Source organism: Camellia sinensis, chromosome 2 (assembly GCF_055761805.1).
Source record: "Camellia sinensis isolate YWXY chromosome 2, ASM5576180v1, whole genome shotgun sequence".
Taxonomy (NCBI): Eukaryota; Viridiplantae; Streptophyta; class Magnoliopsida; order Ericales; family Theaceae; genus Camellia; species Camellia sinensis.
Genome location: NC_138962.1, coordinates 146361710 through 146433798, shown reverse-complemented (window position 1 = coordinate 146433798; position 72089 = coordinate 146361710). Strand labels below are relative to the sequence as shown.

At 35.4% G+C, this 72089-nt stretch overlaps 2 protein-coding genes and 2 long non-coding RNA genes across 4 annotated transcripts; 2 read left to right on the top strand and 2 right to left on the bottom strand.

Annotated features, from left to right (window-relative positions):
• Positions 1 to 29412: 29412 nt before the first annotated feature.
• On the bottom strand, positions 29413 to 43715 carry LOC145819698 (uncharacterized). Its single transcript, XR_014360465.1, has 2 exons — positions 43557 to 43715; positions 29413 to 29754 (listed from the first exon to the last, which is right to left on the bottom strand). It is a non-coding gene; the product is annotated as an uncharacterized LOC145819698 (long non-coding RNA).
• A 1531-nt stretch (positions 43716 to 45246) lies between these two features.
• Positions 45247 to 47680, top strand: LOC114297170 (PKS-NRPS hybrid synthetase cheA). The gene is made up of 4 exons (XM_082913091.1): positions 45247 to 45279; positions 45414 to 46600; positions 46680 to 47592; positions 47675 to 47680. Exons 1-4 carry the CDS (start codon positions 45247 to 45249, stop codon positions 47678 to 47680), a joined length of 2139 nt encoding a protein of 712 aa, XP_082769217.1.
• Positions 47681 to 50298: 2618 nt separating this feature from the next.
• LOC145820368 (uncharacterized) lies at positions 50299 to 51230 on the bottom strand. Its single transcript, XR_014361716.1, has 2 exons — positions 51065 to 51230; positions 50299 to 50546 (listed from the first exon to the last, which is right to left on the bottom strand). It is a non-coding gene; the product is annotated as an uncharacterized LOC145820368 (long non-coding RNA).
• A 12287-nt stretch (positions 51231 to 63517) lies between these two features.
• On the top strand, positions 63518 to 64318 carry LOC145819131 (uncharacterized). The gene has a single exon (XM_082913090.1). It carries the CDS (start codon positions 63518 to 63520, stop codon positions 64316 to 64318), a length of 801 nt encoding a protein of 266 aa, XP_082769216.1.
• Positions 64319 to 72089: the final 7771 nt, after the last annotated feature.

Here is a 72089-nt window from a genome sequence, read left to right as displayed (position 1 = left end):
AATAGGCATTTGAAGGGCATAATCATGAAATAGCCATGGAAATGCTTAGGAATCAATAAGAACACCTTAGCAAGGATAAAAGTAACTTGTAAAAAGCTAGCTGAGAGAGTTCAGTTAATCAATCTGAATTCATTCAATTAATTGCCAAATTCTGATGATACAACATTCCTATAAAAAATAAAACAAAATCTTCAACCTTTTGATGACTTATAGTCAAATTAATAGAGATATAACAGAAACTGCCACATTTGGATTCTTTTCTGATTCACTTAGCTTTTGAAAGTACTTATCCATATATAAATATACTATACCCGAAAACCACCTTTTACTTTATGGTTGAGGTGGCCCATACATATCACTCTTATATATGTTTGACTAACATTGGTCTCACTTTGGATTGGAAGAACCATATCAACCATAGATAGCACCACCAGTACTCATCACTTTGAGTGGCCATCCTCCATGTATGGCTCGAGAAATCCTATGAACTGCAAGAATACATAGATACATTACAATAGATTTAAAAAAAAAATAGAACCAACTTACTATTAAAATAAATATGCAAATCTTGATCCTTACTGCTTAGACATACTTCTAAACAGCCTAGTTCTACTGCTCACCCAGGTTTTGCTGCTCTGCACCCTATTTTTTTGGTCCAGCAACCCAGTTCTGTTGTCCTACAGCCCAGGTATGCTGCCCTGCAGCCTCCAACTCTACAGCTCAATTCTGCAATTCCTAGGTCTCCTTCTATGCCTCCAACTCTACAGTCTAGTGCTGCCGTTCCACAACCTAGTTCCCTTTTGCTACAGCCTAGTCCATTTTTTCTAGCTACTTCTATCCCTCTGCAACCTACTTCTTCAGACCATCTGATCTTGTTGTCTCCCCTAATCTTTCTATGCCTATATAGTCCATTTATATACAACTTCCTTTCCAGCCTTCACCTCCTCCTACCAACACTCACCCTATGATCACTCGATCTAAAGCTTTTTTTTTCTGTCATCAAGTCTTCTTCTCCTAACATTCTGCCTAATCAATGGTTTGCATCATTTAAACCTTTCTGAAAGATCAAAAGTTAAGCATCTTACCTACTGCCTTGGCACCTATAGCTTCTTGATAGACATTAGTCGCAAATAAGATCTCTGATGGCCTATCTACTCCCACAAATTTCGATATTTCAACCTAACTGCTTGTTTCTTTCTTGTTCCTGCACATACTTGTTCCTGCACATAATAGTAGTGAATGATGATTTACCTAGAATGAAATAGTAATATAATAGCTTTTTAAAACAAAGAAATGCATTCAAGGAGTGTGTAATATACCCCCACTATGGTATCGAAAAATCCACACAAGTATTTTCTTTCATATTGCCAAATATGAGCCTTTGTGCCAATCTGCTACTGTTGGAATATATGTAACCTGAGAAAAGAGAAGCAAGAGTTGACATATAGTAACTTACACAAACAGCCATGGGAAATTAATTGAGTGCATGTCGAGGGAAATCAAAGTCACATAATCAAACCACCAAATCAATAAAGGAACAACAAATGACCACAAGTCTTGCAAGATAATTGAAATCAAAGTCACATTATCAAACCACCAAATCAATATTACCCTTAATTTTTTGTCAAACTTCCTTGTCTATGACATCACTACCAACTTTGTCTCTCTAGTTTTTTTCTTCGTTTTCTTTTCTTTTCGTTTTTCTTTCCTTTCTTCTTCCCTTTCTTGTCCCATGGTCTGTCCTATATCATTCCTCTCCCTCCTCTCATATAACACCTACACAGCTCTTGCCCTGAAGGATTAATTTATTTACAGTGATTTTTTTCAGTACTAATTTAAGTTGTCTATTGTTAATTGTTAGTAATTGCTTTCTTGTCCCTTGTTCCTAACATGAAGTTTGTTTTTATTCTTGCAATCTTTTGTTTTCAAATTTGTTATCCATGTTGCTTATCATCAAGGATCACTTCAACTCTTTGAAGTTTCGGATTTTTATATGCATTTCTACTAAATTGGTTTATAAAATAAATTATTTAAATATGAGTTTAGATGTAATTGCTAATATATTTATGTTTTCCTTGTTTATTTTCTTTGCAGATTAGTTTTTAACGACATTTGGAGGTACACTTGCAAATCAAGATCAAGTGTTAAATTTTTTTTCTTTTCTTTCTGAACTGATATTTAGTTCTAGTTGTAAACCAAGATCTAGTGTTAATTTTTTGTGTGGACTCCACGTTAATTCATTTTGGGATTTGCTATGATAGTTCTTTTTTTTGTTATACTTAATGGATTATTACAGAAACCATTCTGTGATTGGCTTTCATGTTCCTATAGTAACAAATTTGGTTTCTTGTTTTGGATTGAAACTTTTTCCTTGCAAACAGATGCTTCAATTGGAATTCATTAAATGGGCCTGTTCCTTCAAACCTCAACAACCTTACAAGTGTCAGGGAGCTGTAAGTACACACACAGAAAATTTTCCAACTTCATGTAGAATTCAAGTTGTGTCATTAAGAAAGTGTTTTGGTTATGCCTTTTCAGGTACTTGTCGAACAATAATTTAAATGGACCCTTGCCTAATCTCACAGGGATGAACTTTCTCAACTCTCTGTAAGTTGTTGCAATTTCCTTCGATATTCAGTTTTGTTAGCAATGCATGTGAAATCTATTTGCGTTTTCTGACCATAAGATGATGGTATGCAAGGACATGAGCAACAATAGTTTCAATTCATCAGCTGTTCCTCCATGGCATACAAGCCTAGAGGCTTTGACGACATTGTACCATCTTAATCCTCATCATCTGTTGATCTAGTTCTCACTAATAGTTTAGGGGATCTTGGAATAATTAAACATAAAAAATACTGCACCAAACAGGCTCATTACGCAATTTGAGAACTAGATCAACAGCTGATGAATTTTGTGTGTCAATTTCATGTAGGATATTAATCCACAATTTGCCACCATAGACATCTACATAAGGATGTTTTCCAATGTAAACCTGCATTTCCATTCCACTGAATGATTCCATGTTGATCACGACTCCTCTGTGAGCTTGTGACTGGCCCTGCATTTCCATTCCACTGTGAGTTTTCTTAATTTGTTTAATTATTTTCCCATAACTCACTGAATTCAGCCAAAATTCCTCACCTTCTTTGTGGTGTATTTTGATTTCTTTTTCCTGATCATATTTTGTGGTTTTTGAACCGAAGAGGAAAGAGAGAGAGGTGGGGAATTCCTACTAAGTTTTTCACCTTTTTCTACTCGAAATCTACTAAAATTGTTTGATGTAGTTATGAAAATTTTTGTAAGCAAGAGGCTTGTTTAGTGGTTGAGTTCTTATTTATTCTTCTACCTAGTTTAAAATGTTAAATAAAATATTTTTCATATTAACTATTTGCTTATGAACTTCAGGTTGAACAATTGGAGCGAGAGGTTACTGAGCTTCGACATGCCCTTGCTGATAAGTAAGAACAAAAAAATGTCATGCTTCAGGTTTTGCATTGCTTTATGTTTGACAATTAAATATGTAAAAAATTGGTTCTTGTTCTCTCTTATGTGATAAAGATTTCTAACAATATATTGATTATGACTTATCTGATAGGTTTTGACGAGGGTAGAGCAAGAACAAAGGGTAACAGAAGATGCTCACAGATTTGCTGAGCAAGATGCAGCAGCTCAGAGATATGCTGCTCAGGTGCTTCAGGTTTTACTTTCTGATTTAAACTTATTTTTTTAGTACTGCTTTACTATAATGTTGGGTGGTTATTAGACTTTATACAACCCATGCAAATTAGAGATATCATGCAAATCACAACGTAAACAAAGCAAGTAAGCAAGCATAAGAATCTAGTTAGTCTTTTTCTTTTAAAAAAATAAAAAACCAAAATTATAGGATGCAAAATACAAGAAACTAGATTGTCATGTATCTTATCTTCCCATTGGCATCTGAGCATTGAACATTGTTTTTCTGTGTATGTGGAAGATAGATCATATTAATAGAAATCACTTAGTATACCTACTATGGTCTAGTCCTATTTCATATTAATAGAAATCACTTAGCATATACTCATTGCACATTGGTCTGTTGATGTCCTTCTGGACATTGTAGTTATTTAAGTTGATGTCAATTGGGTCCTTCTGGACATTTTGGTTGTTTAAGTTGATGTCAATACCTCCAAATGGACAATAGTGTTGGATTATTGAATGCATATACTTATTGCACATTGTTTTGTTGTCATGGGGAACATTAGATCACAACATATGTTAAATGTTAACTGTTGACTTGTAGACTCTGACCGAAGAACACCTAAGTTGATTTTTGTTTAATTCTTCAGAAAACATAGTTCAAGGTCAACAATAAAGTGTTAGATGGGACTCTTTCCTTTTGTTTTTCTTCCCATTCTTCCCTTTCTTGTCCCATGGTCTGTCTCATATCATTCCTCTCCCTCCTCTCATATGACACCTACACAACTCCTCTTGCCGTGAGGGATTAATTTATTTACAATGATTTTTTTTCTCAATACTAATTTAAGTAGTCTATTGTTAATTGTTTGTAATTGCTTTTGTTCCTAACATAAAGTTTGGCTATAGTGATTGATCAATACACATCATTGGTTTAATGATTTCATTAATAACATCTTAATAATTCTTAGCTTAGCTGCCTTAAAAAATGACAATGTCTCTCCTCAGTCTCGTACTCAACTATATAACATTTTCCCCTAAATTTTCTACCCCATTTTCATTTTCATTGTTTTTCTTTTCTTGGAGTTTTCATAATTCAGAACTTAAAAGGTGATTCGTTGCCTTTAGAACTTGAGTTTAGAACTTTCTATTTTTAGGTTGTTAGAGGGAGATGAGTTTTAAATTTTACTTCCCTGCGAGGAAGAGAAAGATGAGAGGGATGAAATGTGCTTGTCCACTAGGTGTTAGGGTTGGGTTTGGCCATGCATGGTGGTGTCCTGGTGGACTGTGTCTTGCTAAGTCACTCAACCTAGGTGTTTGGGGAAGTGGATACTGGGTTTTGTTTTAGAGGTGGTTGATAGCCATGGTGGCCCATGAGGCTATTGGTTGGTGGTGGCATGTGAAATATAGGAGGAAGTGAGAAGGGGAATGGCGAGTGGGTCTGCTGCTATAGAAAGGAGGAGGAGGGAGAGGGAATGAAGAAGAAAATAATAGAAAAAGGCAAATTGAAAAAGGGGCAAAAGTATCATTATATATATTTCTTAACACACGCTCAATTTAGTGTGTTAACGCATGATTAACTTAACCAGAATTTGCAACGTTTGCACTTTACTCCAAATTTCAAGAGGGTTATGTGTATATTTTTAAACATGAAGGAGGTAAAGTGTTTTTGGACAAAACCATATAAACTATAATTAACCCAAACTGTTTGGAGGTCTAATTGTGTTTTTATTTCAATATCTATTCATGTGTATTTGTTTTTGTTTTTATGTTTGCTTGCATGTGTGTTTTGACCTTTTACCTCGTTGAAGTTCAAAATAAAATAGGAACATATTTAGATTTAAATGAAAATGGTAACTCCTATAAAAACTATGGATTGATTAGTTTGTGAACACGTCATGTGATTCTCTTTGGTTCTTGTTGGCATTAGTGCTAGTGATACATGATATTCTTGCAATCTTTTGTCATCTTCTGTTATCTGTGTTGCTTATCATTAAGGATTACTTCAACTCTTTGAAGTTTTGGATTGTTATATGCATTTCTATTAAATTGGTTTATAAAATAAAATTATTTAAATATGATTTTAGATGTAGTTAATAATATATTAATGTCTTCCTTATTTATTTTCTTTGCAGATTGGTTTTTGATGATGTTTGGAAGCATATTTGCAAATCAAGATCAAGTGTTGAATTATTTATTTATTTCCTGAGCTGATACTTAGTTGTAGTTGCAAATCAAGATTGAGTGTTGATTTTTTTTGTGGACTCCACATTAGTTTATTTTGGGATTTGCTTTGATGATTTTTTTGTTTTACATAATGGATTATTATTAAAGTTGTTTGATGGATACATTTTGATTTATAATATAATGGTTTAGTGAATTTTTGTGTGGAGTGGTGTATAATAGCTAGTGGATTTCTTAGTACAATTAAAAGGCTATTGGGATCTGAGCAGGGATATTTGTGAAATAATAACTTAAATTGAATATAAAATATAGAACAACTTTAGTGACGAATTTTTTCGTCATTTGTACTTGTTATTATGACAAAGTGATTATTCGTCACTAATAAACTTTTTTTGTGACAAAATTTACTGCAGTTTATATATAAAAGTTTTTATTTATTTTGTTGTTTGGTGACTAAAAATTTTGTCACGTGTATATATATTTGTGACGAAATATATTTCGTTACCCATATATGACTTTTGAAGACAAAAAATTTCGTCACCTTTACATCTTATTGTGACAATTATTTCCTCATCAATGATCAACATGCGTGACAAATTTATTCGTCAACTAAAGTTATAAATATGGTACTGAACAACTATTTGGTGACGAAAATGAGAATTTTTGGTGACAAAATTTTGTTTTATTGGTGACAAAAAATTATGACTTTTGAAGATGAAAAATTTCGTCACCTTTACATCTTATTGTGACAAAATTATTTCCTCATCAATGATCAACATGCGTGACAAATTTATTCGTCAACTAAAGTTATAAATATGGCATTGAATAACTATTTGGTGACGAAAATGAGAATTTTTGGCGACAAAACGTTGTTTTATTGGTGACAAAAAATTTCGTCACTGAAGTAATTTCATTGGTGACGAAATTATTTTTCGTCACGTTGGTTTTTAGTGACAAACATTCAATGACGAAACCGGTGACGAAAATATTTCCTCACAAATATCTATAGCGACGAAATTAGTTCTTTGGAGACAAAAAAAATTCGTCATTCAAGACCCAACTTGTTGTAGTGGGGGGAAGCCTGCTTGACAATAGTAGAAGAGAATAATGAAGTGAGCTTCCAACCACGGAGAAAAGAGTGAGGACTTGTAAGGAAGGAAGGGAGGAAGCTTACTTGACAAATAATAGAATAATTCATATAAAAAAGTTAAAAAAATCTTTTTTATTCACTTTACATTTTGTATATATATATATATATTTTTTTTGCAAAAATTAAAAAAATTCTTTTCAAATATATTAATTTTTTTCACTTTATATTTTAATAAAAAGTCATTTTTCAAATGGTTTCAAAAATTGATGGATCTGTTTGATTTAATTTTACAATTATGATTTGAATGTGAAATTATAATTTAAATATAGAGTTGTGAGTTGAGTTTTGAAAAGAGTTCTCACGTTTGCATTTTCTTTTCATTTGGTCTTTTAGAGATGATGAGCCTGTTTGGTAACAAAATAAGAAAAGAGCAATGATTCATAGTTCTAAATTTAGAACTCAAACAATGACTCTAATGATATGGCATGGAGTAAAAAAAAAAACAAAAACACATATACATCAAATCATTCATAAGTGAGGCTCATTGCCACATAAGTAAGGGTTTGGTTATGGTGTGCAACTTACACCTTACACCTTATACCTCACACTTACACCTTACACTTACACCTTTTGTAAAAAATTAAACCTTACACTTACACCTTTTTTGAGGTTGCACACCATGTGCAACCCACTTACACCTTACACCTTTCACTTACACCTTATACTTATACTTACACCTTACACTTACACTTTTTGTGTAAGTGGCACATGGTGTGCACTTGCACACTTAAGAAAACTCCCATAAGTAAAGTTCTCATTAGAGCTCTACTTTTAGTCTTCTTAAACATTTTTGATAAGAAAACTGTGGGCTTGTTTGGTCTGTGTTTCTCAAAATATTTTGAGAAAAATTTTCTATAAATAAGTTTTCAAAAATAAAAACAAATTTTTCTAAAAATTTTTTCCAAAACTTGTTTGGTTTACAAATTTTTCAAACAAATTTCTCTCTCATACACATCAAATCAATCACTTTTTTTAAAACTCTCTCTCAAAATAATTTTTCAAAACACCTTTTAAAAAAAAATCAAACCAAACAAATTTTCGTATTTTTTATCTCAAAACATGTTTCTCAAATACAAACCAAACAAGGCCTGTGACTTCTTAAAGGTTGAAATAATGCCTTTTTTTTATTTATTTATTACGAAAATAATATGAAAAAATAAAGAAGTAATGTTATATGTTTTAGAGGTGGCTTGGCTTATTGTTTTTGTCTTCTTTTTTTTTTTGTATTACAAAAAGACATATAAAGAAATAGATAAGTGACATAACTCAAACAAATCAATAAATTACAGTGGACCAAAGTTTACTGTAATAAATCAATAATATGTTCTAATGTTGTAATTTATTTTCCTGCCTTGTGTTTTCTTTAAGCATTAAAAATAAGATCGTTTTATCTTTACTATTTTATTTTATATAATTTAGTTTTCTATTATCAAAAAAATATTAATATTTTAGGCATTAACCTCAGTATATATATACATAAAATGACGGAAAATAACATTTTACTTAATGTATATTTTTCATTCAGTTTAATAACTAAAATATTATTCTTTTCTATTAATTTTAATTAACAAAAATAGACAAATAATTTAGGTTGAAAATTAAAAATTTATGATTTATTTTATTATCAGACTTAAATTCTAAAGTTTTTTTTTATTATTTATAATAATTGTCCTTTTTAATTTTGTCTGTGTAGATTGGTTTCCTATTAATGAAGAACGCATAGAAACTGACAAATTTTTGCCATTTTTCTATTTCTTTCTCGCTTAAGAGAAAACACAACAAAAGCAAAGTATACAAAAATAGTGTAAGGCAGGAGTGACAACATAAATTTTTATAGATAGCGTCACTCTATAAGCTTAATTTTTACAAATTTTATAAGAAAAAAAATAAACTAAACAATATTCACTCTTTTTGATTTTGAGTTTTTAAAAACTGCTCAAGTTTTTGTTTTTTATGTTTTGTTGTCTTTAATTTTTTTTATATTTTTTTTAGATGCATTTAACAAATAAAGTAAAATATTTTTGAATTTTTTTTAAAAAAATCAATAAAAACCAAAAAAATGAAAAAGTATTGAATTTTTGTAATTTTTTGTATTTAGTGAATTTTTTACAACTATTTTATATTTAAATGTTTAGATTAAAAAGTTCACTAAAGACAATAAAAAAAAAAAACAAGAAAAATAAAAAATTTAAAAACTATTAACCAAACAGAGTGAATTTACAGTGGATCTTAAACAGGCTTGAACTTCTAATTGATGGGATCCTTAATTTTTTAATGAGATTAAACTATATTAAGTAAAATATTGATAATATAAATACATTTTTTATGAAGAATTTTGATAGCTTGATGAGCCATGGAAGCTATCACCTCCCATGTGAAGTCGCCCAGTGTAAGGTTTCATTTGTTGAATGACACAGAGGTGCAAGTTTTTACACATCTTTTATTTTCAAACATTGTGTTTGGAATATAATCAACATTTCACTGTGAAAAAAATCTGTTTGGTTTAAAAATTTTTAAAATGTTTTTGAAAATTTTAATTCATATATATATTTTTATTTTTATTGACTTTTTTTAACATTTAAATTTTTTTATAAATTTTTTAGATCCACTTAATTTAAATACATTTAAAACTTACAAAAATTTGTAAAAAAATTTATTGAATATAAAAAAATACGAAAAATATTTTGAATTTTTATATTTTTTTTCTTGTATTCAATGAATTTTTAAAAAATTATATAATTTTTATACCTTTTAAGTGTATTTTAAATGGATCTAAAAATTTAACAAAATGATTAAAATATTTAAAAGAAATGAAAAAATAGAAAATGAAAAATAATAATTTATATATTGTTCAAATTTTTTTTTCGTTTTTTTATTTTTTATTTTTTAAATTCTTATCCAAATTGTCAGTACCAACTTATCGTTTTCTATTAACAAAACAAAAATATAAATGAATTTTTAAAAAAATATATGATTTTTATACTTTTTAAGTGTATTTTAAATGGATCCAAAAATTTAAAAAAAATTATTAAAATATTTAAAAAGAAATTATAAGATAGAAAATAAAAAATAATAATTTATATATTGTTCACATTTTTTTTCATATTTTTATTTTTTTTAAATTCTTATCCAAATTGTCAGTACCAACTTATCATTTTCTATTAGCAAAACAAAAATATATGATCGTTTTTAGGAAAATTGCTCTTTCATATTTGTGGTACTACAAATTGGTGTCTACAGAGTGGACACACATATCTAACCAACTAAAAATTATAAACACAACATTCAACAACAACAACAAACAACGCTGCTGGAGACCTCTAATTAGAGGTGCAACCGTACAACTCTAGTGAGCTGTCAAGTAATAAAATAAAAAAAAATAAAAAATAAAAAAAACACTGAAGTAAAAGACAAAAGAAGGGAAAGAAAAAGACAAATTAAAGTTCCATTAATGGTCTTTTTTTAGAGGTCTGAATTATTTTTCTAACAACAAATTATGAAGTATGAAAAATTGAGCACCCATAAAACATGCAGCGACACTCTATAAAACTAGACACTTGCATGTATAATATATATACACCTCATTATATATTGAGATATATTATGATAATAATAAATAGGATAAAATAGAAGAGAGAAGCTAATCCATGGGAGGAAAACTTATGCATTTATATGTATGTCTATTAATTTTCTAAAATGAATCAAACATTATACAAGCATATATTTAAGTTGTGTTTGGATCATAAATTTAAATAAGAATTTTAAGAAAAAAAATTAAAAATTGAGATAAATGTGAATGAAATATAAGTTAAAATTTTCTTTATTTCTCTTTTTATTTTCAAATATCTATCTAAATTCATAATTTAAATACATAATTCAAATATAGAGTTTGAGAAAATTACAAAAAACAAACTAAGGAAAACGAGAAGTACCTGCTGGAAGCAAATTTACTTGAAATAGAGAGAGAGAGAGAGAGAGAGAGAGAGAGAGAGGGAGGACTTGTAAGGAAGGGAAGAGAGGAAGCCTGCTGACAAATAGTAGAAGAGAATAACCAAGTGAGCTTCCAACCACAAAGAAAAGGGTGAAAATAAGGTGAGACTCAAATTAAGGGATTGTTTGGCAATTAAGGATTTTAGTTAAAAGATTAAAAAAATATTTTAAAAATTAAAAATATAAATTCATATAAAAAAGTCAAAAATTATTTTTTATTCACTTTACATTTTATACGTTCTTATTACTTTTAATTTTTGTATTTATAAATAATCGAATCTTACCCTATAAATAATTTAAATCGACACAACATCAACAGGCACAACAACTTTAAAGTTTATTTAAGAAAAATGCTTGGGAGCACTAATTAGTGCTCCCACTAATTAGGTGGCAGTGGGTCCCGCCATTAATGATGTGATGTTTTGGTCTTGGAGTTGTGTTTTTTTTTTTTTTTTACTTTTTTAATGCATTAGTGCTATTAGTGATGATATTTTTATTCATCCCACTAAAAATATCATCACTAATAGCACTAATGCATTAAAAAAGTAAAAAAAAAAAAAAAAAACACAACTCCAAGACCAAAACATCACATCATTAATGACGTGACCCACTGCCACCTAATTAGTGGGAGCACTAATTAGTGCTCCCAAACATTTTTCTTTATTTAAAGTACAATTGTATTCTTTTGTCCTTAGGCGGGTGGGTGAGACTTTTTTTTTTTTTAGTATTTCTCTCAACCCCACATGCGGCAGGCACAACTTTAAAGGACAGCTGTGTTCTCTTTGTCCTGAGGTGGGTGGGACTTTTTTTAAGCATTTTTCAGTCATCACTCTCTTCCCCTTTCCCAGTTCTCATTGAACCACTGACCATGACATCTATACCGAGGCTCCGTTTGGCAAGTTGGGTTGGAGGTTTTTTTTTGACTATCTTAGTCATAAAAAATAAAATATCACATTCAATCTATAATCATTACACTCTTCTCTTACAAAAAAAATTAAAAAAATTAAAAAGTTAAAAAGTCCTTCTCAAACCAAGCTTTTTAACCCAGGCTAAAATAACCAAAAAAATCAAAAAGCCAACTCACTTCCCAAACCAAGCCTAATTATATATATCAAGAAAAAAAGATTTTTAATGAGAATGAACGTGAGTTTTAAGTTTTCAAACTAATTTTTATTTTTATTTTTATTTTTATTTTTATAATTTAAAATGTAAACAGAAAATTTATTGATTAGTTAATTAAACTAAAAAAATAAAAAAATGAAAAAGTTCCAAGTATTTATGATTTCAAATTTTTAAAACAACCCCGGTTGGTAGCTCGAAATTCGTGGGTCGAATTTGTCTCGACACCAAAACGACGTCGTTTTGATGTCTGTTTTTTTTTCTTTTTTTTCTTTTTCCTGTGTTTAATCAGAAACGAAGAAGAGGGGAGAAGAAGAAGGGAAGGAAGGAGGAGGAGGAGGACTGGAGGGGGCCCAATTATTAGGGCTGGAGGCGGAGGCGGGGGGCGGAGGCGACGAGCTCCTCGCGGCGGAGGCACAGGAGGGCTGCGACGAGGATAGCGAGGCGACGGCGTCGGCAGAACCAGCACCCGACGTCTCCCTTTCTTCTCCTTCTCCTCTCTTCTCTCCCTCTCTTCTCTCCCTCTTCGAATTCGACCCACGAATTTCGAGCACCCACCCATTTTTCTTTTTAAAATTTAAACCAATGGGAAATCATTCTTATCCTTACATATTAATTTCCTAAACTGAACCAAACATTGTACAAACATATATTGAAGTTGTGTTTAGATCATAAATTTAAGTAGAAATTTTTTATAAAAAATATTAAAAATGAGATAAATGTGAATAATTTTTCTTTATTTCTCTTTTTATTTTTAAATCTCTATCTAAATTCATAATTCAAATACAGAGTTTGAGAAAATTACAAGAGATAAATTATGGAAAACGAGAAGTACCTAGAAGCAAATTAACGAGAGAGAGAGAGAGAGAGAGAGAGAGAGAGAGAGAGAGAGAGAGGACTTGTAAGAAAGGGAAGGGAGGGAGCATGTAGAAGAGAATAACCAAGTGAGCTTCCAATCACAGAGAAAAGAGTGAAAATAAGGTGAAATTCAAATTAAGACCTCGTTTGGGAACAAACTAATTTAATAATTTTTTAGTTATTTGGTTAAAATATGAGTTAAAAAAAATTAATATATTTAGGATGACTTTTTGACTTTTTACGAAAAGATGTGCAAAAAAGTGGAGAGAAAACAAAATGTTTGACTTTTTGGTATGAGTTGTTGGTTTTTTGGCTAATTTAGTAATTTTTTGAATTTTTAGCTAAAATGGAGGGTTCCCAAACGAGGCCGAAGGGGTTGTTTGGCAATTAAGGATTTTAATTAAAAGATTAAAAAATTATTTAAAAAATTAAAAAAATAAATTCAAATAAAAAAATTAAAAATTATTTTTTTATTCCCTACATTTTATATATTCTTATTAATTTTAATTTCTTTTAATAAATAATCGAATCCTACCATATAAATAATTTAAATCGCCACAAATATCAAGAGTCACAACAACTTTGCACAATTGTATTCTCTTGTCCTTATGTGGGTGGGTGGGACTTTTTTTTAGCATTTATCTCAACCCCACATGCGAGACGCACAACTTTTAAAGCACAGCTTGATTTCCTCACTATCACATTTTCAAAACTTTATTCTCATTTTAGGGTGAATTTTATCTTTATTTTCATTGTAGGGTAAAACAGTTTTAGTAATGTCATTTTGCAGAAAATAATTTTTCAAAAGTCATATTTCGTAATTAAAATAATAATAAAATTTGAACATAAAAAACCGGCTATGAAAAATCGGTTTTAATTGAATTTTAATTAATTCTGAATTAATTTAAAAAGGTTTTGATAAAATCGTTTTTGCACTAATTTTTTTTTTAATTTATATTTTTAACATAAACATTTTTTAACCAAAAATATTTTTAATACAAAAATGATTTTAAAAAAGCAGCTTTATAAAATGAATTTAGAAAAACCGTTTTCACAATTTTTATTTATTTATTTTGGTTTGTTTTCCCATGTGGGAAGGTTGTTGGACTTGGGAATCAAAAGAAGAGTGAGAGAAAGCAACAATTTCAATGCATTCAAAAATAGGTTTCTTTAGAAAATCACAACACAGACAAAACATAATTCATATAATACTCCAACAAATCTCATCAAGATTACACGTTCAATCTTTCTATTATATAAGGAAAATAGTCTTTTTAGTGAGGAGTTTTTTGAGAGTTTTAATATTTTATATTAATTTTTTTAATTTTAAATAATTAAAAAAAAATTCATTAGTTAGCTTTTATTTGATAATCTCACATCGGGGGAAAAAAAAGAAAAAAATGAGTTGTTTTACTCATATAAAGAGAATCTTATACTCCCATCTCATTTAGTGAAGAGCCTTGTGAGAGTTTCATCTTATACTAATTTTCTTGATTTTCTTAATTTTAAACAATTAAGAAAATCTCCATTAGTTAGCTTTTATTTAATAATCTCACATTAGAAAAAGAAGAAAAAAATGAGTTATTTTACTCATATAAAGTGAATCTTATACTCTCATCCCATTAATATTGTAGTGTTGTGCATGTTTCAATACAATATAGTTTAAATTTTAAAAAATTTAATTAATTAATTATGACATAACCGATTAGGCTAAATCATTTTTTATTTCATTGATTTGTTGGTTTAACCACGATTTTAGCGGTTTTATCAAAATATGTTGATTAGATTTGTTTGATTCGAAATAAAATAAAGATTGATCTGATTGAAGATTGAAAGACTCAGACTATTGGATTAGAAATAAACTTTCCGTCCAAATAATTGTAAACTTTTATTTTATAATTCCACATCGTCAAAAGAGAAAAAAATGAGTTGTTTCACTTATATAAGGTGAATGTTAATAGTGTAGTATTGTGTATACTTCAATACAAGACGGTTTCAATTTTAAAATTCAAATAACATTTAAAAATTTTAATTAATTAATTTTTGTATAATTTGGTTGGTCATTTGACCTAACCGAATGAGATGAACCATTTTGGGTTTGATCAATTCGTCGGTTTAATTACGATTTCTCATATTGATTTTAAGAAAATCTCCATTGGTTAGCCTCCATTTAACTTTTATTTTACAATCTCACATCGAGAAAAAAAAAAAGAAAAAAGTGAATTGTTTCACTTATATAAAGTGAATCTTATGCTATCATTTGTATAAGTAAAAGAAGATTGTTAGTGAGAAGACCTATACTCAATCTCAATTTTTTTTTTCTTAATTTTATTTTACAATCCCACGTAGACGTTTTGATTTTAAAAATAATTTTGTATAAGATTTTAAAACTCTTATAATATTTAACTTTAAAATAATTACAATTCCACATCAAAAAAACAAATAAAAAGTGAGTTGTTTCACTTATATAAAGTGAATCTTATACTCTAATTTAATATTATAATATTGTGCATGTTTTAGTTCAAGATGATTTAAATTTTAAAATAAAATTTAAAGGTTTTAATTAATTAAAATTGTTGTAAATTGATTAGTCTTTTCACTTAGCCGATTAGGCTGTATCGTTTTTGATTTGACTGATTTACTAGTTTAATCACAGTTTTAACTATTTTATCAAAATATATTGCTTAGATTTGTTTGATTTGAAATAAACTAAGATTGACCTTATTAAAAATTGGACGACTGAGATTGTATGATTAGAAATAAACTTCCCGTCCAAACAACTGTTAACTTTTATTTTACAATCTCACATCAGGAAAAGGAGGGGAAAATGAGTTGTTTTACTATAAAAACCTTATGCTCTCATTTAATATTGTAATGTTCTATATGTTTCAATTCAAGACAATTTAAATTTTAAAATTAAAATAAAATTAAAAAGTTTTAATTAATTAAATTTTGTATAAGTTGGTTAGTCCTTTGACCTAGCCGATAGGGTGAACCATTTTTGATTTGATTGATTCGTTGATTTAATTATGATTTTAGCGATTTTATCAAAATATATTGGTTAAATTTGTTTGATTCGAAATAAATTAAAGATTGACTTAATTAAAGATTAAACGGCTAAGATTGCTTGATTCAAAATAAACTTTACGCCCAAACAATTGTTAACTTTTAAACAATTAAGAAAATCTCTATTGGTAGCTTTCATTTAACTTTTATTTTATAATCTCACATCGAGAAAAGAAGGAAAAAATGAATTGTTTCACTTACATAATATAGCGATCCCGGTTTTTCCTTCATTGTTTAATTGTATTCTGGACTCGGTTCCGTGGATGTTGGTCGTTGTCTTATTCTCATTTCTACACTTTACTCTTTGTGTTTGAGTCTTGGGTTGTGTTGGGCATGTTGGGAACAAGTTGGTTGTGTTTAGAAACCAAAAGTTGATGCCCAGATTTTGGCCTTCACGTTCAAGTGGGGCTTTTGAGGCTCAAGCGGGTCCTTTGTTTTTGTTTCTGCGCTTGAGTGGGCATTTTGACGCTCGAGCGTGATTATTCATCTCCCAGTATTTTGTTCTGCAGGTCATCGGACGCTCGAGCGTCCACTTTCACGCTTGAGCGGGGACCGTCGACTGCAAAACTTCTAGAAGTGTGCATCCGGTGCTCAAGCGGCGCTTTTGACGCTTGAGCGTAAGTCTGTGTCTGACGATCGAGTAGGGCGTTCCACGCTCAAGCGTACCTGTTTGTATATCAGTCCGTGAAATCACTTTTTGGATCACTTTTTCGACTTTCTCTCTCTCTCTTACTTTTCAAAACCCAAACTTGAGAGCCTCTCACTCTTAACTTCAACTTCTATTTAAGAAATCAACTAGCTTGAGTGATCTTCTCCCTTAGTTTCTTTGCAAAAAGTGTAGAGCTTGGCTTGGGGTACATTTCAATCCGAAAATCTTTAGTTTTGGAGCATTTCGAATTTCTTTATCATCACCTTTGGGTCTTTCCATTTGAGTTAGGGATAACTACTCATATTTATGGTCTTTGACATAAACTTGTAGTCATTTTGATGTAATGTTGAAGTTGGGTAATTTTGAGGGTTAGGGTTTCAAAATATTGAAAAGAGGGGTTTCGTCCCTCTTGAACTATATATGTGTATATAGGTCTTAAGATGAGGTTATGAACACTTATTAATGATATTTAGACCTTTGGGTCAATATTGGAAAAATAGGATAAATGCCATATTTGGGTTTTATTGGGTCATTATTGTAATTAATGACTTTCATTGTGAAATAATGAAATTGGCTTGGAAATAATGAAATTGAGAAGTTATGAGAAAGAATGGTGGAGTTGGATTGATTAATCACTCACTTTTGAAAATGTTGTTAATTTATCAGTTGATGCATTTATTATCTGTTTAGAAATAATTGCTTTAGGCTATTGGTGGAGGATAGTCTTGATTGTTGTAGACACTGCATGATGATTAGGTGAACTAAAACTAATCACGTTGAATATGTCATTGAATGTGACGGTTGGAATAATACATTGAATATGTGTATTGATTGATCTTGTATATGATAAGTGTTTATATACATTGTATTGTGTGGGAGGAGATAGGGGATGTACTCCACGGTTTGGGAGGAGATAGGGGATGGACTCCTAAACCGGATGTTATTTGGGAGGAGATAGGGGATGGACTCCATTGATACAGCAAATCTATGTATCATTTGTGAAGTATGGAAGTGTTTTTAATATGAGCAGTTATCTCATTTGAAATGGATGTATTGTTAATATGAGTCGTTATCTCATTTGAAATGGAAGTATTGTTGATATGAGTTGTAATCTTATTAAATTGTTTGGTCAGGTTCTGAGCTTTGTTTATGAATTGAAAATTGGTTAAGCAAAGGAAAGTAAAATGAACATGAACATATTTGTCATGAAATTGGATTGTGTTGTAAATTGGTTGACCAGTGTTAACATTTATCAAATGCTCATGTTTTAGTTATTGCTCATAATATGTTTAGCATATCTCTACTGGGCGTTGACTCACCCTATATGGGACATCATTTTCAGGTGCAGATGATATACCGCCTCCAAGGTCTTAGCTTGGGAGGTTGTAAAAGCTGAAGGCTTATCTTTTTGTGATTATTTTGTGTATTACGTATACATCAAGCCAAGGGCTTATTTTGTATTTTGAGTTAGTATTCTCTTTTTGTAACCAAGTGTTGGCTTGGAAAGTTGTAAGCCCGTAGGGCGTTTACTTTTGATGTCAACATGTAATACTTTTTTAATGAATACTCTGATAAATTGAATTATGCTTTATTTTCTTAAGTTTATGGATGTCTTGAATGTATGATTTATGGGTTTATTTTGAGGGTGTTACAACTTGGTATCAGAGCGTACTGTGTTCGAATACTTTGGGTACGTGGGAAGTGGTTAGTACCACAATGGGTTTGTCTTGCTTATTAGAGACTTAAATGTAATGTTATGTACTTATGTGATAATATGTTTATGTGACTATATGGGTATAGGATTTAGTTTCTAGGATGCTGATTGGATCCTTGGGTTCCTGGGAGTCCTGTTGGAAAAGCACTTGATCAATGCTGTTTCTAACTGGAACCCTAGTAACGCCACGGGACTGTCATTATCCGGAAATGAAATTCGTAAGTGCTTATGCGATTATGTGCTTATGTGGAATGAATTACTGTTGCCCAATGCATTAGAACGCGAGTGTTATAGCTTCGGCACATTTGTGAATGTGCTAATGTTCTTCGTTACCTTTATTAGGATGTCAGGATGAGGACGTGGTGGTAGCCGAGGTAGGCCTAGGAGGCAGGAGATTCCTATATCGGATGAGATTCCGGCACAGCAGAAGGGTGTTGGTCAGGCCAATATGGCCAAGCCAATAGGTCAGCAGGCCATGGGCGCCTTGGCCCGCGAGATGTCAGGAGCATTGAGGGAATCCATGGACATTCTTAGAGCTGAGAATCAAGTCCAAGCCCATGTTACTGAGGCAGGGCCTTCTTTTCTGAAGAGGGAGTTTTTTCGGTCTAATCCAGATGAGTTTCTGGAGGATCCGAAGGAGCCACTGAAGCCTGATGAGTGGCTTGAGCAGATGGCGAAGACATTTGAGATGCTTGGCATCAAAGATGGGGCTTTGAAGGTGACCTTGGCGTCCTTCCAACTAAAGGGAGACGCGGGTCAGTGGTGGAAGTACGTTCGGGGCCGTATTGGAGGGACTTTGGAGGCTTTCATTGATGCCTTTCAGGAGAAGTTTCTGTCTCCCACTGTCAGGGAGAAGTTGAGGGACCAGTTCTGTTAGCTCAAGCAGTTGAGTTCATCAGTGGCCGAGTTTGAGGCCGCATTTACCAGTTTGTCTAGGTTTGCACCTGAGCTAGTGGCGACTAAGGAGCGCTGTTGTCTAGAGTTCGAAAAGAAGTTGAGGCACGGAATCAAGGTTAGGGTTGCTAGGTCCATGACTCGGGAGTATCGACGCCTTGTGGATGCTGCGGCCCATATGGAGATTATTATGCACGAGGAGGAGGAGAGGTTGAGGGGCTCCAAGAGGAGTCAGGATGGCCAGGGGGATGGTAGGAGGCAAAGGGGTTCTAACCCTCAGCAGCCCCAGGGTGCTTTTGTGAGATCTACCTTTCCAGTGCCGAGTTCAAGTTCTGGGAAAGGCAGCCAGAGAGACATTCCTTGTTACAAATGTAGTCAACTGGACCACAAGTCTCCAGTTTGCCCGCAGAGGGGAGGAGGGCAGAGAGCAGCTTCATCTTCAGCTCGACCTCAGAGCCAGAGTCAAGGCAAAGGCCAGTCGCTCTCTTGTTACCAGTGTGGTCAGGCGGGGCACCTAAAGAGGTAGTGCCCGCAATTGAGTGACACGTCTGGTGCGTCTGGTTCGAGGCAGACGTAGAGTTTTCAGCCAACACAGTCAGTTCAGGCCTCGAGGGCCAATCAGGGGGCTTCATCATCTCAGTCTGTGCAGCAAACTTATGCTCCGAGAGGTGAGCAAGTAGATCAGAGGCCTTCAAGGCACGTGTATGCTGTTACCGCACAGGATCTTGTACCGGCTCCATTTGTTGTGAGAGGTACCTTTTTGTTTTACAACTCGATTGCCAATGTGTTGATTGATACCGGTGCATCCCATTCCTTTATATTTGCTGCATTTGCATCTGTTTTGGGGTTGGAGTTGGCGCAGTTAGCATCTCCTATTTGTGTTGTATCACCTATTGGGGGTGAATTAATTTTGAAATAGGGGTGTAGAGGGTGTGATATAGAGGTCGCCGACTGCCGGCTTTGATTTTCTTTTGTAGTTATGGCTATGTCGGGTTTTGATGTGATTTTGGGTATGGACTAGTTATCGTCATACCGGACTGTTATTGATTGCTACCGCCAACGGGTTACTGTGTGTACCTTGAGCGGGGATTGTTTCCACTTCTTGGGAGACCGAGCTGGTAGTGTTTTGCTACCAGTGTTTGACCCGCGAGGGCGGAGTGAGCTTAGTTGTCTCCTCGCTAGTTGTATGAGTGGTGAGTGTGATGAGACCTAGATTGTATTGCCGAGAGTGGTTTGTGAGTACTCGGACGTCTTTCCCGAGGATCTTATTAGTTTTCTATTGATTTAGTGTCCGGCACAGCGCCTATTTCCATGGCACCTTATCGCTTTGCCCCAGCCGAGTTGAGTGAGTTGAAGGTTCAACTCCGGGAGTTGCTAGATAAGGGTTTTGTCCGCCCTAGTGCTTCGCCGTGGGGAGCACCAGTCCTCTTTGCTAAGAAGAAAGATGGGGCTTTGAGACTCTGTATTGATTACCGGAAACTGAATCGGGCTACGGTTAAGAACAAGTACCCTATGCCTCGTATAGATGATCTGTTTGACTAGTTGAAAAGGTCCTGTTGTTTCTCTAAGATAGACTTGAGATCGAGTTACCATCAGTTGAGGGTCAGGGAGGAGGATATCCCAAAAACGGTATTCCGTACGCGGTATGGCCACTATGAGTTTTTGGTGATGCCTTTTGGGATCACCAATGCACCGGCAGTGTTTATGGACATGATGAACCGGATATTCTGGAAATTCTTAGATCGTTTTGTGGTCGTTTTCCTAGACGACATTCTGGTTTATTCACCTTCTGAGGAGGAGCACGAGGAACACTTGAGAGTGGTGCTTGAGTTGCTTAGAGCCCATAAGCTATATGTTAAGTTTGGGAAGTGTGAGTTTTGGCGAAGAGAGGTTAAATTCTTAGGTCATGTAGTCTCCGGGGAGGGGGTGTCTGTTGATACATCCAAGATTGAGGCAGTGCAAGATTGGGCACAGCCTAAGAGTGTTTTTGAGATCCGTAGTTTTTTGGGATTAGCGGGGTATTACCGTCGGTTTGTGAGGGATTTCTCCAGACTAGCTTCGCCGTTGACTAGATTGACACGGAAAGGGGTCAAATTTGTATGGAGTGAGACTTGTGAAAAGTCGTTCCAAGAGTTGAAGGTTAGACTTACCACCGCTCCGATTTTGATTATTTTGGAGAGAGGCTCAGGTTATGCGGTTTATTGTGATGTCTCACGAGAGGGTTTGGGTTGTGTGTTGATGCAAAAGAGGAAAGTGGTAGCCTATGGCTCGCGACAGTTGAAAATACACGAAAGGAATTACCCTACACATGACCTAGAGTTAGCAGTTGTGATTTTTGCCTTGAAGATTTGGAGGCACTACCTTTGTGGTGAAAGATTCGAGGTGTTCTCGGATCATAAGAGTCTGAAGTGTCTGTTTACACAGAGAGACTTGAACTTGAGGCAGAGGAGGTAGATGGAATTTATTGAAGACTACGACTTCGAGTTGCATTATCATCCGGGGAAGGCCAATGTTGTGGCCGATGCCCTTAGCAGGAAATCCATTAGTGATGTAGCTTGTATAGCCATCCGGGAGTAGGAGATGTTTGGTGCACTTGGCGAGTTTGATTTGCTTCTAGGCGAATCTGTTGAGGTTGTGGCCTTGTTTTCTGTAGTTGCGCAGCCTACACTTGTGAGTCGAGTGTTAGAGGCACAGAGAGGTGACCTTGAGATAGAATCTCTCAAGGAGAAGATCTCTAGTAGGAAGGTTGAGAAGGGTCTGACTGTGTATCCTGACTTGAGTGTGAGATACCGAGACAGTTTATTTGTGCTGGAGTCTTGCCGAGAGGAAGTACTTTGAGAGTTTCACCATTCACACCTTGCGGTGCATCCAGGAGGCACAAATATGTATCGTGATTTGGGGCGCCAGTTTTGGTGACGGGGTATGAAGAAAAATGTGGCAATTTTTGTATCTAAATACCTTACTTGTCAGCAAGTGAAGGCCAAGCATCAGAGGCCAGCGGGTTTGTTACAACCCTTGCCTATTGCCGAGTGGAAGTGGGAGCATGTCACTATGGACTTCGTTATGCGTCTTCCGAGGACTCAGCGCGGTAGTGATGCTATTTGGGTGGTTGTAGACCGGTTGATTAAGTCGGCGCACTTCATTCCTACGCGCGTGAGAGATTCGGTAGACCATCTTGCCGATTTGTATGTTCGGGACATAGTGAGGTTGCACGGGGTCCCAATGTCGATCGTCTCAGATAGAGATCTACGTTTTACTGCTAGGTTATGGCAGAGTTTGCAGAGTGCCTTGGGCACTAGGTTGACCTTTAGCACGACTTATCACCCTCAGACTGACAGGCAGTCCGAGCATACTATTCAGATCCTTGAGAATATGCTTCGAGGTTGCGTCCTTGACTTTAGTGGGTCGTGGGAGAGGCACTTGCCCTTGGTGGAGTTTGCCTACAACAACAGTTTCCAATCGAGTATTGGTATGGCACCGTTTGAGGCCTTGTATGGCCGACCGTATAGGTCTCCAGTTTGTTGGGCCGAGGTGGGTGATGCACCTTTGTTGGGCCCGGAGTTGGTTCGGGAGACGGCGGAGAAAGTTGAGCTTATCCGTAAGAGACTTGTTACAGCCCAAGGTCGTCAAAAGAGTTATGTCGACCGTAGGAGGAGGCCTTTGGTATTTGAGGTGGGTGATCATGTCTTCTTAAAAATATCACCTAGGTGTGGTTTGATGAGGTTTGGGAAGAGTGAGAAGTTGTCCCCTCGGTTTATTGGTCCCTTTGAGATCCTTGAGAGGATTGGGAAGGTTGCTTACCGTTTAGCTTTACCGCCACAGTTGTCCGGGGTGCATGACATGTTTCATGTTAGTATGCTTCGGAAGTACGAGCTGGATCCGTCGCATGTGTTGGATTAGACCGACTTAGAGGTAGATGAGGATGCCTTGTATGAGGAGAGACCGATGCAGGTCTTGGATAAGCGGGAACAAGTCTTGCGAGGCAAGACGATACCCTTGGTAAAAGTTTTGTGGAAACATCACGAGGTGGAGGAAGCCACTTGGGAACGTGAGTTGGAGATCCGTGAGAAATATCCGGACCTGTTTGATAATGTTTAACCTTGTGTTGAAAACTTTGTTATGTTGTTGAATTTTGAAAACATTGTATATGTTTTAGATTATGGAAATGTTATAGCCATCGAATATGGTTCGAAAATGGAAGTTTATTTTAGCATTGCATATGTTAATTCTGTTTTAGAAATGCAAATATATTGATTGGCATTGAATATGTAATTGAATTGTGGAATATGTGTTGAAATTGATAAATTTCAAAGGAATGCATGTTGATAATGCATGTTGTAAACATATGTTGTAATTTGCCTCTTGAAAAGAGACAGAATGACCAGTAGTGGGTCAGGTTGTGAAATATTTAATGGTAATATTGTTGAGAATTGAGAAATCATATTTTTGGAACTTATTTATCTAATTTCGAGGACGAAATTCTTTAAGGGGGGGAGGTTATAGTGATCCCGGTTTTCCCTTCATTGTTTAATTGTATTCCGGACTCGGTTCCATAGATGTTGGTCGTTGTCTTATTCTCATTTCTACACTTTACTCTTTGTGTTTGAGTCTTGGGTTGTGTTGGGCAGGTTGGGAACAGGTTGGTTGTGTTTAGAAACCAAAAGTTGATGCCCAGATTTTGGCCTTCACGCTCAAGCGGGGCTTTTGAGGCTCGAGCGGGTCCTTTGTTTTTGCGTCTCCGCTCGAGCGAGCATTTTGACGCTCAAGTGTGATTATTCATCTTTCAGTATTTTGTTCTGTAGGTCATCGGACGCTCGAGCATCCACTTTCACACTTGAGCGGGGACCATCGACTGCAAAACTTCTGGAAGTGTGCATCCGGCGCTCGAGCGGCGCTTTTGACGCTCGAGCGTAAGTCTGTATCTGATGCTCGAGCGGGGCGTTCCACGCTCGAGCGTACCTGTTTGTATATCAGTCTGCGAAATCACTTTTTGGATCACTTTTTCGACTTTCTCTCTCTCTCTCTCTCTCTCTCTCTCTTACTTTTCAAAACCCAAACTTGAGAGCCACTCACTCTAAACTTCAACTTCTCTCTAAGAAATCATCTAGCTTGAGTGATCTTCTCTCTTAGTTCCTTTGCAAAAAGTGTAGAGCTTGGCTTGGGCTACATTTCAATTCGAAAATCCTTGGTTTTGGAGCATTTCGAATTTCTTCATCATCACCTTTGGGTCTCTCCATTTGAGTTAGGGATAACTACTCATATTTATGGTTTTTGACATAAACTTGTAGTCATTTTGATGTAATGTTGAAGTTGGGTAATTTTGGGGGTTAGGGTTTCAAAATATTGAAAAGAGGGGTTTTGTTCCTTTTGAACTATATATGTGTATATGGGTCTTAAGATGAGGTTATGAACATTTATTAATGATATTTAGACCTTTGGGTCAATATTGGGAAAATAGGGAAAATGCCATATTTGGGTTTTATTGGGTCATTATTGTAATTAATGACTTTCATTGTGAAATAATGAAATTGGCTTGGAAATAATGAAATTGAGAAGTTATGAGAAAGAATGGTGGAGTTGGATTGATTAATCACTCACTTTTGAAAATGTTGTTAATTTATCAATCGATGCATTTATTATCTGTTTAGAAATAATTGCTTGGGCTATTGGTGGAGGATAGTCTTGATTGTTGTAGACACTGCATGATAATTAGGTGAACTGAAACTAATCACGTTGAATATGTCATTGAATGTGACGGTTGGAATAATACATCGAATATGTGTATTGATTGATCTTGTATATGATAAGTGTTTATATACATTGTATTGTGTGAGAGGAGATAGATGATGTACTCCACGGTTTGGTAGGAGATAGGGGATGGACTCCTAAACCGAATGTTATTTGGGAGGAGATAGGGGATGGACTCCATTGATACAGCAAATCTGTGTATCATTTGTGAAGTATGGAAGTGTTTTTAATATGAGCTGTTATCTCATTTGAAATGGAAGTATTGTTGATATGAGTTGTAATCTCATTAAATTGTTTGGCCAGGTTCTGAGCTTTGTTTATGAATTGAAAATTGGTTAAGCAAAGGAAAGTAAAATGAACATGGACATATTTGTCATGAAATTGGATTGTGCTGTAAATTGGTTGACCAGTGTTAACATTTATCGAATGCTCATGTTTTAGTTATTGCTCATAATATGTTTAGCATATCTCTACTAGGCGTTGGCTCACCCTATATGGGACATCATTTTCAGGTGTAGGTGATATACCGCCTCCAAGGTCTTAGCTTGGGAGGTTGTAGAAGCTGAAGGCTTATCTTTTTGTGATTATTTTGTGTATTACGTGTACATCAAGCCAATGGCTTATTTTGTGTTTTGAGTTAGTACTCTCTTTTTATAACCAAGTGTTGGCTTTTTTGCTTGGAAAGTTATAAGCCTATAGGGCGTTTACTTTTGATGTCAACATGTAATACTTTTGTAATGAATACTCTGATAAATTGAATTATGCTTTATTCTCTTAAGTTTATGGATGTCTTGAATGTATGATTTATGGGTTTATTTTGAGGGCGTTACACATAATGTAAATCTTATACTCCCATTTATAGAAGCAAAATGAGATTTTTAGTGAGAAGCCTTATGATCAATATCTTATACTAATTTTTTTGATTTTCTTAATTTTAAACAATTAAGAAAATCTCGATTGGCTAGCTTCCAGTTAACTTTAATTTTACAAAATATAAAAAAAATTAAATATAATTATCATGTTTTTATTAAATAATCTATTATTTCATCCTGTGCATAGTACGGGTGATATGCTAGTTAGTTATTATATAAAACATATATTGTGAGGGTTTGGAAAGTAGTTATTTTAGTGCTGTTTTAGTTTTTGGGTATTTTAGTAGACTAAATTTTTGTGTCTGGAAACGTAATTGGATTTTTTTATAATTAGATGTGATGTTTGTGAGAGAAAAATGAAATAATTATGGATTTGATGTGATATTTTATCTTAATTAACTATTTTAACCTATTTTATCTTTTTATAAATTTTAACCTAAATTAAGCTAAAAAGTGTGATAACCTTAGGGAGGTCTCTGTAAAATCAAAATATTTGACCAAATAGCAAGTGTGATAAGCTTAGGAAGGTCTCTGTAAAATCAGAACATTTGACCAAATTATAAGAATTTCGGATTTGAAATTTTACAAAAACTTTCTGTCATTTTTTGGGTCTACATAAATTCAAAACTTTTGAATTGTGTTTGGTTTAGTTTTGAAATTATGATTTGAGTTTGAATTTGTGATTTGAGTATGAAATTATGAGTTGAATTTTAAAAATAGAAAATTTATTTGGTTATGAGTTTTGAATTTTTTTTTAAAAAGAGTTTTGAAAGGAGTTTTTGAATTTTAAATTTTGAAAAAAGTTTTTAGTTTTGAAAAGAGTCTCAAATCGTAACTAAACACATAAAAATTATTTTCAAAACTTATAATTAAACACATAACTCAAAACTCCACAGTACTTTTAAAATTTTGCACTTAAATCATAACCAAACACATAACAAAAAAAATAAATTATTTAAAAATATTTTTATAAAATAAAATAAGATGTTTCAAATAAAAAATAAAAAATATTTAAAATAAAAATTATATAGTTAAAATAAAAAATAAATTTTTTCTATTTTTTAATATTTTAAAAAATACAAAACAAAAATGTATGAAATATAGTGCACATTATAATAAATAAATAAATAAATAAATATTTAAAATAAAACATATTTATCCTAAAAAAATAAAATTAAGAAATTTTTTAAAATTTTATAAAAAAATAAATCTAAAAAATTTTAAAAGACAACTCAAAACTCAAAATACAACTCAAAACTCTTTTTAAAATTCATAACCAAACAAATTTTCTCTTTTCAAAACTCAATTCAAAACTCATGATTCAAAACACGACTCCACACTCAAATCATAATTCTAAATATAATTTTAAACAATAAAATAAATAATATTTTTTAAAAATAAAATTTTGAAAAGAGTTTGGTTTTAAGTTTTGATTTGAGTTTTGAAATTAATTTTTGAATTAAGTTTTGAGTAATTTTGAGTGACGTATTTGATTATAAAACAGCTTTTCTAAAACTGTTTTTGTATTAAAGATATTTTTGGTCAAAAAATATTTATGTTGAAAATATAAATTAAAATAGCCTTTAATTTGAAAATACAAACATCACATCTAATTATAAAAAAATCTAATTATTTTTCCAAACACAAAAATTTTAATCTATTAAAATAGCTAACAACTAAAACAACTTACTAAAATAACAACTTCCTAAACTCCACAATATATGTTTTATATAATAAGTAATTGAGCGTGGAATCTTGATGAGATATGTAGGAGTATTATATAGATTATGTTTTGTCTGTGTTGTATTTTCTAAAGAAAGCAATCTTTGAATGCATTGGAATTGCTGCTCTCTCTCTTTTTCTCCTCTTTTGGTTCCCAAGTCCAACAACCTTCCCACATGGAAAAAAAAAAAAAAAAATTGTGAAAACGGTTTTTCTAAATCCGTTTTATAAAGTGCTTTTTTTAAATCATTTTTGTATTAAAAATATTTATGTTAAAAATATAAATTAAAAAAAATTTAGTGTAAAAATGATTTTACCAAAACTATTTTTATTTTTAATTAATTTAGAATTAATTAAAACTTAATTAAAACCTACTTTTCCAAAGCCTGTTTCCTATGTTCAAATTTTATTATTATGTTAATTGCGAAACACAGCTTTTTAAAAGTCGTTTTCTGAAAAATGACATTGTTAATAAACATAAAAAACCACCCTAAAATGGAAATAAAGTTTTGAAAATATCATAGTCAGGAAATCAGCCTGTATTCTCTTGTCCATGAGTGGGTGGGACTTTTTTTTAGCATTTTTCTCAACCCCACATATGACAGACACATCAACTTTAAAGAGATTTTTTTTTTTTTTTTTATAAAATTCTAAAAAAAAAAATTTAAAGAATTGACTTACTTTTCAAATTATTTAAGAAACTGACACTAAAAAAATAATCGCCAAAGTCTCATTTTCACAAAAATCAAACACATGCACAATAAGTCAAATTCAAAGCAAGACTCTACGTCCATGTCTCTTACTCTTTTTCTAACAACTAATAGAAGCTCAAAGAAAACCCAAAAGTCTCGGGCACTTTTTAATGATTGGGGAAAGGATGTCACAACAGTATAACATTATTTTGGTGGGAGTTTTTGGTTCTGTTTCTTTTAGTTAGATTGTACATCCTTGCCTACTATGTTATATTTCTTTTGCTGGAAAGCTTCTTGTTGTAGCATTTGTACTATGTATAACTTGAAACTTTTAAATGTTTTGGAAATCTTTACTGTGTGCGATCCCTATATTGTGACAAAATTTTGTGCTCTGTTCCTCTTGTATCTGGAAAGATATCAACCCTAATTAACATTGCATATTTCACAAATTATTAAATACTATATACATATGGCAATTGACAGGATGAGTTTGAAGAATTTGCTAAGAAGGCCGAATCAGTGCCTCCAACAACAAAGGATGTCGATCAACTAGTCCTCTACAGACTATCAAAAGACAACCAGTCCAAACCCAGGTCATCCAACAGACTATCATGATTTCTCTAATTCAAAACCCATTTTGGAATTTCATCGCATACTCTCACCATAGCCAAATTTATATAACAATTATATATATATATATATAGAGAGAGAGAGAGAGGAGCAGGGATAAAAGGGAAAATGGGGCTGATGGTGGTTGTTCATGGTGGAAGAGGAATCTGTATTAAACTCAATGGCGGTAGGCGGGTCAATTTGGGGCTGGGTTTGTGTGAAGGTATGCGAATGGAAGAAAACAGAGAGAGAGAGAGACAGAGAGACAGAGATACCTGGGGTAATGCTCCAATGGTGGATTGACGTTGGTGCGATGGCGGTGATGCTCCTGTACCCGACGGTCATGAAGACAAAGCGAGAGAGATAGCGTAAGAGAGAGAGAGAGAGAGTCACTATAGAATTTCGCCTTAACTGTAACGCCCGAAATAATTCAACATAAACTATCCACATTAATTAACAATCATTCATCAGTCACAATAATTCATCCATCTTCACCTACTTAATAAATGAGTTTATACAAAAATTTTACATGTGCATATATATTCAACGATAAAAGAATACCTAAATCTATAGCCTATGAAGTATCTAGTCTCAAAATAATAAAATGTCCTTAAGGGTATACATCTTTCAAGGCAATAGTCCGGTTACACAAAATGGTCTCTTGCACACATACACATTTAGCCTTTGACTTTACAAAATTTGCAACAAAAATAAAAGAGCTATTTACTCTTCACAAAAATACCCACGCCCTCAGTTCGGTAGGGTCACCATATCACGCCCTCAGTTCGGTAGGGTCACCATATCTTTACCTGCACCAAAATCCCATAGGGGTGAGCATAAAACCTAGTAGAGAAATTCCTAACAAAGTATATACACTTATGTAAGGCGTCCAATATTAAATGCAAGTGTGAAATGCGATGTAATGCCCTTTTCAAAATGATCTCATATTATGCCTTTCTTAAAAGAAATCACTATGCTCGTCATTAACATTGTCCGGTCTCATCAATTTCAAACTTCCAATTCTATTAATCAACGGGGTAGTAAATACGATACTGGTAATCCCTAGGCTAGTGTCTACAAGTAGACTCTACGAGTATTACCAAACATTCATTTTTACCAGTATTAACCGAAAGGCTCGACACTTATCCGCGCGGTTTTCTGGTCTTTCACCAAGGATACTCAGGTCAACTTATCAAGTTCAACTGCACCCCCTATCTGGACTTACCACGTATTGACCCCGTACACATTACCGTTGTTCTCATTACAAGCCTTTCTCATTTATGGAATAAACATCTTCAATCCAAGTTTACAATGCATAAAATTAAATTAAATTAAATGAATATGCAACATCACGATTTCTCCATGCCACACAACATTTCTCATTTCTTCTCTTCAATGCTCTTTCACAAGATAACTTACATGTTATCAACTCATAGTAACAACACTTTCCCATCATGCACAATTATTTGTTATTTCATAACAATACACATTCAAAGGTTTAAAAATAATGTTGAAATGACACCTCATTCCTCATGTATCAAATAATTTTGCCATTCTTGCTAAACATATGATAAAAATTCACTTTCTTAATACAAAACACAAGATACTCATAAACATATTCATATTTATCAAAAATCCCCAAAAATTTTCTAGGGTTTTATGTCAAAAACCAAGGCAAACCTTCTCCTTTCTTTTGAGAGGGTTTTCTCTCAAGATGACATCCTCCTATTATGTGAGTAAAATCCTCTAGAAGATAGTTTAGGAAGAGAGAGATCAAAACCCATCTTGAAACTCTAGCATTTATGAGACAAGACTAAACTTTCAATATCATTAATGGAGCTTTAAAATCAACCAAAACTAACATAAATGTATATATAACTCAAGGAAATTTCCCTACCTCAATGTTTTGATGAAGAGAGAGAATGAAACCCTAGCTTCTATGGAAGATTCTTCAACTTTTCACAACACCAAGAGGAGTTCAAGCTTGATCTCCAAAGCTTGAGAGAAAGAGATGATGATGATGATGAATCCAGATCCAAGGGGCTTGCAAAATCAAGGAGTTTTTGGTGTATAAGGGGATTTTCTAGAGAGAAAGGAGAGCAAAATGGCCTTTAGAGTGAGAGAGTGAAACCCTAAAAATGATATACAACTCGGCCTTAAAGATACAAAAATGCAGAAATTCGGACTTAGGCCGACTGCACATGCGGCGCCCTTCTCTGCACATGCGGAGCGTGCCCTCCCGCACGTGCGGCTATCACTCCCGCACGTGCAGCACATCCCGTACCTCACTCACGCACGTGCATATTTTGCAGTGTACACACCCAGCCTTCCCCTGATATCCGCACGTGCGGCCCCTTCCTCCCGCACGTGCGGCCCCTCTTCCGCATGTGCGACCCTAGGCCCCCGTACGTGAGGCAAGCCAACCAGTCCAGCAAAGTTTTTGGTTCGACCCCCGGGCACTCCGGATCTATCCTTACGCTCTTCGGAACAAGTGAAATTCAATACCAAGCAAAACAAAAGCAAAAACTTTATTTAAAGGACTATTTCCGAACATTTCAAACCCAACGAAAATAAAAGAAGAACGGAGCGACGAGGGGAAAAAAAGAGAAGAAAAGAGGAGAAGGGAGGAGAAAGGACCCAGTCGCTATAACCTCCCCACCATAGGAAATTTCGTCCCCGAAATTTGAATACATTCATGAAACAGTAGTGTTCTAACAACTATGAATATTTTAATAACATTAACAACTTGCAACCTCTATATTCAACCAATGTTTACCATTCTTCTCATCATCATTTCATCAAAACAACAATTGCTTACACTAGACATATGAAACAAAACGTCTGTGACAAAATATCTTTCTTTCACCATCTCTATGTTTAGTTTAACAATATATACACAACAACACATAATCAACAATTTAACACTTTTTCCTTTTACCACTAGGAAACATTACAATTTAAAATAAACCGCTAAGCATGCTTAAATAAATCCGGATACTTGGAGCGGACCTCCGTTTCCTGTTCCCAAGTCACTTCCTCAATCCCATGGTGTCTCCACAACACCTTCACTAACGGTATGGTTTTGCCTCGTAGCACTTGTTCTCGGGTGTCTAGGATTTGAACCGGTCGCTCCTTGTAAGAGGCGTCCTTATCTACCTCCAAATCAACCCAATCTAGCACATGAGAAGGGTCGGGTTCGTACTTCCTAAGCATGGACACATGGAATACGTTGTGGACTCCTGAAAATTGTGGTGGTAAGGCTATCCGATATGCCACTTCCCCAATCCTCTCCAATATCTCGAAAGGCCCAATGAACCTCGGAGACAACTTCTCACTCTTGCCAAACCTCATTAAACCCCATCGAGGTGAGATCTTAAGAAACACATGATCACCCACTTCGAAAGATAAGGGTTGCCTCCTCTTAATTCTTCTGTTGGCTTTGGGCCGTAGCTAACCCCATTGGCATAATTCTTCGTCGGCTTTGGGCCGTAGCTAACCTCTTCTGAATGAGAGCAACTTTCTTAGTTGTCTCCCTAACAATCTCCAGACCCAACAACGGTGCATCCTCTACTTCGGCCCAATAAACTGGTGACCTACAAGGTCGGCCATACAAGGCCTCAAACGGTGCCATCTCAATGCTAGCCTGATAACTATTGTTGTAGGAAAATTCAATCAACGGTAAGTGCCTCTCCCAAGACCCTTTGAAATCTAGGACGCAAGCTCTAAGCATATCCTCCAAAATTTGAATGGTGCGCTCCGACTGCCCATCGGTTTGAGGGTGATAAGCGGTGCTAAAAGTCAGTTTGGTTCCTAATGCCTCTTGAAGGCTCTGCCACAACCGGGCGGTGACACGTGGATCTCTATCCGACACGATGGTTACTGGAACCCCATGAAGCTGAACTATCTCTCTAACATACAATTCTGCCAAGTGTTCAACTGAGTCGCTAGTACGCATTGGGACGAAATGTGTGGACTTAGTCAACTTATCAACAATTACCCAAATGGCATCATTGCCCTGCTGCGTTCTAAGAAGCCCAACTACGAAATCCATGGTCACGTGTTCCCATTTCTACTCGGCTATGGGTAAGGGTTGTAACAAACTCGCTGGTCTCTAGTGCTCGGCCTTGATTTGCTGACAAATAAGGCACTTTGACACGAAGGATGTGACATCCTGCTTCATACCCCTCCACCAAAACTGACCGCTAAGGTCTCGATACATTTTGGTGCCTCCTAGATATACCGCCAGGCGTGAGTGATGGAACTCCCGAAGCACTTCCTCCCTACAAGATTTGGGCACAAACAAGTGATCTAGGTAACGTACACTCTAATCCGAGTGAATGTTCAAACCCTTCTCTTCCTTCCCAATGGTGATTCTATCACGAATTAACTCTACTTCCCGGTCCCTTCGTTGTGCCTCTACAACTCTACTAATCAAGGTAGGTTGAGCACTCAAGGTAAACAATGTTGCGCTCCCTTCAGACTCACCCAAATGCAATTTAAACTTGCAGACTTCACCCAACATAATCCACTCCCGAATGGCTATACTTGCCAAACTACTCATACCGGATACTTACCAAAGTATGTTATTTCTGCATAAGTACCAGGTACACAAAAATGTTTTCAAATTTTTTCTTCTTAATTTTTGGTTTACCCAAACATATCTAGTATATATCCAAACCGTGTCGTACCTTAGTCGAAACTTATTGAGGTGAAAATTTCTTGCGTACTATGTGTGTGTACGCGCGCAATTGTAACCAGTTTATTATCCTAATTAATTTCAATCAACTTGGTTAACTAATAGTAATTTTAAAATTGAGTGGGAAAAAAATTTCATAATTCAGTAACTACCCGGTATAGGTATGGCATGTTTGTTGACATACCTATGCTTCAACATCTCAAGATAATTCTGAATGAGAATTTTTATATTTTTTTGCGAAGTATATATTATTTAAAAGTCATTTTCATAATTCAGTGGTGTTGGTATAAGAGGCGATACCCTTTATTCAATCCATTTGAATCCAATTATAATTGAGTTTGTAAGATAAAAGCCATTTAAATTATGACGAATTTCTCACATAAAATTATATAATTATTTAATGCTAATTGAATTTATAAATATTTATATACATACATTAACATACACCATTATAACCTCACAATCGCTACAATCATCTCTAATATTGTTGTAACCATCATCACTGTCACTGTTACTGTCACCACCACTACCACCCTACCACCACCACCACTACCACCATTATGAAGCTACCATTGCTATTACCGCCACCTTCATTATCATTGCCATCATTATCATAAAAAATACCATCATTTCAACTAGTGAAATTTCATTCTCTCTAAATAGTGAAATTAACCTTAATATTTAGGTGAAATTATTAAAAAAGTGAAATTTCTACTAAAGAAGCAAAAATTATAAAATTAAAGACAAAGACGAACTAGCAAGTAAATGGAAGACTTATGAGTTAAAGAGAGATGTCACCAGTGATTTCGTTGGAGCAACAAGTGATTGTCACTATATTTTTAATTAGCTAACGATAATTTAATTTTTTTAATTAATTTGTTGTCTAATTAATTCTATAATGTGTGTAATTACCAAAATTTTAATATTGTTTAATTAAAACTTGATAGTAATAATTATTTCATTATCTTCAACTAGTGAAATTTCATTCTCTTCAAATAGTGAAATTCAGCCTTAATGTTTAGGTGTAAGTTAACTATTAGCAAAGTGAAATTTCTAATAAATGAGTAGAACTTATAAAATTAAATGCCAAAGATGGAATAATGAATAAATTAGTATATTTATTGAAGGGTTTAATGGCATCATTTTATAGTTTAGGTAGTAAAGTAATACTTCGTGATAGTTTCAGAGGAGTAGAGGTAAAGTGAGACTTTATGCTAGCTTTAGGAATGTCAAATAATACAAAGGGTGTGGGACATTTTCGTATAGCGAAAGCGATGCCTATAATGACGTGGAATTGCAGAAGAATCACGAGTTCAATGAGAGAAAAGTATGTTTTGAACCCTTTGACAATTGCCGCCACAAATTTTATTTTTTCTATTGACAAAATAGAGACAAAGAGACATAAAGAACAAGGTAGAAAAAAAATAAAGGCTTGTGATGGATCTAAATGAGTGTAGATCTAAAATCTTATTGCCACAACAATGGTGATAGACAATCATGAGACAGAGTTTGCATGGTGTTGTATTGTCATGAGACAAAGTTTGTATAGTGATGGACAATTGTTATGGATATTCAATAATTTATTTATGACAATAAAAAAAATAATATATATTCTTTTTTTTTTAAAATTTGAAAAACTAATACTATGTTTGATTTAGAATTACAAAAGTTATTTTTGAATTTTCAATACATTTTTTTTTGTTTTAAGTGAATTTTATTAATATCTTAATTAACAATTTTAATTTTTAAATTTAGTTAATCTAGATATAATTAAAAAGTAAAATATTTATAAAAAAAACCTATAAATACATAAAATAAAAAAATAAATAATTTTTTATAGTTTTATATTTGGTGTAATTTTAATTTTTTTTAATAAAATTTATACTTTTAAATTATCTAAATTTTGTACTTTTTTTTCTTCTCACACTAAGCCATAAAACTCTAATAAAATAAAAATTATAAACAATAAATAATAAATAATAATTAAAAAATATTAATTTAACAAGCATAAAATATTTTTCACATCTACAAAAACAAAAACAAAAAATTAAAAACAAAATTTTTCACAAAATTTTACCTTAATTTAAAATTCCCTCTCAAAATTTAGAACCCTCAAAATTTTGCCCTAATCCCTCCTAGGTTTCTCATGTCTCTTTCTCTCCCTCTCTCTCACACAACTATATTATATGATTTGATTCCTCCTCCCTCATGGACAATTTTGTTGGTCCCATTCCACCATTGTAATGCCTGAAATCCAAAGTCGACACCGCCGATTCATGAACTTGGACTATTTCATTCTCACAAGGTAAGTTGATTTCTCTTTCTCTCTCTAGATCTTATTCTTTGTCTCTTTCTCTCCCGCTCTGTAATCACTACCGCACCACACCACCGTTGGCACTGTCTGAATACAGCTGTACCCCCTCCGTCGCCACCGTTGTCCCTCTACATCCTCTCTTGCTTCTTGCCATCGTTCTAGGTATATGTTAATTTCCAGATTTGGTAATTCGAGGAGTATTTTGTGTTGGTACTTCGTATTTATGTTTCTTTGATCAATTGCAAATTCAGTTAAACACATAATATATTTATGTTGGATGTACACATGAATTATTGGAAGAAAATACCTAGTCTGAACTAAGAATTTGGTTCTTGTGTTGTAGTAGTCTATTTAATCAATTTATTGGCTTGCACTGCTATAATGTATGTAATTTCTTATGTAGGATTGGTTTTGTATATTATCTGAACATGAGGAAAAGGACTAACAAGGCACCTCACAATAGAAAAAAATGTATGCAATTAGTCCACCAAAACATACATTAATCATCTTAAAACCTTTTGATTAATGTTTAAGGGTAAAGGGGTAGTAGTTCAAATCTGGTTTCAGGTTTTTTGTTTTATTTATTATTATTATTATTCTTTTTTGTTTTGGTTTGGTATGATGCTTCAGATTGAATCCTCCAAATATCATTACAAGAAGTGGGCTTACAATTCATTGATTTAAAAGTTCATAGTTTGGGGAAGGTTTATAGCTTAATTTAGGTGGAGTAGTTTAATTCCAAATGAACAAATTCTTGCAAGTGTTTGGACTGATCAATGTAATTTTGGCTAATAACATCATCCTTCTTCATCTTTCTTTCTTTATTTTTTTATGGTTCCTATGATTAGAATTGTTTGCCATTTTGTGATTTTTGATTTACAGGTGTGGTGTGAGCACTTTGAGGTTGATGAATGAGTTATAGCTATAAAAGGTAAATTCATAAGTTAATTATAGTTGCATTTTTTATTTTGTTTTTACGAACCAATAATTAAGTTTTGTCATAACATCTTTTATGGTATTGGTTTTTTGATTTTAAAAAAAGGAGTTTGACTATAACTTTTGTTTTTTGTTTTGTTTTGTTTTTTTTTTTCTCTACTTTTGATTTTATTTTAGTTACATTTGTGCCAAGAGATTTAACTAGATCATGCAACCCCACTAGCATTGTATTCAAGTCCAATTATTCGTTTGTTGCCTGCTAACTATTAGTAAAATAGCGTTGTATATTATTTTTTGGTAGAAAAAGATGATTTTGTCATTGCTCTCAAGTTTTTTCAGTATATGCTCTACTGAAAAGAAAATTTGAGCCAAATGGAAAGCTCTCTCAAAGCTGTTACATGTGAGAAATTATAATGGTGGTCATGACATCATCTTTTTCATTCATATTGTTTGCTGCAGCTAATAATTTGTTATGTGCATTGTTTGGTATTTTATTTTAATTTTAATTTTTTAGAATTATAGAGTACTTGCTGGACAAATTCCTGCCTACTGTTGTCCTTTCTCTTATGCTTTTTCCTTCTCCCATCCCTGATCTCTCTCACCTCTCGCACCAGACCTCCTCTCAGATCCACTTTTCCTCTCTCTTACCCTCTCTCCCACTGCAGCTCACCTATGCCCTTCCCGACTTCGACCACTGCTAGTGGTACTGTTATTGAGCACAAGGTAACCTTAAGAACATTATTATATCCCTTCGATTTTTTTGGAGTTCTTGAAGTGATATTTTTTTACCTAATTTTCTTGTTTAAACCTTTATTTTTGTATATTTTGTTGACATTAGAAAATGAGTTTTGACACTGGATTACCATATTAAAGTTTTCACATTGCTTAAACTTTAGGGGTCAGTGATTGCATAGTAATAAGATTTTTTTCCTTGGTTTTAGAACATTAGGAGGCATGATAGCATGATTGTTTATTATTTTTATTGAACAATTGATTAGTATTGGCCAATCCATCCAATTGATTGGTGAATTGATACTTTTGCAAAATGTTAGATGTGCACTCGATTAGTTAACTAATTTTGTTAACTTGTAGAAAAGTGATCTTGGGTCTTTACAGTGTTGGTGGCTGCCAATATTATGATAGGATACATGGCTTCAGAACCCATGCATCATCTCCAATTCATGTATCATTAATTAACTCAGGTATATATCATGCCTTTAAAGTGGATTTTTATGTATTAATTGGTCCACTTTTTCATTTTTGAATGTCCCAAAATAAATGTCCATTTTGAAAAGTTAATGAACAAAGTCTATAAATTGGATTATTAGTGTGATAATTTAATAAAATGCTTGGCTAAAAAAGCAAGCCCAACTTCAATCTTAACTAATTATAATTGGTCATAAAAAGGGGCCAAATGTAACTCTCTATATATTTGAATCCATTTTTATCTCATTAATCCAATTCTCTAATTATAATTGGCCATGCAATTCGGTTTTGGGAATGATCCTGGTTTTGACCCATCTCTGTGTGGTGTTCCGGGCTCGGGCTGGTATGGTTTTGAATAGTGTTACGTATCTTAGTTTCCCTGTATTCCTCTTATTTTGGTTATCGGGTTGTAACGGTGTATTTGGAACAAGTAATGTCTCCAAACCTATGGATGCGAATCCAACTCGAATTATGCCTTGCAGAGTTGTATCAGAAGTTAATTCTTTCAAGTTTTGCCACTTCGCTGAGTAGGTCGGGGATTGAGCTGCCCGGTTAGCTCGCGGGGGTCCAGGGGGCAGAGCCCCTTGGCGGGTCCCAGGCAGTGCCCAGGCGGGGACGAGGGGCAGCGCCCCCAAAGAAAAAATGCAAAATGCATTCGAAGTTGCTTGTCTACTCGAGCGGCCGTTTATGCACTCGAGCAAAGAATGTTTGGTCCCAGAAGTTTGACCTGTCGACAAAAGTACTGGGAAAGTGTATTTGACGCTCGAGCGGAGGCTTTCGCGCTCGAGCGGGAGGTTGTGTCTAATGCTCGAGCGGGCTTTCCACGCTCGAGCGGACCATGTTATATCAGTTCGTGAATCTAATATTTTAGATCACTTTTTAGTTCTCTCTCTCTCTAAAACTCTCTAGAATTTCAGATCTGAAGCTTCTCTCTCTAGAAATCATCTTATCTCTTTGATTTCTCCAAATCCATTGGGATTTAGACCTAAGTTCTTCATCAAAATTGGTTATCATCTCGAGGGCTTTGTTATGTGCGGTGGAGATCGAGTTTAGGCATCGTTGATTTTGGGGTTTCATCTCAATTCTTCTTCAATACTTGACGTAGGGATTTTCTTAAAGTTATATATATTTTTTTGAAAGATCTAGATGATTTTCGAAATCATCCTTCAATGCTTTGAAAATTGATTGTTGATTCAAGAAGTTGAGGAATTTTGAAAGTGGGTTTGTCTCTTGTTCTTTTAAAATAATCTTATGGGTTTTGATCTTCGTTGATTGAAGAAAAGATGATTTTGGAAAGTTTTCTTTCAAAAGATTTGAGTTGTATAGTTTTGGTGAGAAAACCTAGAAATTAGAGATTTTTAAAAGAAATTGAAAATCCATAAATGATATTATTATATTTATTTTGTGTGTCAAAATAAATGGATGTTTGTAAAATTTCTTATTTATATTTATATAAATGATGAATTTCATGGAATATGAGTATTGTTGTTCATTTTGGAAATTATTGTTCAAAACGTTGAAATAGTCTTGAAATGATTGATTGTTGAGGATACTTAAGAAGAAGGAATTGTGTTATTCCTTAGACAATGCATCGGAATAAAAGTATTTATATTCATCTTGTGAAATTGGCATATCAATTTATTTGATTACATTAAACTTTGAAAGTTGATTTGAAAACTTGTATTGAGAAAAGAATATTGAGAAACAAGTTTTCATGGAATGGTTTTGGGGTAAATATGTTAGTAAGTCTTGATAGGTGGTGTAGATGATATTGAATAAGTTGCCCTGAGAGTCCAGGATGAAAGACCGAAAACCTGTGCGGATAAGTGTCAAGCCTTCCAGTTAATACCGGTAAAAATGACAATTTGGTAGTACTTGTATAGTCTACTTGCAGCCACCGACCTAGGGATTATCAGAGTCGTATTTACCTCCCTTGAAATAAATTGTTAAGTTTTGAACAATTGAAATTGTATGACATCATTGAGCATGATGGTTTTCAAAAGATAAAAATGTGATTTACTTTTAAAAAGGGGCTTGGCATGACATGTGCATTTCATTTCTTGAGACTTGTATAAAATGTATATACTTTGTTAAGGATTTCCTACTTGGCTGTATGCTCACCCTACGGGATTTTTGTGCAGGAAAAGATGTGGTGATCCCACCTAACTTAAGGCGAGAAAATATGTGTTGAGAGTACAAGGCTCTCATTTGCTATAACTCTGTTTGTAAGCCAAGGGTTGTATTTGTGTGAGTTTCAATAACCATTTTGTGTAACCAAGCCTAAGCCTTGGAAACTTGTAAACCCTTGGGGATATCTATTTGTTTATGTCATTTTGATTTGAAGTGAATGTATTATCGCCTAAAGACTATTTGTATCATGTGATGCGAGTGTGTGGATTTATTTTCAGTTTTACTTTAAAGAACCATGGTTATCGTATTATTATTTGGGTATAAAAATTGGGGCGTTACAACTTGGTATCAGAGCTACCAGGTTCGAATACTTGGAGCTCGCGGGAAGTGGTTGTTTTACTACCATGGGTTCATGCTGCATGATAGGAAAATGTTATACATTTTGTGACTATGTGATAACATGCTTATGTGGCTATTTGGGTATGGGATTGGACTTTTGGAATGTTGTTTGCTCTTGTTAAATTCCTTGAGTTCTTCTTAGAAGGGTACTTGATCAATACTCGTTCTACCAAGAATTCTTGATTTTTCGTGGGACGAATTTTATCATAAAAGGATAATCCGTATGTGTTTACATGACTAAGTGCTTATGTGGAGTGAAATTAAATTGTCTATATGGTAGAGAATTATATAGAATTTTTTTTGTGATTGAACGTGTAAGGCAAATTATGGGCATGTATGGGTTAGTGTGCTAAATTATTTCTATTGTCCTGTATAGGATGTCAGGAAGAGGTCAAACTCGTGGTGGTAGAGGCAGGAGACGTGGTAGGGCTTGTCGGGGTGTGCATGAGGTACCGGTCCATGGGATTCCGATTCAAGAAGAAGAGTCAGGCCAAGCTAATGTGGCCGAACAAGTGGAACAAGCGGGTAAAACTGCAATGAGGACCCTAGCCCGAGAAATAGCGGGGCTATAAACTTGTTGAGGGCTGAAAACCAAGCCCAAGAGAACACCGTTGAGGCAAAGTCTAGTTTCCTTACTAGAGAATTTCTGCGGCCAAGCCGAATGAGTTCCTTGGTGGCCCTGAGCCCAAGAGAGCGGATGAGTGGCTCAAACAAACAGTGAAGACATTTGAGATGTTTCACATTGAAGACAGTGAACTAAGGGTGACCCTAGCAAGTTACTACCTAAAAGGAGATGCAGGTCAATGGTGGAAATACGCCAAGGGTAGTGTGGAATTGACATGGGAAGCATTTGTGATTGCTTTCCAAGATAAGTACTTACCTCCCACTACTAAGGAGAGATTGAGGCAAGAGTTTCTGGACCTCAAACAAAATTACATGTCTGTGGCTGAGTTTGAGGTAGCTTTTTCTAGTCTGTCCCGATTTGCACCGGAGTTGGTGGCAACAGAAGAACGCCATTATATCGAGTTTGAGAAAAAGTTAAGAACCAAGATCTTGTACAAAGTTGCCAAAAACACGATTCGGAACTATGCCCGTCTTGTGAAGGCGGCGGCACATGTAGAGACTACAGTGCAGGCTGAGGAGGAGAGACTTCAGGGTTCGAGGTCTAGGGGCCAAGAACCACAGGGGAACTATAGGCAGAATAAGAGGAGTAGAGGCAACTCCTCATCCCTGTCCCAACCTCAACAGTCTAGGTCTACCTTTCATTTGCCTAGTTCAAGCCCAAGAAAGAGTACACAAAGTGGCTTTTCTTGTTTTAGGTGTGGCCAACCGGGTCACAAAGCCTTTACATGCCCACAGAAGGAAAGATGGTAGTTGATGTTACCACCACCGCCACCTAATCGATCTCAAGGTCAATCTCAGTCCCAGAATAGAGGTCAAGGGTTTAATTGTTTTCAGTGTGATCAACCGGGGCGCATGAAGAGGACTTGCCCACAGTTGGGAGGCGCATCTGGCGCATCAAGGTCGAGGCAGACTCAGAGCCACCAGCAGGCTCACTCAGTTCAGACCTCACGAGTTAACCAGGGAGCCGCTTCGGCTCAGTCAGTGCACCAAGCCTATGCTCCGAGAGAGAAGCAAGTTCATCAGGGGCCACAGGGGCGTGTGTATGCTATTACCGTGCCAGAGCAGTTACCGAGATCCTCAATTGTGAGAGGTACTTTTGTTATATGCAATACTTTGGCTAATGTGTTGATAGACGCGGGTGCGTCTCATTTATTTATATCTGCTGCATTTGTTTCTTTATTGGGGTTAGAGGTGGCATAGTTAAAGTATAACTAGCCCTTGTCAGTAACTTGGGATTGAACCATGGTCATGCACTTACTGCACCGATTAAGAAAATCCAAAGCAACATGCCATCTCATCTTGCTATGCTCTATTATGTGATGGTTTTTATGGTTAACTTCTCAGTCTATATGCCCAAATCAGAGTCCTTACATGTTTAGTACACACAAATTTTTCGTTTTAAATTATTTCTACAAAATTAGTCCTAGAACACCTCAATCACAACCATTACAAAAATCAAACACATGCACAATAAGTCAAATTCAAAGCAAGACTCTACGTCCATGTCTCTTACTCTTTTTCTAACAACTAATAGAAGCTCAAAGAAAACCCAAAAGTCTCGGGCACTTTTTAATGATTGGGGAAAGGATGTCACAACAGTATAACATTATTTTGGTGGGAGTTTTTGGTTCTGTTTCTTTTAGTTAGATTGTACATCCTTGCCTACTATGTTATATTTCTTTTGCTGGAAAGCTTCTTGTTGTAGCATTTGTACTATGTATAACTTGAAAATTTTAAATGTTTTGGAAATCTTTAGTGTGTGCGATCCCTATATTGTGACAAAATTTTGTGCTCTGTTCCTCTTGTATCTGGAAAGATATCAACCCTAATAAACATTGCATATTTCACAAATTATTAAATACTATATATATATATATATATGGCAATTGACAGGACGAGTTTGAAGAATTTGCTGAGAAGGCCAAATCAGTGCCTCCAACAACAAAGGATGTCGATCAACTAGTCCTCTACAGACTATCAAAAGACAACCAGTCCAAACCCAGGTCATCCAACAGACTATCATGATTTCTCTAATTCAAAACCCATTTTGGAATTTCATCGCATACTCTCACCATAGCCAAATTTATATAACAATTATATATATAGAGAGAGAGAGAGAAGAGCAGGGATAAAAGGGAAAAGGGGGCTGATGGTGGTTGTTCATGGTGGAAGAGGAATCTGTATTAAACTCAATGGCGGTAGGTGGGTCAATTTGGGGCTGGGTTTGTGTGAAGGCATGCGAATGGAAGAAAACAGAGAGAGAGAGAGAGAGAGAGAGAGAGAGAGAGAGAGAGAGAGAGAGATACCTGGGGTGATGCTCCAATGGTGGATTGACGTTGGTGCGATGGCGGTGATGCTCCTGTACCCGACGGCTATGAAGACAAAGCGAGAGAGAGAGAGAGAGAGAGAGAGAGAGAGAGAGAGAGAGTCACTATAGAATTTCGACATAGGAGGAACATCGAGTTAACATCATAGTCGCAATACAAATAATTTTAATCCGTAATTGAGGGTAAAATAACTAAAAATGAAGATAGTTTTATATTTAAAATTTTAAAGTTATGCCCAAATTAATTTATTTGTTTTATGTTTTTGATTTTTGATTGTTTATTTATTATTAATATGATTTGTTATTTTAGTTTTGTGAACATGATGATAATTATAATTTAAAATATGATCACATATTATTATTAAAAATGAGAATGATAAAATTACACCAAAATACACCCAAAGAAAAAAGAGAGGGGAAGAGAAAGATACAAGAGAAAAGAGAGAAATAATATATAATTTAAAGAAAATATTTTAGCAAAATTAAATATTTAGAGTGACAAATTACAAAAATTTGTATTTTATTTTTAATTAATGAATCATGTTATAATGAAACTAATGAATTATAATCATAATGAAAATCAATACACCATATAACTAATATAGATAAATATTTTCAAAAATAAGAAAGAAATCATAAATAAATAATATGGAAAATACAATTAATAATCAAATTGAGATATTTGAACCACTAACCTTATAATGAAAATGTAAGAATTTTAACTAATAGATTAACCATGTTGGTTTTTCAAAGACTATCCACCAAAAAAAAAAAAAATTTGAAGGTGAGATATAAAAAATTATGACATACTTTGAATTTTAAAAATTAATTATTTTTCAAATAGGGGTAAAAGTGTAATTTCTAAAAATTAAGGGGGGACACGTGACCCTCCTGGGGGAGCTTCTATCTACACACACCAAATACCCTCTTTGCACACACTTAATGATATTTAATTTTATTACAATTATATCCCTAAGTGAAATTACTATTTTAGACACCATTGTTAATTCAAAACATCTCAATGCACACCTCCCTCTAGAGTTCACATCTGTTGCATCGTGTTTGTAGCTTCATTGAGCTAGAAGTGAAAGCAGAGTCATTCATAGCTTCTTCCAAGTTCATTGAGCTAGAAGTGAAACCAAAGGGCTTTGGCATTTCCGTATTGCACATGCACTGCAGCTTCTCAATGCACTCATTTATCAACCTTCGTCATTCGTAGGGAAAACATCATTGTTATGGAGGATTTGCCTTCTGAAAATCAACAAATAAGTGTTCATGTGAAACAGAGCGAAGGAAATGTGAGTTTAATTTTTTTTTTTCCAGCGTCGTTCGGATAACCAGGGCCGAATTGTGTTATTTGGTTCGGAAATCTACTGTCGAAATAATTATTTATTTTCGGAAGTTGTTGTCCGAACAAAGTAATAAATTTCGGAAGTTGTTGTCCGAACAAGGTATTTAAATTCAGAAGTTGTTGTCTGAACAAAGTTAACTTTTACAACATTCAACTTCCGAAATTTGAAAATAAATTCGGACAACTACTTCCGAATGAAGTAAATTTTTTTTTTCCCCATTTTATATTCCAAATTTGCAAACTACATACCAAATTTACAGTTTCAAATTGCAAATTAATCTTTATAATGCCATTAAAAATTTGTAATGTTATACAAAACATGCAGGAATATGTGTCAACTCAAGGAAGTCAGGTTTGCGCGGATTTTGTGTTAGATTACACCACTCAATTCACAACTGAACAGGTTCACTCTCCGAAATTATAACGATTATGTTTCGAATTGCTCACCAAATGTAAATGTTTGATAATATTTATTTAACTTTGTAGGTATTCAAAAGTGAGGATGAATTGCTCAACTCGGTACGTGAAGTTGGAAAGAGAAATGGTTTGGTCATTATAATCAAAATATCAGACTATGGTGGAGGGAAAAAAAGACCCAGGATGTATCTTGCTTGTGAGAGGAGTGGCCAATATAGAGCAACAAAGAAGTTAAAACATTATGGCAACAATACATCAAGAATAACCGGTACGAAGAAGTGTGGTTGTCCTTTTGATATGAGGGCTCACAGGTTTACCACACATGATGAATGGACATTGACCGTAGTATGCGGATTGCATAATCATCCACCTGCGGAGCACCTCGAGGGACATTCATATGCGAGGAGGCTATCAAAGGATGAGAAAGCATTGTTAATGGATATGTCAAAGAGCATGGTTCGGCCAAAAGAAATCCTAGTAACCTTGAAACAGCGAGATGCCCTCAATGTAAGCACACTTAAAACCATTTACAATGTACGCCATCGAAACAGGGTGGTACAGAGAGTTGGAAGATCACAGATGCAACACTTATTGGGTGAATTGGCCAAGTATAATTACATTGAGCGCCATCGGTCTGAAGAGTCCACGATGACTGTGACAGACTTGTTTTGGGCACATCCTACCAGTTTGGACTTATTTTGGTCTTTCCCATGTATATTAATTATCGATTGCACATATAAAACCAACAGATATCGGCTTCCTCTTCTTGAAATTGTGGGAGTGACATCAACTGAAATGACATTCTCTGTAGGTTTCGCATACTTACAGTATGAGAGGGTCGATAACTATGTGTGGGTGTTAGCTACATTGCGTAATGTCATGGATGGGTTTGTTGTGCCAACAGTTATTGTTACTGACAGAGAGCTAGCCTTGATGAATGCCATACAGAAGATATTCCCGAGTGCCAGACATTTATTATGTCGTTGGCATATCAGTAAGAATGTGTTGACCAAATGCAAGAAAATGTTTGAGACACAGCAGAAATGGGAGAAGTTCAACCATGAGTGGAACTCTGTAGTGTATTCATCTTCTGAAATTCAATACGATGAGCATCTTAAATCATTACTTAAGGAATTCAGTAGTTATCCTGATGCAGTTAAATACGTCATGGATACTTGGTTGGTTCCTTACAAGGACAAATTTGTGGCGGCATGGACAGACACGTGTATGCATTGTGGCAATGTTACAACGAACCGGTAAGATTACTTTTCTTCAATATGTTATTAATAAGTGCCATGTACTTGATTTTAACTTGACTTACATTGAATTGAACAGGGCTGAGAGTGCACATGCAAAACTTAAAAGACAATTGGGTTCATGTCAAGTCTCATTTCAGGCATCATTTGAGAAAATACACAGTCTGCTTGAGTTGCAACACACTGATATCAAGGCTTCATTTGAGAAAAGTCTAACTGTTGCGCAACATCAATTTAAACCTTCTCAATTCAGGGAGCTACGGGGTAATGTGTCTATCTCTGCATTGGAGTATTTGCTTGTAGAGAGTAAGAGAGCCAATTCCATTGGTATTGATGTTGAAGCTTGTGGATGCGTCCTTCGCCACACTCATGGTTTACCTTGCGCCCATGAGATTGCTGACTATATCAGACAAGATCGTCCTATACCACTTGCTACCATACACTCACAGTGGAGGCAACTTCATATCTCCATATGCAAGAAAGAAGAGAAAACGAAGGTGACTTGTCATGCAGAAGTAGAGTTGTTTGTTAACAAGTTTAATGAAAGTGATAGAACCATGCGGTTGGAGCTTTTGAAGAAGTTGAAAGAGATTGTATATCCGGGAAGCACTTTTCTTGTTGAGCCGGAGGTGAAGCCAAAAACACGTCCTCAGGATCATAAGAAGATCAATGTTTCTACCCTTCGTGACCCGTGTGCATTTGAGTTAGTGCAATTTGGACATGATTCCTTCTCACCTAGGAACACTCAAATCACTACATTAGCTTCTACTCTGCAAACCAAGAAGAAGCGACCTGTTAAGGGAAAGGAGAAGGTGAATCCGAAAGGGAAGTCATACATTACTAGAGCAGTGAAACTTGGTGCATATGTTGATGTTTTCCCTGCTGGGTTGAAACCATACATTAAGTTTGTGAAGGATGTAGCTGCAGATGGGAATTGTGGTTTCAGGGCTATAGCTGCTTCAATTGGTCATACAGAAGATGATTGGGCTCAGGTTAGGCGTGATCTATTGGGTGAGCTGCACACACACAAAGAGGAATACATTACACTTTATGGGTCCTATGAAAGGTTTGAAGAATTGACAAGCATATTGTTGTACTTTGAAGACAGTCCTGGATACTCACATTGGATGACTATGCCAGACATGGGGCATCTTGTTGCATCGTGCTACAATCTTGTGTTATACCACTTGTCTTTACAGCAATGTCTCACCTTTTTACCTCTTAGAACAGTGCCAGTACCTCAACTTGATAGACGTGAGATTGCCATTGGGTTTGTCAACGGAAATCATTTCGTCCAGGTATAACAGAAACTTATCAATTGGGTTTGTGCATGTACAAGAAGTTATGAGGTATGACCACTAAGTCAATTGATATTTGGTGCAGGTTTTGTTGCAGCCAGGCCATCCAGTTCCTCCTATTGCCACTAATTGGAGAAAATACCGTCACCCTTGCGCTGTCAACTGGGATGATGCATATGTGCGTCGCATTCAACATTTCAAGGACATTATTCATGATAATGTAGCTACTTGAGAGACTTTTGATGTTGTTGATGTCGCATGACACATGTATGCATTTGACAATGTTAGAATTATTGAAGAAATTAATGGATGTGTTTTTGATGTTGATGTGTTATGTTTTGCAATGTGGATTGAATGTTATCGACCATTGTTACCATTCCATTGTAATAAGAAAATATCATTTACAAAATCAACGACCATTGTTACCATTCCATTCTAATAATAAAATGTCATTACAATGTCATTACAATACCATTGTTGCCATTCCATTATAATAAGAAAATATTAATCATTGTTACCATTACAAAAATGTCATCTTACAAAAACACCAAAAAAAATTCATCAACTAACAAAATAACATGTAACAAAATAACATGTCACGAATCAGCTGTATGCCTACGCCTAGGCCTACGACTGTATGTCAATGTTGAAGATGGAAAGCGACCTCCAACAGAACTAGGTCCAACTTCGTCAATGTGCTGACCTTCAAGGACATGCATCATACTCTCGATAGCCTGGTAAAGTCGATAAGGATGTCGAATCCCCTCCTGATAACCAGCGTCAATAATAGGATGTGAAATCTGCAGTGCATGTGCAATACGCTGCATTTGAAAACAATATCACATTTTAGGGAACATATCAGAAAAAAAAGTAAGTTACATATGTATGCAAAAGAGAGGATAATAGATTACATCTGCATGTTCGCTGAAATCCTGATGGTCATGGACACGCGGTTCATCAGTGTGCTCGACATATAGGTGCGTGATATTCTTATACCAATCCATATAACTCGGTACACATTGCCAAGGCTGACGAACTGGTGTGCTCCTCCATTGCTCAGATAACACGTGGTTATCCCAAGCCTCCCAGATCCTATCCAAGTATCTGTACATGACTGTATATCGTGCAGATATGTTGCCTCACGCACCATGACTGGGAGCTAGCGGTGCATCTGGGATGGTTTGAACCCTGCCAAACTGCCTCAAAACTCTATCTGGATGATAAGGTTCGACAACGTCTAAGCACTTTAAGCATCCATGGTAGAACGTAACCGGGTTACATAGATGCCGGTCTCTGCAGCTGTGGTATGGATCCCAAATAACCTGTAAACGTAAAGTGTTTTTGAATTAAAGTACATAAAGGGTAAGATAAATGGAAGTGTTAAAATTATCGCAGGATGAGTAAACTTACATCAGTAGCTACCAAACTGTCAAGCTTGGCTCGAAAAGATTTCAAATGCTCAATGGAGGAACCCGCCTCTCTCCTAGATGCCCAATGGTACACGTGTGGCATGTCTTCATTGTAGCCCATGTTCTGATGAGGTCGGAATGCTCGGAAGTGCACTATATAAAAATGCTAATGCAGCAGCACCCCAGGCGTAAGTATGTATAGATCCCAAATCCATCAATAAGCCAAGGTAAACAACGGGAACCCTGCCGCCACTCTTGTCACTGAAGAGTGTACATCCCAACAGAAACAACAAATAAGCTCTAGCAGCGCACTGTATAGCCTTCTCGGGGTCTGAATCTGTGACACCAACAAACTGACTTCGCAACCATTCAAGCCTGACTGAATTGCCACCAGCAGAAGAAACCTCTTCATGTGCTGCACGTTCAGTAATCCCCAAGCCATAAACGAGTAATGTAACTCCATGATGATCTGTCACATCTGGTATGCTGACTGATTTGCCTACAATGGGAAGGCCAAGAATAGTGCCAACATCATCTAGGGTCAAGGTCATTTCACCAACTGTCATGTGAAATGTGTTCGTCTCAGGTTGCCATCTCTCAACAAAACTGGAGATTAGAAGCTTGTTGACGAACCGATAAGTGCAACGAGCTAACTGTGACAGTCCAGACTGCTCAATAATGGCTTTGAATCTGGTGTTGTTCTCTACTAACCACCATGGCCATGCAAGGATCTTGGAAGAGTGATTATGACATTTTAGGGGCCCTCGTTCTTACAACACAAATGATATGTCATTACAAACTACCATACAACACACACAAAAAACAAAAACTCATATACAAATGAATTTCACTTTTACTGAGGAATGTTTACCTCCCCGTGCCAAATAGCTGCAGCCACATGACTATTGAAACTCCACAGTATTGATGGATCAGTCGGTCCACCTGGAAAAGCATGAGTAAGGTACTCTTCCTGGACAGGAGGAGAATCAGGTAAAGAGGTATCCTCCACAACAATGTCAGGCATATCATAACCTTCAACTCGTCCTTGGCTTCGGCTTCGACTTTGACTGGCACTGGGAATATCATATTCTACCGAAACTGGATCACGACCTCGACCACGACCTTGACCTCGTCCTCGCCCACGCCCTCGTCCCTGTTCATGGTCTACATCCAATTCACGACGTCGTCTATTTGAAGCAGTAGGTGGGACACGTTGTTGATATTCAGAATCCATATTATCTGCAAAAATAATAAGTGTGTGTAATGAGTGTGTGTGTAAATAAAAGGAGTGTGTGTAAAATTAATGAGAGTGTGTGTAAAATTATAATAAGTGTGTGTAAATTATAATAAGTGTTTTAAATTATAATAAGTGTTTTAATTAAGTGTTATAATTAAGTGTTTTAATTAAGAAGGGGAAAAAAAAAAAAAAAAAAACCTGTTCGGAAGTTCACAACCGAAAATACATATTCTGTTCGGAAGTTGAAATCCGAAACAAAAACATAATTTCGGAGGTTGAGTGTTGTCCAAATTCAATTTTTTCGGAAGTTGACTATCGAAACAATGTAACATTTTCGGAAATCTACTGATGAAATTATTGATTATTTTCGGATTCCTACGTCCGAACACATTGTTATATTTCGGCTAACCAGTTCTGAACGACGGTTCCAAATCAAAAACTCTACATTCCAAGTGAATAACTCTACATTACAGATGAAAATGAGGATTGAATAGGAATGATGATTCAAAAGTAAACTCACCTAATGAGGATTGAAAATCTGATGGAATGCTTCAATGGGATGCAGCTTCGTGGATGAAATGCTTCAATGTATTTGCACACCTGGGTTGCACACGGTAATAAGATGGAATGCTTCAATGTATTTGCACACGGTTGAAGATGTGCTTCAGTTTGAATAGGTGCTTCAGCTTGTATGTAGGGCTGTTCAAAAATCCGTTCGATCCGGTAATCCGGACCGAACCAGACCGAATCATACGGTTTGGTTTGGTTCTATTAAGAATTGGTTCGGTTTCGGATTAAGAAATATGAGAACCGTAAAAATGGTTCGGTTAATGGATTTTATGAAAAAATCGCGGTTCGAACCGAACCGAACCGAATTTTAAAACATATATATATATATAATATCAAGTTTTATTTTTATTAATTGGTTTTTTATAATTTTAATGATATTAGGATGATATAGATATGTAATATTAAGTAATCCCTTAATCTTATTAATTTTTATCATGAGTTAAATGTAATTAGTTTGAGTAATTATTTTGCTAATATTAATAATTTATTTTTGTAAATAGAAATTTTTGGAACTGTAAACCAAACCGAAACCGAACCGTTTTTTTCGGTTTGGTTCTGGTCCGGTTTTACAAGTGTAACGGTCTGGTCTGGTTCTCAAAATCACAGAACCGTTAGGATCGGTTCGGTTCTTGGATTTTCTCAGAACCGAACCAATCCGGACCGTGTACACCCCTACTTGTATGTGATGGAATGCTTCAAGGTTGAAGATGTGCTTTAGATTCAATAGGTGTGTGTATTTGGGGTCGGGTGTGTGTGTGTGTGCGTGTATGTGTGTGTATGAGGGTACATTTGGAACTCATCGTGTGTGTATTGAGGAAACTAATTAGGAATTAATTTTCTTGGTGTGTGTAGTGAGAAGGATGTGCAAAGAGGGGATTAGGTGTGTGCATATAGAAGCTCCCCCCTCTTGGTCCCAACGTGCCTCTGCCCTTGCCCCTGCATTGAGATATGTATTGGTGGGGACGAATGTTTAGAATTGTTCAATAATTTATTAAAGTTGGATTTGACTTTTTGTTTCGAGATGGATTGATATGGTATTATATATCCATGTGTATGTATGCTTATCGATTGGATATTTTTGTGGATGTGAATGTGCACATCCTCTAAAGTCATTGTTATTGTGAATTATCAGATTTTAATGTTTTGCATTTGGTGATGTGTATATTCTGTGAGAATACTTTTATTTTACAAAAATGCGTAAATTTTCACATATGACGTAAGTGGTTTTTTTAAAAAATACGTAAGTGATCACAGATACATGTAAGTCTTCGGAGAACACTTTCATTCACAAAATTACATAATTTTCACAAAGTCGCATAAGTTATGTCACAAAACTGAAGGTAGTTAACACAAAATGACGTGTAAATTTGTTTCTAAAAATTTTTAACAACAAAAAAATGCATAAGTGTTCACAACTGACATAAAGTCATTTCCGAAAAAATTCATAAGTGATCACAAATACGAGTAAGTGTTTGGAGAATACTTTTATTTTACAAAATTACGTAAGTTTTCATAAAGTGACGTAAGTTGTGTCACAAAACTCAGTGTGGTTAACACAAAATTACGCGTGAGTTTGTTTCTAAAATTTTTCAATAACACAAAAATGCATAAGTTTTCACAACTAACATAACTACTTTTTCAAAAAATGCGTATGTGATCAGAAATACGAATAAGTCTATCAAGAACACTTTTATTGCACAAAATTGCGTAAATTTTCACAATTTACATAACTAATTGTCCAAAAAATACGTAAATGATCACAAATACAAATAAGTCTTTGGAGAACACTTTTATTCTACAAAATTGCATAATTTTTCACAATTTACGTAACTAATTGTCCAAAAAATACATAAGTGATCACAAATACGAATAAGTCTTTGGAGAACACTTTTATTTCACAAAATTGCGTAAATTTTCACAAAGTCACATATGGTTTGTCACAAAATTCAGGGTGGTTAAAACAAAATTACACATGAGTTTGTTCTTAAAATTTTTCAACAACACAAAAGTACGAAAGTTTTCACAACTAACATAATTGATTTCCCAAAAAATACGAGTAAGCTTTTTGGATAACACTTTTATTTCTCAAAAATGCGTAAGTTTTCACATTTGACGTAAGTGATTTTTTTTAAAAATGAGTAAGTGATCACAAATACGAGTAAGTGTTTGAAGAACACTTTTATTTCACAAAATTGTGTAAGTTTTCACAAAGTCACGTAAGTTGTGTCACCAAACTTAGGGTGGCTAACACAAAATTACGCGTGAGTTTGTTCTTGAAATGTGTCACGCCCTCAAAATAATACATATAAACCCAACATTCATAACATCCATAGACATAAAAGAATAAAGCATATTTCCATTTATCAGAGTATTAAGTACAAAAGTATTACATGTTGACAACAAAAGTAAATGCCCTACGGGCTTACAACTTTCCAAGTCAACACTTGGGTTCAACAACAAAAAAAAGAGTTCTAACTCTAAACATATTAAGCCCTTGGCTTGATTTACATGCAATACAAAATGATAACGACAAAAGAGCTTTCAGCCTCTGAGCCTCCCAAGCTACGTCCTTGGAGGTGACATATCACCTGCACCTGAAAATGATGTCCCATATAGGGTGAGCCAAAACCCAGTAGAGATATGCTAAACCAAATATAAGAAATGACTAAAACATTAGCATTTGACAAATGGTTAACACTTGTAAACCAACTCACAACATTTCTCAATTCAACGACAATTACATTCGTGTTTCATTTTACGTCCCCTTATTTATCCAATTCAATTCATAGACATGGCTCATTATTTAACCAAACAATTTCAATGAGACTAAAACTCATATTAAATACACTTCCAATATCCATAACTCAAATGAGACTACAACTCATATTAAAAACACTTCCGATATCAACATCATTCAGATGCATATAAGGTTCCGGGACTTTCACCCTGGACACTCCGGCCAACTTAGTTATCAATGGAGTCCATCCCCTATCTCTTCCCAAACAATAGAGTACATCCCCTATCTCCTCACATACAATGGAGTACATCCCCTATCTCCTCCCACACAAATATACATATGCAATGTATTTAAACACTTCCTCATATACAATGATCAATCAATACACATATTCGATGTATTAATCCGACCGTCATATTCAATGACATAACTTAGTCGATTAGTTTCAGTTTTCCCTAATCAACATACAGTGTCTACAACAATCACGACTATCCTCTACCGATAGCCCAAAATAGTCATTTCTAAACAGATAATAAATTCATCAAACAGATAAATAATCAACATTTTCATAGGTGAGTGATAAATTAATCCAAGCACACCATTCTACCCCAATTCTATCCAATTTCGTGATTCTCAACTCAATTTCATAATTTCATATTTCCCAAATTAATTATACAAATTAATGTATTAAACTTAATTAGGGCATTTTCCCCATTTTCTCAACTTTAGCCCTAAGGCTCAATTTCATCAATTTTTACAACATTAATCCCATTTTCCAAGGTCTCACTTACACATGAAGCTCATCAATTGAAAAACCCCTCTTTTACAAATTCTAGTTCAAACCCTAACATTTCAAAATTTCCATAACTCACCATTTAATCAAAATGACTAAAATTTATGACAAAACTCATAAGATGGAGTAGTTTATCCCTACTTCAAAAGAAGAGACTCAAAGGAGATGAGGGTGAAAACTCAAGAACCCAATGTTTTTCGGATCAAAGCGAAGCCCACACCAAGCTCTATCTTTTCTTCAAAGAGACTAGGGTAAAGACACCCAAGAACCAAGGGTATTCATGTTGAGAATGTGTATGTAGAGAGAGAGAGAGTTGGATCTAGGGTTTGAGATGAAAAGGAGAGTGAAAAAGTGTGTAAAAACACGCTGCTGCGAACTGATATACTCGAGGCTCGCTCGAGCGAAGGAGTGGTCGCTCGAGCGACCAGACACAAATGGGCCTTGCTCGAGCGCAGAAAGCCTCGCTCGAGCCAACAACACGAAGCTTGAGGTCTGCTACCCAGAAGCACGCTCGAGCGCAGGAGTCCTCACTCGAGCGAAGAAACCCAAAACATATAGCTCGCTTGCTCGAGCCAAGAAACACAACCTTCAGGTCCAAACTAGACGCAGACACACGCTCGAGCGCAAGACCTCTCGCTCGAGCGAAGAGACACACCAGACCGAGCTCGCTCGAGCGAAGAAAAGCTCGCTCGAGCCAAAGCTGCGTCTGAAAAGAAAACCTGAAGACCCACAATACTCGCTCGAGCGTACAAACCCTCGCTCGAGCGAAGAAGCAAAAACACACGGCTTGCTCGAGCGACAGAGTCCTCGCTTGAGCGAAGAGACCAAAACTGGACAGTAACTAATTGTTTTTAAAACACACCCAACCTGTTACAAACCTGCCCAACACATCCTAAAACTCAAATACAAAGAATTAAAGGACGGAAATGCAACATATACTACAACAGACATCCACGGAGCCGAGTCCGAGATACAATAAACAATGGAGGGAAAATCGGATCGCTATAAAATGCGTAAGTTTTCACAATTGATGTAATTGATTTCCCAAAAATGCATCAACGATCACAAATACGAGTAAGCTCTTGGAAAATATTTTTTTTTCCACAAAATATCATAAGACAATGAAGTATGGATAATTCGACAAATATGTTGTACTCGTACCGAATACTTACTAAAGTATGTTATTTCTGCATGGGTACACAAAAATGTATTCAAATTTTTTCTTCTTAATTTTTGGTTTAGCCAAACATATCTAGTATATATCCAAACTATGTCGAACCTCAATTGAAAATTATTGAGGTGAAAATTTCTTGCGTACTATGTGTGTGTGTGTGTGTGCGCAATTATAACTAGTTTATTATCCTAATTAATTTCAATAGACTTGGTTAACTAATAGTAATTTTAAAATTGAGTGGGAAAAAAATTTCATAATTCGGTAACTATCCGGTATGGGTATGACATGTTTGTCGACATACCCATGCTTCAAGTCTCAAGATAATTCTAAATGATAATTTTTATATTTTTTTGCGAAGTATATATTATTTAAAAATCATTTTCATAATTCGGTGGTGTTGGTATAAGAGGCGATACCCTTTATTCAATCCATTTGAATCCAATTATAATTGAGTTTGTAAGATAAAAGTCATTTAAATTATGATGAATTTCTCACATAAAATTATATAATTATTTAATGCTAATTGAATTTATAAATATTTATACACAAGCATTAACATACACCATTATAACCTCATAATCGCTACAATCATCACTAATATTGCTGCACCCATCATCACAGTCACTGTTACTGTCACCACCACTACCACCTTACCACCACCACCACCACCGTTATGAAGCCACCATTGCTATTACCGCCACCTTCATTATCATTGTCATCATTATCATAAAACATACCATCATTTCAACTAGTGAAGTTTCATTCTTTTTAAATAGTGAAATTAACCTTAATATTTAGGTGAAATTATTAATAAAGTGAAATTTCTACTAAAGAAGTAAAAATTATAAAATAAAAGACAAAGACGAACTAGCAAGTAAATGGAAGACTTATGAGTTAAAGAGAGATGTCACCAGTGATTTCGTTGGAGCAACAAGTGATTGTCACTATATTTTTAATTAGCTAAAGATAATTTAGTTTTCTTAATTAATTTGTTGTCTAATTAATTTTATAATGTGTGTAATTACTAAAATTTTAATATTGTTTAATTAAAACTTGATAGTAATAATTATTTCATTATCTTCAACTAGTGAAATTTCATTCTCTTCAAATAGTGAAATTTAGCCTTAATGTTTAGGTGTAATTTAACTATTAGCAAAGTGAAATTTCTAAAAAATGAGTAGAACTTATAAAATTAAATGCCAAAGACGGAATAACGAATAAATTAGTATATTTATTGAAGGGTTTAATGGTATCATTTTATAGTTTATGTAGTAAAGTAATACTTCGTGATAGTTTCAAAGAGGGAGAGGTAAAGTGAGACTTTATGTTAGTTTCAGTGGTGATGAGTAAATTGATACCTCATGATAGCTTTAGGAAGGTCAAATAATACAAGGGGTGTGGGACATTTTCGTATAGCGAAAGAAAGGCTTATAATGACGTAGAATTGCAGAAGAATCACGAGTTCAATGAGAGAAAAATATGTTTTGAACCCTTTGACAATTGCCGCAACAAATTTTATTTTTTCTATCGACAAAATAGAGACAAAGAGACATAAAGAAGAAGGTAGAAAAAAAATAAAGGCTTGTGATGGATCTAAATGAGTGTAGATCTAAAATCTTATTGCTACAACAATGGTGATAGACAATCATGAGACAGAGTTTGCATGGTGCTGTATTGTCATGAGACAGAGTTTGTATAGTGATAGACAATCGTTATGGATATTCAATAATTTATTTATGACAATAAAAAATAATATATCTTTTTTTTAAAAAAAAAAATTGAAAAACTAATACTATGTTTGATTTGGAATTACAAAAGTTATTTTTGAATTTTCAATACATTTTTTTTAAGTGAATTTTATTAATATTTTAATTAAAAATTTTAATTTTTAAATTTAGTTAATCTAGATATAATTAAAAAGTAAAATATTTATAAAAAACCTATAAATACGTAAAATAAAAAAATAAATAATTTTGTATAGTTTTATATTTGGTGTAATTTTAATTTTTTTAATAAAATTTATACTTTTAAATTTATCTAAATTTTGTACTTTTTTTTCTTCTCACACTAAGCCATAAAACTCTAATAAAATAAAAATTATAAACAATAAATAATAATTAAAAAAAATTAATTTAACAAGCATAACATATTTTTCACATCTACAAAAAAAAAAAAAAATTTAAAAACAAATTTTTTCACGAAATTTTACCTTAATTTAAAATTCCCTCTCAAAATTTAGGACCCTCAAAATTTTGCCCCTAATCCCTCCTAGGTTTCTCATGTCTCTTTCTCTTCCTCTCTCTCACACAACTATATTATATGATTTGATTCCTCCTCCCTCATGGACGATTTTGTTGGTCCCATTCCACCGTTGTAACGCCTGAAATCCAAAGTCGACACCGCCGATTCATGAACTTGGATTATTTCATTCTCACAAGGTAAGTTGATTTCTCTTTCTCTCTCTGGATCTTATTCTCTGTCTCTTTCTCTCCCGCTCTGTAATCACTACCGCACCACGCCACCGTTGGCACCGTCTGAATACAACTGTACCCCCTCCGTCGCTACCGTTGTCCCTCTACATCCTCTCTTGCTTCTTGCCATTGTTCTGGGTATATGTTAATTTCCAGATTTAGTAATTCGAGGAGTATTTTGTGTTGGTACTTCCCATTTATGTTTCTTTGATCAATTACAAATTCAGTTAAACACATAATATATTTATGTTGGATGTGCACATGAATTATTGGAAGAAAATACCTAGTTTGAACTAAAAATTTGGTTCTTGTGTTGTAGTAGTCTATTTAATCAATTTATTGACTTGCACTGCTATAATGTGTGTAATTTCTTATGTAGGATTGGTTTTGTATATTATTTGAACATGAGGAAAAGGACTAACAAGGCACCTCACAATAGAAAAAATGTATGCAATTAGTCCACCAAAACAAACATTAATCATCTTAAAACCTCTTGATTAATGTTTAAGGGTAAAGGGGTAGTAGTTCAAATTTGGTTTCAGGTTTCAGGTTTTTTGTTTTATTTATTATTATTATTCTTTTTTGTTTTGGTTTGCTATGATGCTTCGGATTGAATCTTCCAAATATCATTACAAGAAGTGGGCTTACAATTCATTGATTTAAAAGTTCATAGTTTGGGAAAGGTTTATAGTTTAATTTAGGTTGAGTAGTTTAATTCCAAATGATCAAATTCTTGCAAGTGTTTGGACTGATCAATGTAATTTTGGCTAATAACATCATCCTTCTTCATCTTTCTTTCTTTATTTTTTTATGGTTCCTATGATTAGAATTGTTTGTCATTTTGTGATTTTTGATTTACGAGTGTGGTGTGAGCACTTTGAGGTTGATGAATGAGTTATGGCTATAAAAGGTAAATTCATAAGTTAATTATAGTTGCATTTTTTAAAATATTTTTTTTTTACGAACCAATAACTAAGTTTTGTCATAACATCTTTTATGGTATTGGTTTTTTGATTTAAAAAAAAAGGAGTTTGACTATAACTTTTGTTTTTGTTTTTGTTTTTGTCTTTTTTTTTTTTCTCTACTTTTGATTTTATTTTAGTTACATTTGTGCCAAGAGATTTAACTGGATCATGCAACCCCACTATCATTGTATTCAAGTCCAATTATTCGTTTGTTGCCTGCTAACTATTAGTAAAATAGCGTTGTATATTATTTTTTGGTAGAAAAAGATGATTTTGTCATTACTCTCAAGTTTTTTCAGTAGATGCTCTACTGAAAAGAAAAGTTGAGCCAAATGGGAAGCTCTCTCAAAGCTGTTACATGTGAGAAATTATAATGGTGATCATGACATCATCTTTTTCGTCCATATTGTTTGTTGCAGCTAATAACTTGTCATGTGCATTGTTTGGTCTTTTATTTTAATTTTAATTTTTTAGAATTATAGAGTACTTGCTGGACAAATTCCTGCCCCCTGTTGTCCTTTCTCTTATGCTTTTTCCTTCTTCCATCCCTAATCTCTCTCACCTCTCGCACTAGACCTCCTCTCTGATCCATTTTTCCTCTCTCTTACCCTCTCTCCCACTGCAGCTCACCTATGCCCTTCCCGACTTCAGCCACTACTAGTGGTACTATTATTGAGCACAAGGTAACCTTAAGAACATTATTATATCCCTTCGATTTTTTTGGAGTTCTTGAAGTGATATTTTTTTACCTAATTTTCTTGCTTAAACCTTTATTTTTGTATATTTTGTTGACATTAGAAAATGAGTTTTGATACTGGATTACCATATTAAAGTTTTCACATTGCTTAAACTTTAGGGGTTAGTGATTGCATAGTAACAAGATTTTTTTCCTTGGTTTTAGAACATTAGGAGGCATGATAGCATGATTGTTTATTATTTTTATTGAACAATTGATTAGTATTGGCCAATCCATCCAATTGATTGGTGAATTGATACTTTTGCAAAATGTTAGATGTGCACTCGATTAGTTAACTAATTTTGCTAACTTGTAGAAAAGTGATCTTGGGTCTTACAGTGTTGGTGGCTGCCAATATTATGATAGGATATATGGCATCAGAACCCATGCATCATCTCCAATTCATGTATCATTAATTAACTCAGGTATATATAATGCCTTTAAAGTGGATTTTTATGTATTAAATAAATAATCCATCCCATTTTGTTAGTCCACTTTTTCATTTTTAAATGTCCCAAAATAAATGTCCATTTTGAAAAGTTAATGAACAAAGTCTATAAACTGGATTATTAGTATGATAATTTAATAAAATGCTTCGCTAAAAAAGCAAGCCCAACTTCAATCTTAACTAATTATAATTGGTCATAAAAAGGGGCCGAATGTAACTCTCTATATATTGGAATCCATTTTTATCTCATTAATCCAATTCTATAATTATAATTGGCCATGCAATTCGGTTTTGGGAATGATCCCGGTTTTGACCCATCTCTGTGTGGTGTACCCGGCTTGGGTTGGTATGGTTTTGAATAGTGTTACGTATCTTAGTTTCCCTGTATTCCTCTTATTTTGGTTATCAGGTTGTAACGGTGTGTTTGGAACAAGTAATGTCTTCAAACCTTTAGATGCGAATTCAACCCGAATTTTGCCTTGCAGAGTTGTATCAGAAGTTAATTCTTTCAAGTTTTGCCACTTCGCAGAGTAGGTCAGGGATCAAGCTGCCCGGTCAGCTCGCAGGGGTCCAGGGGGCAGAGCCCCTTGGCGGGTTCGGGGCAGTGCCCAGGTAGGGACGAGGGTTCGAAGTTGCTTGTCTTCTCGAGCGGCCGTTTATGCGCTCGAGCGGAGAATGTTTAGTCCCAGAAGTTTGACCTGTCTGCAAAAGTACTGGAAAGTGTATTCGACACTTGAGCGAAGCTTTTCGCTCTCGAACAGGAGGTTGTGTCTGACGCTCGAACGGACCATGTTATATCAGTTCGTGAATCTGATATTTCAGATCACTTTTTCAGTTCTCTCTCTCTCTCTCTCTCTAAAACTCTCCAGAATTTCAGATCTAGAGCTTCTCTCTCTAGAAGTCATCTTATCTCTTTGATTTCTCCAAATACATTGGGATTTAGACCTAAGTTCTACATCAAAGTTGGTTATCATCTCGAGTGCTTCGTTGTGTGTGGTGGAGATCGAGTTTAGGCATCGTTGATTTTGGGATTTCATCTAAATTCTTCTTCAATACTTGAGGTAGGGATTTTCTTAGAGTTATATATATATATATATATATATTTGTAAGATCTAGATGGTTTTCGAAATCATTCTTCAATGCTTTGAAAATTGATTGTTGTTTCAAAAAGTTGATCGATTTTGAAAGTGGGTTTGTCTCTTGTTCTTTTAAAATGATCTTATGGGTTTTGATCTTCGTTGATTGAAGAAAAGATAATTTTGAAAAGTTTTCTTTCAAAAGATTTGAGTTGTATAGTTTTGGTAAGAAAACCTAGAAATTGGAGATTTTTAAAAGAAATTGAAAATCCATGAATGATATTGTTATATTTATTTTGTGTGTCAAAATAAATGGATGTTTGGAAAATTTCTTATTTATATTTATATAAATGATGAATTTCATGGAATATGAGAATTGTTGTTCATTTTGGAAATTATTGTTCAAAACGTTGAAATAGTCTTGAAATGACTGATTGTTGAGAATACTTGAGAAGAGAGAATTGTGTTATTCCTTGGATGATGAATCGGAATAAAAGTATTTATATTCATCTTGTGAAATTGGCATATCAATTCATTTGATTACATTAAACTTTGAAAGTTGATTTGAAAACTTGCATTGAGAAAAGAATGTTGAGAAACAAGTTTTCATGGAATGGTTTTGGGGTAGATATGTTGGTAAGTCTTGATAGGTGGTGTAGATGATATTGAATAAGTTGGCCTGAGAGTCCGGGATGAAAGACCGAAAACCTACGCGGATAGGTGTCGAGCCTTCCGGTTAATACCGGTACAAATGACAATTTGGTAGTACTTGTATAGTCTACTTGCAGACACCGACCTAGAGATTATCAGAGTCGTATTTACCGCCCTTGAAATAAATTGTTAAGTTTTGAACAATTGAAATTGCATGACATCATTGAGCATGATGGTTTTCAAAAGATGAAAATGTGACTTACTTTCAAAAAGGGGCATAGCATGACATGTGCATTTCTTTTCTTGAAACTTGTATAAAATGTATATACTTTGTTAAGGATTTCCTACTGGGCTTTATGCTCGCCCTACGGGATTTTTGTGCAGGAAAAGATGTGGTGATCCCGCCTAACTAAAGGCGAGGAAATATGTGTTGAGAGTACAAGGCTCTCATTTTGATGTAACTCTGTTTGTAAGCCAATGGTTGTATTTGTGTGGGTTGAATAACCATTTTGTGTAACCAGACCTAAGCCTTGGAAACTTGTAAACCCTTGGGGATATCTATTTGTTTATGTTATTTTGATTTGAAGTGAATGTATTATCGCATAAAGACTATTTGTATCATGTAATGCAAGTGTGGGGATTTATTTTCAGTTTTACTTTAAAGAACCATGGTTATCGTATTATTATTTGGGTATAAAAATTGGGGCGGTACAACTTGGTATCAGAGCTACCAGGTTCGAATACTTGGAGCTAGTGGGAAGTGGTTGTTTTACTACCATGGGTTCATGCTGCATGATAGGTTGCATGATAGGAAGATGTTATAAATTTTGTTACTATGTGATAACATCTTATGTGGCTATTTGGGTATGGGATTGGACTTTTGGGATGTTGTTTACACCTTTTAAATTCCTTGAAGTCTTCTTAGAAGGGTACTTGATCAATACTCGTTCTACTAAGAATTCTTGGTTTTTCGTGGGACGAATTTTATCGTAAAAGGATAAACCGTATGTGTTTACATGGCTAAGTGTTTATGTGGAGTGAAATTAAATTGTCTATATGGTAGAGAAGTATATAGAATTTTTTTTGTGATTGAACGTGTAAGGAAAATTACGGGCACGTATGGGTTAGAGTGCTAAATTATTTCTATTGTCCTGTATAGGATATCAGGAAGAGGTCAAACCCGTGGTGGTAGAGGCGGGAGACGTGGTAGGGCTCGTTGGGGTGTGCATGAGGTACGTGTCCATGGGATTCCGGTACAAGAGAAAGAGTCAGGCCAAACTAATGTGGTCGAACAAGTGGAACAAGCGGGTCAAACCGCAATGAGGACCCTAGCCTGAGAAATAGCGGGGGCTATGAACTTGTTGAGGGCTGGGAACCAAGCCCAAGAGAACACTGTTAAGGCAAAGTCTAGTTTCCTTACTAGAGAATTTCTGCAGGCCAAGCCGGATGAGTTCCTTGGTGGCCCCGAGCCCAAGAGAGCGAATGAGTGGCTCAAACAAACAGTGAAGACATTTGAGATGCTTCACATTAAAGACAGTGAACTAAGGGTGACCCTAGCGAGTTATTACCCAAAAGGAGATGCGGGTCAATGGTGGAAGTATGCCAAGGGTAGTGTAGAACCGACATGGGAAGCATTTGTGATTGCTTTCCAAGATAAGTACTTACCTCCCACTGCTAAGGAGAGATTGAGGCAAGAGTTTCTGGACCTCAAACAAAATTACATGTCAGTGGCCGAGTTTGAGGCAGCTTTTTCTAGTCTGTCCCGATTTGCATCGGAGTTAGTGGCAACAGAAGAGCGTCGTTGTATTGAGTTTGAGAAAAAGTTAAGAACCAAGATCTTATACAAAGTTGCCGAAAACACGATTCGGAACTATGCCCGTCTTGTGGAGGCGACGACACATGTAGACACTACAGTGCAGGCTGAGGAGGAAAGACTTCGGGGTTTGAGGTCTAGGGGCCAAGAACCACAGGGGGACTATAGGCAGAATAAGAGGAGCAGAGGCAACTCCTCATCCCAGTCCCAACCTCAACAATCTAGGTCTACCTTTTCTTTGCCTAGTTCAGGCCCAGGAAAGAGTACACAGAGTGGTTTTTCATGTTTCAAATGTGGCCAACCGGGTCACAAAGCCTTTGCATGCCCACAAAAGGGATGAAGGCAATTGATGTTACCACCATCGCCACCTAATCGATCTCAAGGTCAATCTCAGTCCCAGAATAGAGGTCATGGGTTTAATTGTTTTCAGTGTGGTCAGCTGGGGCACATGAAGAGGACTTGCGCACAGTTGGGAGGCGCATCTGGCGCATTAGGGTCGAGGCAGACTCATAGCCACCAGCAGGCTCACTCAGTTCAGACCTCATGAGTTAACTATGGAGCCGCTTCGGCTCAGTCGGTGCACCAGGCCTATGCTCTGAGAGAGGAGCAAGTTCATCAGGGGCCACAGGGGCGTGTGTATGCTGTTACCGCACCAGAGCAGTTACCGCACCAGAGCAGTTACCGAGATCCTCAGTTGTGAGAGGTACTTTCGTTGTGTGCAATACTTTGGCTAATGTGTTGATAGACACGGGTGCGTCTCATTCATTTATATCTGCTGCATTTGTTTCTGTATTGGGGTTAGAGGTAACATTTAGTGTCTCTATAGCGACCTCGGGTCTCTACCCGACCGTCATGGTATTCTAGATCCAAATCTTGTTGTTTGTTGCTGCTTGTTATGTCTTTCTTCCTTACACCTCTTGAATTTGAATTTTTGAAATGACTTGAGCGTGTTTAGAATAGGTTGGTTGCCTTTCGGTCTAGAATCTTGTTGTCCAAAATTTCAATCATCCGCTTGAGCAGGACTTCTTGCGCTCAAGCGGAGTTTGCAACCTTTCAGTATCGAGTGTCTCTGCAAAAGTGCTGCAAGAGTATTTTTCACGCTCGAGCAGCGTTTCTTACGCTCGAGCGTGTCTGAGCTCGAGCGGCCCTTCTGGCGCTCGAGTGGCTGTCTACAATTTGTGAAATACTGGATGGGTGAAATCCACGCTCGAGCGGGTCTCTTTGCGCTAGAGCGAGTTGTTGTTACTGTGTCTGACGCTCGAGCATGAAACTATCCGCTCGAGCGGGATTCGCGTATATCAAATCGTAAAAGCGACTTTTTACATAACATTTTCATCTCTTTTTCATCCAAACCCTAAGTTGAGAGCTTCTCCCTCTAGAAATATCCTCTCTCTCTATATTTGACCTAGATCTAGTGATCTTCTTTCCCCCTTCCTTAGATAATAAGATTGAACTCTTCAAGATCTTCATTTCCATCCAAGAAGAAGTGGGTTTTGCTATTTTTGGAAGCTTCACCTTTGTCTAACCCTTCTCCTTAGGCTTCTACTCTGAGGTAGGGATATTCTTGAGTTATATATACTAGTTTTGCCCTTTTATGATGATTTAAGAGTTCTTTCTAGTTTGTGATGATATTAACCTTGTGCTTTCAAAATGTAAAGGTTTTCCTCAAAAGAGGGTTTCTCTTTTAACTCTAAATTTTTGGTCAATCCTTGAGGGTTCATCTTGTTGGCCTAAGAAAAGAAATGTTTTGGGTGACGTTTTTAACCATGAAATGAGAAGTGATTGTTTTGAGAAAAACCCTAGAAATTGGGAATTTTGGTAATATGGCCAACGTCTTTGAAATTTCTTATTTTCTTGTGTTAAAAAGGACGAAGAGAGTGAGTTGCACCAATGTTTGGCAAAATCGAAATTTAGTTGTTATATGAAAATGAGGTGTAATGTTAAATTGTTGACAATACATAAATGAGCAAGGTTGTGGCGAGACTAATTTGTTATGTCTTGTGATATGGAAATTGTGACTATGTGTTGATGAAATATATTAATCATGTGGATGAACATTGAAAAGAGAAGATGAGAATGTAAATGTTGGAATTGTAGTAGAGATACTCAAGAGTGGAGAAATGTCTTGAGATATGGAAAGGATCATTTGCATTGCATGTTATTTCCTTTATCATAGTGCATTGCGAATCTAAATCATTGAGATTTCCATTATGAGGAAAAGAAATAGTTATTGTGTTGAGAACTATGAAAATGTGTAAGGGTTAAATACGTTGGTAAGTCCGGATAGGAGGTGTAGATGAATTTGTTAAGTTGGCTTGAGTGTCCAAGGTGAAAGACCTGAAAGCCGCGCAGATAAGTGTCGAGCCTATCGGTTAGTACCGGTAAAAAAATGACAGTTTGGTAGTACTCGTAGAGTCTACTTCCAGACATCGGCCTAGGGATTACCAGTGTCGTATTTACCAACCCTATTGAATTAATAAATGGGAATTTGAAATTGATGAGATCACATGGTGATTTTGAGAATATGGTGATTTTGAAATGGTGCATTGAAATGAATGTTTTTTTTTCCTCAGTACCTTAATCTTGGCATGACATTGCAATCACTTTTTTTTTTTTTTTGTGTTAAGGAAAAAGCATAACTGTATATAATTTGTAAGAATTCTCTACTAGGCTTTGTGCTCACCTCTGTGGGATTTGGTGCAGGTAAAGATGTGGTGATCCCACCGAACTGAGGGCGTGGATATTTTGAGAAGAGTACAGAACTCTTTTATTTTGTGATATTCTTTTGAGCCAAGGGCTAATGTGTATGGGTTGCAGAAACCATTTTGTGTAACCAGGCTTATGCCTTGGAAGATGTAAGCCCTTAAGGGCATTGTATTGTTTTGAGAATTGATGCTTTACATGCTATAGATTCATATGTTTTGTCTCGATGAATGTATACCCGCATGTAAAACTTTTGTAAAGACTCTTTATTAATTATGTAAAGATGGGCAGATGGTTGTTATTGTTGAGTGAATGTTGATTACATATGGGTAGTTCATGTCGAATTATTTCGGGGTGTTACAGTCTCCACTCAGAGTAAAGTCACCTGTTGGGGATATGATTGATTTAGACCGGGGGTGTCATGACTATGAGATGGAAGTCGCCGAGCGTCGACTTCCGTTTGCTTTTGTGTTGCTAGACATGTCGAATTTTGATGTCATTTTAGGCATGGACTAGTTATGTTCGCACCGAGCTGTGATAGATTGTTACCGTCAGAGAGTTGCAGTTTGCACCTCAGGTGGTGATTGTTTTTACTTTCTAGGGAACCGAGTTGATAGGGTCTTGTCACCAATCTTTGACCCTCGTAGTAAGAACAAGCTTAGTGGCCTTCTTGCAACTCTCTTGAATAATGAGAGTGACGGGGCCCGTGTTAAATTGCCAAGGGTAGTTTGTGAATACTAGGATATCATTCCCGAGGATCTTACTAGTTTGCCACCCCACCAAAAGGTAGAGTTCTCCATTGACTTAGTGCCTAGCACGACATCGATTTCCATGGCACCATACAGATTTGCACCGGTAGAATTGCATGAATTGAAGATTCAACTCCAAGAACTTTTAGACAAGGGCTTCATTCGCCCTAGTACATCGCCTTGGGGAGCGCTGGCTCTCTTTGCAAAGAAGAAGGATGGGTCATTGCGGTTGTGTATTGATTACCGCAAGTTGAATTGGGTTACCATTAAGAACAAGTATCCTCTACCTAGAATAGATATTCTGTTTGACCAACTTAGAGGGTCTCGTTGCTTCTCAAAGATAAATTTGAGGACAGGGTATCATCAATTGAGAGTCCGGGAGGAAGACATCCAGAAAACGACCTTTCGTACGCGTTATGGCCACTATGAATTCCTTGTAATGCCTTTTGGGTTGACTAATGCACTAGCTTCCTTTATGGATTTGATGAACCGAATCTTCCGGGAATACTTGGACCTTTTTGTGGTCGTCTTTGTGGACGACATCTTAATTTATTTAACCTCCGAGGAGGAACATGAGGCTCACTTACGGGTAGTGCTTGGATTGCTTAAGGAGCACCGTTTGTATGCCAAATTTGATAAGTGCGAGTTTTGGCTCACCGAGGTAAAATTTTTGGGGCACGTAGTGTCGAGTGAAGGAGTGACTATAGACTCATCAAAGATAGACACGGTATAAGATTGGGAACAACCCAAGAATGTTTTTGTGATCCGAAGTTTCTTGGGGTTAACAGGGTACTTCTCTAAACTAGCTGCACCTTTGACTACGTTGACTAGGAAATGTATCAATTTTTTGGTAGAATGAGGCTTGTGAAAAGTCTTTCCAAGTACTTAAGACTAGATTGACTATAACACCAGTCTTGATAATTTCAGAAAGGGGTTTGAATTACACCTTCTATTGTGATGCGTCCGGGGATGGACTTGGCTGTGTCTTGATGCAAGAGGGAAAAGTTGTGGCCTACGGATCACGATAATTGAAAACTCACGAGAAGAATTATCCCACCCATGATTTAGAATTAGCAGTGGTAATTTTTGCCTAGAAAATTGAGGCATTACTTGTATGGTGAGAAGTTTGAGGTTTTCTCTGATCATAAGAGTCTAAAGTATTTGTTTTCTCAAAAAGACTTGAATTTACAACAACAGAGCTGGATGGAATTTATGGAGGATTATGACTTTGAGTTACACTATCATTTGGGGAAGGCCAATGTGGTGGCCGATGCTTTGAGTAAAAAATCTATGAGTAGTTTGGCAAGTGTGGCCATTTGGGAATAAGATATGCTAGATGTTATTGGCAAGTTTAATTTGCACTTGGGTAAATCCGGAGAGAGTGCTACCCTATTTACTTTGAATGCTCAACCTACCTTGGTTAGTAAGATCATAGAGGCATAATAAGGAGACCGTGATGTGGAATCAATCCGTGTTAAGATTTCCAATGGGAAGGAAGAGAAAGGTTTGAACATTCACTCAGATCTGAGTGTACGTTACCTAGACCGTTTGTTTGTACCAGAATCTTGTAGAGAGGAAGTACTTCGGGAGGTCCATCACTCACGCCGTGCGGTACACCCGGGAGGCACTAAAATTTATCATGATCTTAGTCGTCAGTTTTAGTGGAGGGGTATGAAGCAGGATGTCACTTTATTTGTATCGAAGTGCCTTACTTGTCAACAAGTGATGGCCAAACACCAAAGACTAGCGGGTTTATTACAACCCTTGTCGATAGTCAAATGGAAATGGGAGCGTGTTACCATGGATTTTGTTGTTGGGCTTCCCAGAACACAACGAGGCAATGACGCCGTTTGGGTGATTGTTGATAGGTTGACTAAGTCTACCCATTTAATTCCGATGTGCACCAGCGACTCAGTTGAACGCTTGGCAGAATTGCACATTACAGAGATAGTTCGACTTCATAGAGTCCCTGTGACTATTGTGTCGAATAGGGATCCTTGTTTTACTGCCCGGTTATGACAAAGCCTTCAAGAGGCGTTGGGAACTAAATTGACTCTTAGCACCTCTTATCATCCTCAAATCGATAGACAGTCGAAACGTACTATTCAGATTTTGGAGGACATGCTTAGAGCTTGTGTCCTTGATTTTAAGGGGCCTTGGGAAAGACACTTACTATTGATTGAATTTTCTTACAACAATAGTTACAAAGCTAGTATTGGGATGGCACCATTTGAGGCCTTGTATGGCCGGCCTTGTAGATCACCGGTTTGTTGGGCCGAAGTGGGTGATGCATCGTTACTGGGTCCGAAAACTGTTAGAGAGACAATCGAGAAAGTTGTTCTCATTTGGAAGAGGTTGGCTACGGCCCAAAGCTGACAAAAGAGTTATGCTGATAAGAGGAGACAACCTTTATCTTTCGAAGTTAGTGACCATGTGTTTCTTAAAATCTCACCAAGGCGGGGTTTGATGAGATTTGGTAAGAGCGGTAAATTATCTCCAAGATTTATTGGGCCTTTTGAGATCTTAGAGCGAATTTGAGACCACAACTTTTGGGAGTTCACAATGTATTTCATATAGTTATGCTTAGGAAGTATGAACTCGACGCTTCTCATGTGCTTGATTGGGCTGACTTGGAGGTAGATAAGGATGCCACTTACGAAGAACGACCGGTTCAAATATTAGATACCCAGGAACAAGTGCTACGGGGCAAAACTAACTAAAGGCGTTGTACAGACACCATGGGGTTGAAGAAGCGACATGGGAACGGGAGGCAAAAGTCCGTTCCAAATATCTGGATTTATTTGAAAATGCTCAAGTTGCTTTTCTTTGTAATATTCCCTAGTGTTGAGGGAAACGTGTTTAAAGTTGTTAACCACATGTTGATATGTGTGTTGATGTTTTAAGCATAAGGTTGTTGAGAGTTACCGTTACTTTTTGGGAAATTTCATGTTTATTTGGGAGGTTGTTGTTAATGAGATAACCATAGTGGAAATGGTGGAATTTGGTTGAGAGTTGGTATTGTGATTTGAAAATGAAATTGTGTGGTTTTGATCTTTAGAAACCCCCTTGCTTGGGTAGTTTGATTTGAAATTTCGGGGACGAAATTCTTTAAGGGGGGAAGGTTGTAGCGATCACAGTTTTGACCCGTCTCTGTGTGGTGTTCCGGGCTCGGGTTGGTATGGTTTTGAATAGTGTTACGTATCTTAGTTTCCCTGTATTTCTCTTATTTTGGTTATCGGGTTGTAACGGTGTGTTTGGAACAAGTAATGCCTTCAAACCTTTAGATACGAATCCAACCCGAATTATGCCTTGTAGAGTTGTATCAGAAGTTAATTCTTTCAAGTTTTGCAACTTCGTAGAGTAGGTCGGGGATCGAGCTGCCCGGTCAACTCGCAGGGGTCTAAGGGGCAAAGCCCCTTGGCGGGTCCAGGGCAGTGCCCAAGCAGGGACGAGGGGCAGGGCCCCCAAAGCCAAAATGCAAAATGCATTCGAAGTTGCTTGTCTACTCGAGCGGCCGTTTATGCGCTCGAGCGGAGAATGTTTGGTCCCAGAAGTTTGACATGTCTGCAAAAGTACTGGAAAAGTGTATTCGACGCTTGAGCGAAGCTTTTCACTCTCGAACGGGAGGTTGTGTCTGACGCTCGAGCGGACCATGTTATATCAGTTCGTGAATATGATATTTCAGATCACTTTTTCAGTTCTCTCTCCCTCTCTCTCTAAAACTCTCCAGAATTTCAGATCTAGAGCTTCTCTCTCTAGAAGTCATCTTATCTCTTTGATTTCTCCAAATCCATTGGGATTTAGACCTAAGGTTTTCATCAAAGTTGGTTATCATCTCGAGGGCTTTGTTGTGTGAGGTGGAGATCAAGTTTAGGCATCGTTGATTTTGAAGTTTCAACTCAATTCTTCTTCAACACTTGAGGTAGGGATTTTCTTAGAGTTATATATATATGTATATATATTTTTGTAAGATCTAGATGATTTTCGAAACCATCCTTCAATGCTTTGAAAATTGATTGTTGATTCAAGAAGTTGAGCGATTTTGAAATTGGGTTTGTCTCTTGTTCTTTTAAAATGATCTTATGGGTTTTGATCTTCGTTGATTGAAGAAAAGATGATTTTGGAAGGTTTTCTTTCAAAAGATTTGAGTTGTATAGTTTTGGTAAGAAAACCTAGAAATTGGAGATTTTTAAAAGAAATTGAAAATCCATGAATGATATTGTTATATTTATTTTGTGTGTCAAAATAAATGGATGTTTGGAAAATTTCTTATTTATATTTATATAAATGATGAATTTCATAGAATATGAGAATTGTTGTTCATTTTGGAAATTATTGTTCAAAACGTTGAAATAGTCTTAAAATGACTGATTGTTGAGGATACTTGAGAAGAGGGAATTGTGTTATTCCTTGGATAATGAATCGGAATAAAAGTATTTATATTCATCTTGTGAAATTAGCATATCAATTCATTTGATTACATTAAACTTTGAAAGTTGATTTGAAAACTTGTATTGAGAAAAGAATGTTGAGAAACAAGTTTTCATGGAATGGTTTTGGGGTAAATACGTCGGTAAGTCTTGATAGGTGGTGTAGATGATATTGAATAACTTGGTCTGAGAGTCCAGGATGAAAGATCGAAAACCTGCGTCGATAGGT

What these genes read in the sequence shown, in the direction of transcription:
- LOC114297170 (XM_082913091.1), top strand. Translation starts at nt 45,247, where the DNA reads ATGCAGGAATATGTGTCAACTCAAGGAAGTCAG. An exon ending in TGTCAACTCAAGGAAGTCAG is followed by an intron (nt 45,280 to 45,413) that starts GTTTGCGCGGAT and finishes TTAACTTTGTAG; the next exon opens with GTATTCAAAAGTGAGGATGA. An exon ending in GGCAATGTTACAACGAACCG is followed by an intron (nt 46,601 to 46,679) that starts GTAAGATTACTT and finishes TGAATTGAACAG; the next exon opens with GGCTGAGAGTGCACATGCAA.
- LOC145819131 (XM_082913090.1), top strand. Translation starts at nt 63,518, where the DNA reads ATGAACTTGTTGAGGGCTGGGAACCAAGCCCAAGAGAACACTGTTAAG.